This window comes from Porites lutea, chromosome 6, assembly GCF_958299795.1.
Source record: "Porites lutea chromosome 6, jaPorLute2.1, whole genome shotgun sequence".
Taxonomy (NCBI): Eukaryota; Metazoa; Cnidaria; class Anthozoa; order Scleractinia; family Poritidae; genus Porites; species Porites lutea.
In genome coordinates this window covers 2,252,511-2,324,599 of record NC_133206.1, presented here as the reverse complement: position 1 = coordinate 2,324,599, position 72,089 = coordinate 2,252,511, and the positions used below count along the sequence as shown (strand labels likewise).

Sequence of the window (72,089 nt, the reverse complement as noted above, 5' to 3'; positions counted from 1 at the left end):
CTCACTTTCTCTGATAAGTCATGTAAAGACATTGCCCATAATGATGAATTCTTTTTCTCCTTCGAGACTGAGCCAACAATTACAAACTGATGTGCGGTTGACGGAGTGTGAATAGCAAGGACACTGCTACCATCATGACCTTGTGGTAATGGTAAAGAACTTCCAATGGTATTTCCTGTTTTTCCAGATAATAAGTTAATGTCACCTTCTGTACCATCATTTTTTTTCTCATCTACGAATACAATGTCTCTCGTGTTGTCCCCATTGACATCATTAGCAAATTCAAATGATGAAATTTTCTCACTTGATGGTGACTTAGACTGCCATTTGGCAGTTCCATTACCCACATTGAAGAGAAGAAGTTTAATTTTCTCTTCAGGCAACAAGCAATGTCTGTTACTGCTTTGACCAACAGACATTCTTTCACAAGCTAGTAGCCCAAAAGATGAATTGCGGCTAAGAATCCAGAGGGTGTTCCCACATGAGCCATCTATGGCCAAAACACCACTTCCGTAGCAATTTTTACTCTTACAAAGCCTGTTCAGGAATGAAGAATTCATGGACTCTTTTTCCTCTATTTCAAACTCGACTAAAATGTCTGTCCTACCATCTCCTGTCACATCAACCAAAGAAATTCTCCCTGGGGTAATGCCACTAAATTTCTCAGTCCAGTTAATAGATGACAGATCTCTTGTGCCGGGACAAGATGGCAATTTCTGGCACTTTGGTTTATGACACGGTAGCAAGAAAGCAAAGGCAAATACTGTGAATACACAGAGAAGAAGAGCGCCAACAAAAGCAATGCGGCGTTTCATTGAGAGCGGTTCTTTATCGTGGGATCCCGTCTGCTCGCTGTCCGATGGAGGATTTTCTTTGATATCATCGGACGATCCGCTTTCTTCTGTGTCTCCATCATTTTCAAGATCGTCAGCTGCCTCTCCGATCAAAGGCCTTGAGATGGTCGTTGAAGACATTTAGCCTAACTGACTTGTACTTCCGAAAACTCGCTATGCTCTTCGATCATCGAGTGTTCCCAAATTGACCTATCAAGCTAAGAACAGCTGATCGAGAAAACGCCGACGCAAACAGTTCCCTTGGCAGCTTGTGATAAATTCAACGAGTCAGCCTTTCACTTGATGAATCGACGAAATTTGATATGTACCCTCGATCAGAAAAACACACTAGAGATCGACTCAAATCCCCGGCTGGAATCACAGCTCAGCAAAATTATTCAACTTCCCAGCCGATGAAACTTCATATTTGACGCATTAATTTTGCGATTAGATTAATAAACAAACTCCTTGAAACAGCTGTTCAGTTCCCCGGCACTTGGTTAATTGCTTCGCGAAACAACATAGGTAATTATTTTCCCCATTCGAGTCAAATTTTCAATTTATGCATATAGAATTGAGCAATCTTCTTTTTCACAAAGACGCAAGCTCACGCAGTCTGTTTTTTTCTCAGTTTCAAAGAGAACCGCTTCCATTTGACGTCACTCGGTTAGATTTGTCCTTTAGAACCACTGCGTTTTCATTATGTCCTTTATCAGCCTTTTGTGGACTCACTATCACATGGTATCAGGGGTAAGCCATCTGCCGTAACTCACGTTGAAATCAGCCACATTTACTAACAAAAGTCAAGTAGGGAAGGGTCATGTTTCTAGTTTATGTCCTTAGCGGGGATGGGACAGTGGAGGATTGGTTGTGGTTACAAGACCAGAGTCGAGATTGTTGGAGTTCGTGAAGGATCCAACAACCTGGCCATGTATATGAAAAGTAGTCCTACGCATGAATGAACGGCAAGTCGAGAAAAAACGTCGGGAAAAAAGTCGAGAAAAACATCGAGAAAAAGTCGGGGAAAAAACCTATAAAAGGCGGAAACTCGAGAAGGAAAAAATCGAGCACGAAATTTATTACATGGCACCAACTGGGCTCCGTAGTACTGTCCTGATGATAATAGGATACTTTGATACTAAAGGTCTTGGATCAGCGAGGTGCTATACTTTTTTAATGAGTTAGTACCACTTTTACTTTAAAAGGAGCCTTCAGTATTATAAAACGTTGTAATGTTATATGAGGGACTGGATTCGGGTGGGGTGGGGTACAAATGTTAGTTGTCTGTTAAAATTTTGCCCATTGGTCAGTTGTCAGTTGAATTTTAGGCTTTGTCAGTTAAGTGATGATTAATGATTAACCATGAAACTTATGATGCAAAAGTTAGTTTAAAAAGCACATATAATATAAATTATTAAACATTAAATCGAAAACTGATGCAATAGTACCTTAATTTTTATCAGTTTTGGTAGTGTAAATGGGCTCCTGTGGCCACCCATTTCTGAAGTCTTGTGTTGCTCCTCCACCCGAACGTATTTGCTGCAACTTCGTCCCCAGGGCGCTTTCCCCTAGCTATTTTTCCCCAAACAGAGAGCCTGTTCACAGGCTAGCTTTCCCCTGGCTTTGGAGGTCCAACCTCCAAAGTCAGGGAAAAGCGCTCTGGGGATGAGGTTATTTTTGCTAGCCACTCAGGGCCTGTTTAAACGGTGGTTTAACTCGTTTAGGTGGGGTAAGTACCCGCCTGTCCATAATCTCTATTTCAAATTTGATTGCGTTTACATGATAGGTGAGGTAACCCGCCAAGGGAGCCGGCAGCCTCGTCTGGTGGTAGAGCTGTATTTATCATGAATTCAAATATATATTTGAGCGAAAGTTACTAGACTGCCAGAAAGTTGCTAAAAAAATCAGCCAAATATCCAAAAAGTTGCTACCTAACGTATATTTCTTGATATTTCAAAGATAAACGTCAATTAAAAGCCTTATTCTACGTTCTTCATAAAAAGTGTTAACATCGGTCGAGGAAAATAGCTTGAAACTTTCATGAGTTGCTCGAAATGGGCGAAACCACAGGTTGCCGTTCATTGACTCGACGGCTATGCTATGCTGATGAGCCCCAATAAGAGCGAAATAGCTGCCCATAACAGCCACTGCCTGGGCGATATGTCTGTACACATGCGTGACTGTACTGGCTAGGCGGTGGGCTGGTGTATGTGTGCTCTTTGCTTTTGTCTCGCTATACCGTTACTTATTATTATCGACATTTTTTCCCTTTTGAACTTTACTTTCAGGTTGATTAACACCCACGAAGTTTTCTGTGAAATCGTTGACTTTTTGGCGTTTGATATGTGCTCTAAGCCTATCATGGTTTTGGTCAAAAATTGCCCAGAAAAGCAAAAGTTGCTCGAGGTTGCTACTAAACCGCAAAAAGTCGCTCGAAATCGAGACAGGCCTACCAGCAGCCACCCCCCCTCCCCCCCAGAATACTCTTATGCTCTTTATTGATTGGAATCAGGAGCCATAATCGGGGTAAAAGACCGTAAGTGGATACCTTTTCCAGTAATAGGGTTGCTTCTACCGAAATAGCCAATGCAAATGTGCTATTTCCAGCACAAATTGTGCCATCTTGAGTGACACACGCACCTGCTACACAGGTGCGGACAAGGGCCCGGAGCAAGGATTTCGGCACTACGCATTACTCGGTTCATGTAATTTCATATCTTGCCCAGCCTTTCCTTTTTTTATTTGCACGTTTTCGGTTTTTTCACAGTTTAAAACATGAAAAAAAAAGTAAAATAAAAAACACCATTCATTACATGTTCGCCTTTTACTGACCCGTAACAAGATACAGTTGACTCCCGATAACTCGAACCCTCGCTAACTGGAGACAAAATCGATTTCTCCTGGATTTCCTTCATTTTTTTTAAAACATGCCAACTCTCCCGCATTATCCGGGAGTCACAGCCGTTTCCACCAATCTTTCGTATGGGTAACCAAATCTCCCGGATAAAATCAAGTTATGAGCTTTTCTGTGCTTTAATTTGGAAGTTAGCCCATTTTCTTCCAAAATTCGAATTTCCTTTGATTCATAATTTGGTTTCTGGGGCGTTTTTGCACGTACTTAATCACTGACAAAGATTATCACAAAAGTGAACTGTGATGGTCTGTATATCATGTAAGACGACACATAATGTCCTAGGCCATTCCCATTTGATAAATTAGGGACTGGATCGAATCGAATTACGCTTATCGGGGGCTCAGGGTAGGGGTAATAGGGGAGTAACACCAGACCAGGATCGGTGATCTGATTCTCTATCAGATCCAGTGTGGTTAGTCGGCAGGTTGATTGTTTGAGTGCTTCACTCACTGCAACACCAACATCGGTGACCAGATCACTAAACATACTTTGGTGGAATGGACTAGTAGATCCAACCTGCAAATTCACTGAATCCATTCGTCGTTCAAACCACAATTCGCTAGTGTTAGTTCAGTGACGGCGCAGACGTTTGACCCTAAAAAAGGCAAACACGTTTGATTCCAGAAAGTGTAAGCGATGATTTCCGGATAGAAAGACTTTTTAGACCGATGGATGGTTGTTCAGATAACGCTTGGTTCGAGTAAGTATTTTTTCTCTGGAACTGTGAGTTCATATGAGTCTGTACACTGTCCTAGAAAGAAGTCAATAAAGCGGCATGTGCAACCAATATATTTATGTAGCCTGTTCTTCATTTACACGGCCATTCTACTAACTACAAAATACATAAATATAACTATAAAACAGGTTATACAAGTGAGTATAGACAATGATAGTGGAAAGTTTAAGGGCAATGTGAACAAACTGTGATAAAAAACGTGGATGCTTATATACAATAAAAAGAAAATATTCAACGTATTTACATATTTAGGGAGTTTAACAAGGGTTGGCATCGAGGTGGGAGGAGAACTTGCGCCTGAATACCTTTGTATCCTTGATAGATATTACGTCTTTAGAGAGGGTGTTAAAACCCTTTGAGCCTCTGAAAGCAAAGGAGCGCTGACCTGTAGCCAATCTTCATTGGATAGGTTAAGGACAGAGTCATTTCTAGTAGACCTTTTGCTGACGTTAAGGCTATTTCCACACTATACCGTGTAGCTTTTGCGCCGGCATGAAAACCACACCGGATATAGGGGTTCTGTTCACACATAAGGACGGTGATTTTGGCGCGATTTCTGTAACGGAGAGAGCTGCGCTGCGCTGATCTCTAATTAAATTAAGTAGAGAGTCACATATTGGATAGGAGTTCACACTATACTGGATATGTTTTCGTGTCCGCACGAACAGCTATCCGTTGAATAGATTAGATACATAAAGTGGTGTTAAATTATTCAAACATCTATGGACCATGTTTCTAATTAAAATACGGAAAGAAAACAAAAGATTTCTGCAGTGTACTGTCTAGTAAATTTAAACCGCTTCTTTAAGTCAGAATTTCAGGTACACTTTCCGACGACCGGCACCAACATCCTCACCGGTGATCTGATTATCATTGGGATTCTGATCAATTACGAATACATGATAAGTTGATTGTTTAAGTACTTTAATTATGCTAGCAGCTCTAGCATCGGTGATCCGGTTTTCACCTAAATATAGTTCTTCTAGTTGACATGTTGGTTGTTTTAGTGCTCCACTCAGCTTGACAGCTCGAGCATCAGTGATCTTATTTCCTCTCAAATTTAGTTCGATAAGGTGACAGGTTGAAAGTTTTAGTGCTTCACTCAGACTAGCAGCACCAGCATCAGTGATCTGATTATAACCCAGATGTAGTCTGGTTACTTGACAGATTGATCAGGGGCACCCGATGACAATTTTCGGAAGAATATCTGTTCGGAAGACGATTTTAGATCTAGAATTTTCGGAACATTTGTTGAAAAATTTCTTGCTTGCCTGCCTCTACTATGATTTTCGAACATCAAAAAATGGTATAATTGCCTATTTTTAACGGATTTTTACCCTAAAAAGGTCACCTAGAATTTTCGGGAGCCTTTTTTCTGGCTGAAATATCCGAAAAGGTAAGTTTTGATCCCTATAATTTTCGGATCACTGGGCTTTCAGCTAGGAAATCCGAACAGATGAAAAATTTTTAGGGGATAAAAATATGCCTATATCTACCGTTTAAATACTAAAATACGTTTAACAGTGCTATGTTTAAATGGTTTTAAACTATATTCTCGTTGGGTGCCCCTGATTGATTGTTTTAGTGCTTCACTCAGACTAGCAGCACCAGCATCAGTGATCTGATTACCACCCAGATCTAGTATGGTTAGTTGACAGGTTGATTGTTTTAGAGCTTCACCCAGACTGGTAGCTCCAGCTTGGTGATTTGATTACCAGCCAAATATAGTGCAGTTAGTTGAGAGGTTGATTGTTTTAACGCTTCACTCAGACTAGGAGCACCAACATCGGTGATCTGATTACCACCCAAAGAAAGTGAAGTTACTGGCATGGTTGATTGTTTTAGAGCTTTACTTAGCCTAGAAGCACTAGCGTTGGTGATCTGATTACCACTCAGATCAAGTCTGAATGATTTAGTAAACGCGAACCCGCAAATGTCAGTGCATTGTACGAATTCGTCGTTTAGACCACAAGCCATCAGTGACAGGTTACCGGAGAAGCCAGTGACGTTTGACTGTAAAAAACTGCAAATCCGTCCTACTCTTGAGGGTGTTAGCGGTGAACCCATGACGATTATTAAGACCCCAAAAACAGTTGGATGGTTGTTGTTGGTTTGACTGAGAAGTTTTGTCTTCATTAAGTGAACTAAAGACGTCAAGCAAAAATAATACGTCAGATAGATCGATAGATAGATAGATAGATAGACAGATAGACAGATAGATAGATAGATAGATAGATAGATAGATAGATAGATAGATAGATAGATAGATAGATAGATAGATAGATAGATAGATAGATAGATAGATAACTTTAATTCAAATCATATGGCAGCCCACCAAGGCTGAATTGCATGAATTTACAAACACAATTGATACAAAACTTAAAATATGAAAATGTACTAAAAAATCTACAAAATTATACTTTAGCATTCTAATTTATAAAAATTATACTTTAGATGAATTAAACTTTATACAAAAAAACTGCTAACGCCTGCACATAGATGGCTGAAATGTGCTAGAAAAACGCTTGGTACGCATGACTGGATTTGCAAAGTGGCGTTGTCTTCTGAGGTTATAATGACAATATATAGTTCTTGGGAGGGAGAAAATGATGCAGTTTATGATCTGGATAAGATACAATAGAATCAAACAGTTTTTCACATTGATCTATGCATCTGTCCTCTAAAGATGCCATGTTGAATATTGACAGGCTGTCATCGTAAGAAAGGCCTGGCGAAATAATTGATAGTGCACGTTTTTGAATGCGTTCAATATCCTTACTTAAGTAGTCAGGCAGTGCGTGATGGTACAGGGGGGCACAATATTCTAGAACTGGCCTTATACAAGTAAGATAGAAACAAATGATATCGTGTACTGGAACATTTGCGCGCTTAAGTAATATAAGAAAGTATATTCTCTTGTTGGCCTTTTTGATTACATCTAAGACGTGACAATTCCATTGGAGCGTGTTGGTTATGGTAACTCCTAGCAATTTAACACTATCTACACGTTCGAGTTCTTGAGAGTTCACGGTAACTGCGTCAAAATGATGTTTAACCTTCTTAAAGTCAATAACGAGTTCCTTGCATTTATCCGCATTCAGCTGGAGCTTGTTGATTGTAGACCACTGGTCGGTCAACAGCGTTAACAGCGACCTGCATTCCACTTTGATCTCCTCTTGGAACCACCTAAGCGAGCGTGGTGTCATCCACGTACTTCCATACGTCAGATTCCGAAGGGTGGAGATCATTGATCATTAAAATGAAAAGCCAAGAGCCAAGTTTTGTGCCCTGGGGCACGCCTGATGGAACGGTGCCACATTCGGAGAAGCAATCGCTAGATAGCTTCATTCGCTGGCGCCTATCCATGATTATCCATCGCCTATCCATCATTCCAGCAAGATAACACAATCTTTTTTTAGTGACCAGCATTGCTCAAGGGTTTTTTGGCATACTATTTGTTTTGATATTCATTGAGGCACTTTGCTTGTAACAGAAAACTTTCCGGGTCAGAAAATGTAATATTCTTCATTAATTCATCCATGAGGACGTTATCTTCCCTTTTTGACAGAATGCCAGCTATGAACTGAAATATCATTGTGGACACTGTTCCAAACAAGGGAATCGTCTTTTCTTCAACAAACCAACGAGCTGCTAGATACTCGTGAAGAGTTAAGTGACTAAAACAAAAATATCTTGTTTTTTCAGAAAAGGCTCTTTAAAAGGACGACCACAATGAAGAAGACCGCTTATTCTCAACTTTTCAACAACTTCTTCTGAAGTCAACGTTTTCAATTCCTCTTCCTCGAAAAGATATACATTCCCTTTAAAAGCGAATCAGCCGCAAACTTTGAGAGCATATCTAGTGTGTTTTCTCTGCGGATGAAATTGGGAATTTTCTTTTCGATGTGATTTGTTGTAAAAATATTTAGTACCTCATCATACAGCTTCCTCACTGAAACAGGAAGATCTTCGAGTCTTTTTGATTTCTTTAGAATGTATTCGAAGTAAGAACACATAAGGGCGCAAAGTACACGAATGTAAGCTAAACTGACAAGATTCTCGTTCTTCGTGATGTGTTCGAGTACAGTTCTTTTGAGGCTTTCGTTTTGCCGGAAGTACCTTTCGACATATTCTGTCACCTGTTGTTCAGAAAATCCTGTAACTTCTGCAATTCGATCAAATTCAATTTTACTCAGCTTGTCAGATTCATCAGATATTGACGTGATCATGATAGTTGCCTGTTTTAAGATTTTCTTTCCCATTCGTTTGGCACAAAGTGCGGCTATCTTCATTTTCCGTTCAGAGCAATTCGGATATTCTTCATGGTAGTCACCGGCAATATAATCTTGTCCTTGATTAAAATACTCGTCAAAACCGTCAATAATAATCAAGACCTCCTCGGAATGATCGAGGATATATTCCAAAGGAAACGTATCCTTATTGCTGCGTAGGCATTGGTTGTCCAAAAAGGAACAGCGCTCTAAAATTTCTTTCACAGTCAATTCCTCGTCACCAAGTAAATTCAAGTTCCTGAATGTTAACAAATGCGCAAACTTAAAATCGGGCAATTGCAGATTCGTTTGTGTCTGAAATAATCTATTATCAGCCCAGTCTCGAAGCAGCTTTAACTTTTGGCAAAAGAGAGTTTTCCCAATCCCCGCTTTTCCAGTGAAAAGAATAGACTTGGGATTACCTTCATCGTTTGCCAAAAAAGCGAATAAATATCTCACTACACTGAGTGATTCGTCTGCTGCTTACTTGACCGTAGCGGGTTAAGCGATCCCTTCTTATTCAAGGGTCTTTCGTCCATGTTGTATAAGAAGATAAGCAGGAAATAGCGGGTGCCTGATCAAACAGTTTCGGCCGAAATTCCGTTTGTTCCGTGACTGACGCTTTCACTGCCAGTGAGTAGCTATTCACTGCTGAGAAGAATACAAAAAAAAAACATCAAGTTAAATAAAACAGCCGCCGTATTATAAAACTTCTAATACAACTGGTGTTCTACAAAATATGCAGATATGTATTCTCAGCAGTTCACAGGATGTTATTGGTTAGTCAAAAGCGTTCTTCATATTCGCTTTTAAAGTTTGTTTACGTCACCAGTCAGTTACGCTATTCCTTTGTGGTGCACCCACTCCTAAGAGAAATCCTGGATCCGCCCCTGCTTACTGGTACTTACTTTCGCGGGTGCTTTATTTCGCAATTTTGGCGAAACAGTAATTCGTGGTGTTTTATTTTCGCGATTTCAATAGGCAACTCTGAAAAAGGGCATTAAATTTCTCGATTTAAGCGTTCGAAATGACTCTGAACTTGCTTAAATTTCTAGATAAATTAGACTCAGCAAAACGCATACATTTTAAAAAGTAACTTTTAAGTGTTTTAACGTTATGTCACAACTGAAGAACTGAACCACTAAAACCAGTTTGTGTATTTGTGCTATGTATATGTTTAGTTATTAAATGTTAATCAGTTTTCTTTTCAGTGAATTTTCTACCTTGGGTATTGAATTTCGCGAGGATTTAAATTCGGGGGTCCTAAATTCACGATGTTTTTACATTCGCGAACGCGAAATTAAGTACCAATAAAGACTAGGTACATGTAATCGATGAAAGAATAACCCCTGGCCTAGGAACCAAAATAACACAAAGCCTTTGAGATATATATATCTAACCACCTCCACTTCGGTGAATAATAATAGATTCCTCTTAGACGAGGTGGCCATTTTTCAGATGGGAGCACAAAGTTACCTTTCCCGTGATTCAACTAGGGCTAAATGGTCCTAAATAGATGTCTTAGAATTTCCTGGATATGTGATCTACTCTGTGAAGTATGAAAAGCCAAGGGAGAGCATCAATTACTTACTCACTTACTGAAACAAGTACATACGGTGTACAGTTTGGTATTCAGCCCTTCTTACAAATGAATATCCTTGAGTTCAAAATGGGCTCCAAGTTCTGAGAAGAACTCAAGTAGTCGAGGACCCGACGAGCGTAGATGAAACCCAGCCCCTTGTCCTTTTTTCTCGAGATGGATAATCACATCAACGTGAGGGTCCTTGCGTACAAATTTGTACGTTTGCTAGTTAAAGAGTTAACAGAAAAAATCCTGTAGGAAACCATTTTATAGATTTATAGATCAACCAAACTGCAGACAAACTTTGATCACCTTACAGCCTATGTACAAGGGGAGGGGGCTGCTGTACCGGCACAGGCTAATCGCTTTTAGTAAAATCCAACTAGTGGTCTACTATCAATGCTGCGTTCTGATTGGTTGAGCTACTACTAGGCTATAGTTGCGAAAAGCGCCGGTTTTTTGGTAGTCTCCCTCGCAGCCATTTTTTGGATGTCACGCAACGCTCCCCCTTTTGGGGGAGCGTTGCGTGACATCCAAAAAACGGCTGCGAGGGAGACTAGTTTTTTGGCGGCAAAAAAGGATTAAAGTCTAAGCTTTAACCAGCTAAAATTTTTTTATTCTCGATATTTTGGACCAACTAGTTGGATTTTACTAAAGCATTTATTCCTCTCGCCCTCATTGGCTATTGACTCAGAGCAGAATTCGCAGAAACTGGTTCATTTTCCTAACTTATCTAAATTTCCTCACCTCTTAAAGTAACCCTTTCCGCATTTCCATCATCCCTTTCAAAAATATCCCCAAGGAGATGTTCTGGCAATAGCAGTCCTGTTCGTCTTGTTACTTCTAAGTGAATAAGGGTCAATAAACAGAATACAATAGAAATTGCCATAATGACAATGATAGCAATGTTTAGTTTTGATTTCTCTTCGTATCGTAAGTCATTGCATGTCATATTAACTGGTCTTTGGTTGAATGAAGGAAATCAGCATTTTAATTGGTTTCTGTATATTATTTTTGTTCGCCATCGTGCCTTATTTGTCGGCCATAGCAAATTAATCCGATAATCAAAAGTAACAAAAGACAGGCAAAATTTTTTTTTTATTACCACTAACGTGACAGAGATGTGATAACCTGTAAAACAACGATTGGCCCCTCCTTCCCGTTACTATAAATCAGCTACATTTTTAAGCCGGCTGCTCCTGTCCAACTTAGCCAAAACTGCGCTGTTCTCATCTAGCAAACTAGGGCCTCACAATTTGGAGACCCGTTAATTTTGAAGATGACACCAACTCAGAAAGTGTACCCGAAGGTATGTTCCATATCAGTTGTGAATACCATAATGACATGGCTTACAAATATGTTTGTTTCCCTGACATGTTCTTTAAAACGTTCTTATCTCTTTATCAATCTTTCATAAAGGACCCCCGAACAGAAAGCAGCGACGACGTTGTAGAGTTACCGAGGCGGAAGAAGAAATGGTTCTCAAGTCATACGAACAATTCTCAGCCGCTGGATGGGAAGCCGTCCTAGAAAATGTTAAGGAGCGTGTCAGAGGAAAGGTGGTTGCAAACGCCCTTCGTATTAACAAAATCAAAGATTATTACCTGCAAACAAGTTCCAAAGCCGCGGTTAAGCGCATTCAAAGAATTAACCAGAATCTCTCAGTCCTCCTCACGATCATCAAGTTGCATCAACGAGCCATACGGAAAGCATGTCGGAGACCATAAGGTAAAGTTTAGAAAATCAAGCAAATTTACACATGCAGCGAATCTTTTGGTCAATTCCACTGATTCTAGTGAAGAAGAAATCAAAGCCAATTTCGAAACACTGGTTACTTCAAACCGCCTGGAAGCCAGCGTAGAAGGAAATGATGATGACAAAAAAGGAAAGAAAATGAAAAGACAAAATCGGATCATCGCGGAAAATTAGCAAAGCAGGCGAGTATGGCTCAAGTGGAGATGTGCAGTAAGGCAATGCAAATGATGGACAAAATACAACATATGCTGGAGAAGTATGATTCAGATGACACACATTAACTTTTATATACAGGGCATCCGTAAATTCAATTGTAGAAACAATCTGTGCACACTGTTCACCAATCAATAAAGAAATCAATTGCAACTTTTCTTGTGCTGCTTTATTTTACTGATAATAATGAATTCCATGCCAAACATCTCTATTTAGCCATAATCACTGCACTTCATAGCTTAACCTCTACCCAACCTTTTCTCTTAAGTCTGATTATCTCCGGTTTTCACACGTTTATCAATAAATGCGCCTAACTTTAAAATTGTTCTCTACCAGGAACAATTTGCATCGTGTAATTATATCATCAGGCCCGGGTTGTTCAAACGTTGGATAGCGTTATCCACCGGATAAATCACTATCCAGCGGATAGCGTAATTGATTTCCGCAATACTTATCCACTGGATAGTGATTTATCCGGTGGATAGCGCTATCCAACGTTTGAACAACCGGGGCCAGGTGTCAACTCACATCACTACACATTCGTTACACCGGGGTTTTGTTTCATTATAAGATCGGACTGTCACTGTATTAGGAAACTACCAGCCAGGGGTACCCAACTGTTTTCTTTAAAACATCTGTTCGGAAAAGCAAATATTGCCTAAAATTTTCTATTACTTGAGCACGGCTACTAAGTGACTGTTCTATTCATGTATAATTTTCGAAGCTTAGCGAATAAATTCCCTTCGATTTTCTGAAGTTTAATTTCTCACATTTCGATCCCCAGGGTTAGCTAGTTTTCGTAGTAAATGGGAAACCTAAAATTTTCGGGAAAGTAGTACTGAAGCCCTAATAATTTCGAAAAGACTTAAGTTGTCCTAGGATGACAAAACAGATACAAATTATATAGCGCTGCTTAAAATACACTTCTAGAGATCTAAAATACTCTGGATAGCCTAAAAAGTGTTTTCAATGTATTTAGGAGAAAACCGTCGTTGGGTGCCTCTGACGAGCTTCTCTGTCTGCTCCCTATTAAAACTGGCTATTCTTTTTCTTTACGTTTCATTTTCTGCAGAAGCTCACTTGAGTTGGCATGACAGCCGTAGATGGATATATGCATAGTTTATTTACCCACATGATACCAAAGAGCATTTGGAATACTAGCTTACAATGTGCATACTGAAAAAGATAAAAAGTTCATAAATTTAACAACTATAAGATAATGATATAAGTAATGTAAATACGGCACCACATTCCAGCTGCTATAGTAATTAGCTATACAAGTTAATTGCACGAGATCTAGTTTATCAGTTATATACTTCTCAAACATTTCACACTACCAGAATTTCTGGCACTGGATGGTATCCCAGGATGGTAAGGTGGCTGGCTATAATTACAAAGCAGGTGCCACTTACTATTGAAAATATTTTGCTGAAGCTTAGTGCCTGAACCTCTAAGATTATAATTAACCGTACGAAGTTTGAAAAAATTTAATGTAACAATAACTAGGACCATTCCTACTGATGCAATTATTAAAAGATACCATGCAGCCATAATTAATTTAAGCCGTTGTGATACTAATATACGAAAAGGGACTTAGATAAACCTTGATAACTAAAACCCAGGGCTGTCACAAAGAGCCGGGGGCCGGGGATTTTCCCCAGCTACTATGAGCGTGAGCACCGGATACTTTCATAGAAAACAAAAAGGAAAATAGAACCAAAAGAACTTCCTTGCTGTACAATTCCCCTCCTACTAATTGCTCATACCGTATTTCCTCGAATAATAGCCGTCTCTCGATTAATCGCCTCCCTTTGACGGAAATACTCAAAATAATCGCCTCCCTCGAATGATTGCCCCTCCCCCGCCCCTCTCGTCATCTTCTCTTTCTTTTATCCCCTTCTGTCAAGTTGAAGTACAAGGAGATCCAGCAAAACTGATCAGTGACGATTCAAGCTCTGAAAATTTATCAAGGAACTAAGTTTGGAACACTTGAAAAGCCTATGTTCAGTTTATTTGACTTCCGGTGAGCAACATTTGAAATAATCGATATATCACTTCCCTCGAATAATGGCCTTGTTGAGGAAGAAACACTCGCAATAGAACAGACGCGTTTACGCTAAGTACTTTGTTATGACTATTTGTTTATTTCAAGGACCCAATTAGAATATGACGTAATGTTTTCTAGAACTTTCTATGACAAGATAAGAACTGGATAAAGAGGTCTTTTGTCTTCGGGTTATATAAGCACTTTCAACATACCAGTGTGCGCTCTTTTTGTCGTGGATCGATCTGTAACGGAGTTCTCTTAAGTTTCTGGTAGAAACTAAAGTTCAAGTTGCGTTTAAGAATCTTGTGGCTGTCACAGACGTTCAAAAAATTAGCCTAACAGACTATGCACGAAACTAGGTTGGGGAATAAAATGTCTTAAAACTTTACAAACTGTGGATAAAATTACACCAAAATAACAGGAGATGTAAAACTCGATGTTGTTAGTTTTTTTCCATAGCCAATGGGACACTCCACCAGTCACATGACGAAGCTAGCATGAAAACGAGACTGAGAAATAAAACTTCTTATACCTTTATTAACTGTGGATAATACGAAACCAAAATAACAGGAGACATACAACTCAATGTTTCCAGTGTTAGCCTAAGCCTATGGGATACGACACTAGTCACGTGACAAATCTAACATGAAAACAAGGCTGCAAAATAAAGCTTCTCATAGTTCTTTTAACTGAATAAACCAAAACCAAAATAACGGGGATATAAAACGCAATGTTGTGAGTGTTTGCTTAAGCCAGTGGAACGCTGCCTCTACTCACGTCACAAAGCTATCATGAAAGCGAGGCTGAGCAACAAACGCATTATAACGCTATCAACTGTGGATAAAACGAAGCTAAAATGAGAGGAAATATGAACCTCAATGACGTCAGTTTTGGCCTTAGGCAACGCTCACTCACTTATGACTGAATCAGGTATTCTCTGGGATATTACGTGTCTAATCACGTAACCAAAGTAACACAGAAATGTGCTGGTTTGCAAAATTTTTGACCGGTCCTTAATGCTCGCTTCGTCACGTGACTGGTGGAGTGTCCCATTGGCTATGGAAAAAAACTGACAACATCGAGTTTTACATCTCCTGTTATTTTGGTGTCATTATATCCACAGTTTGTAAAGTTTTAAGACATTTTATTCCCCAACCTCGCTTTCATGCATAGTCTGTTAGGCTAAGTTTTTAACCACACCCCCCCGCCCGAAAAGTGTCGGTGCGGATTACAAAACTGGCAACAAGATTTTTGTTGTTATTTGAGGTCTTCTTAATACTTCTAGACCAGTTGCTTGCTTTCAGCACGAACTTCCCACGGGAGTACAAACGCAGCCAGACTAACTTCGCTCTGTTGTGCTTTACACTCCAAACCCCGAACGCTCGGTCCCAGTTCTCCACTTGGCGAGACTGTGCCTATCACTCATATCACAGAGTGACAATAAGGTTGGGAAACGTTATTTAAAAGGTTAATCGTTTTAACATTCCACACAAACTAGCAGCAACCGAATAGGTGATCTTATTAGATGTCAGATGTAGCGTGGTTAGTTGACTCGTTGACTGTTTTATCGCTTCACCCAGACTGGCAGCACCGGCATCGGTGATCTGATTGCATGCCAGACCTAGTTCAGTAAGTTTACAGGTCGACTGTTTTAGTGCTTCACTTAGACTAGCAACACCAGTATCGGTGATCTGATTAGAGTTAAGATACAGTTGGGTTAGTTGACAGGTTGATTGTTTTAGTGCTTCACTTAGACTAGCAACACCAGTATCGGTGATCTGATTAGAGTTAAGAAACAGTATGGTTAGTTGACAGGTTGATTGTTTTAGTGCTTCACTAAGACTAGCAACACCAGCATTGGTGATCTGATTAGAGTTAAGACCCAGTTCGGTTAGTTGACAGGCCGATTGTTTTAGTGCTTCACTAAGACTAGCAAAACCAGCATCGGTGATCTGCATATAACTCAGATCCAGTGTGGTCAGTTGACAGATCGATTGTTTTAGTGTTTCACTCAGACTAGCAACACCAGCATCGGTGATATGATTATCACTCAGCCTCAGTGCGGTTAGTTGACAGGTCGATTGTTTTAGTGTTTCACTAAGACTAGCAACACCAGCATCGGTAATCTGATTATCACTCAGACCCAGGTCTGTTAGTTGACAGGTCGATTGTTTTAGCGCTTCACTAAGACTAGCAACACCAGCATCGGTGATCTGATTAATACTCAGACCCAGGTCTGTTAGTTGACAGGTCGATTGTTTTAGTGATTCACTAAGACTAGCAACACCAGCATCGGTGATCTGATTGCTGTCCAGATACAGTGTGGTTAGTTGACAGGTCGATTGTTTTAGAGCTTCACTCAGACTAGCAACACCAGCATCGGTGATCTGATTGCTGTACAGATACAGTGTGGTTAGTTGACAGGTCGATTGTTTTAGTGCTTCACTCAGACTAGCAACACCAGCATCGGTGATCTGATTATAACTCAGGTTCAGTGCGGTTAGTTGACAGGTCGATTGTTTTAGTGCTTCACTAAGATCAGCAACACCAGCATCGGTGATCTGATTGCTGTCCAGATACAGTGTGGTTAGTTGACAGGTCGATTGTTTTAGAGCTTCACTCAGACTAGCAACACCAGCATCGGTGATCTGATCGCTGTACAGATACAGTGTGGTTAGTTGACAGGTCGATTGTTTTAGTGCTTCACTCAGACTAGCAACACCAGCATCGGTAATATGATTATTACTCAGATCCAGTGTGGTCAGTTGACAGGTCGATTGTTTTAGTGCTTCACTAAGACTAGCAACACCAGCATCGGTGATCTGATTTCTCTTCAGATCTAGTGTGGTTAGTTGACAGGTCGATTGTTTTAGAGTTTCACTCAGACTAGCTACACTGCCCAGATTACAAAACAAACGTTGGTGGAATAGACTAGTAGACACTAACCTGCAAATACACTGAACGCACTCGTCGCTCAAACCACTAGACTGTAGTCTTAGTTTAGCGACGGCACAGACATTTGACCGTAAAAAATGGCAAACCCGTTTGACTCCAGAAAGGGTCAGCGATGATTCACAGATAGTAAGACTCTTTACACAGATGGATGGTTGTTCAGATAACGTTTGGTTCGGGTGAGTAGTTTTCTCTTCATTCAGTGAACTAAAGACGTCCATCAAAAATAATAAGGCAAAAGTGTCCACATCATTCATGTCAGACAACTCTAGGTTTTCATGACGAGCAGCGCCTAACTGATGGTAGTAATTTTTAGCATACTCTTTGTTTTGATACTCATTGAGGCACTTTGCTTTTAGGAGATACTCTCTATTGAACTGGAGTGAAAGATTCTTCATCAATTCATCCATGAGGACGCTATCGTTACTCTTTGACAGAATACCCGCTATGAACTGAATAACCATTGTGGACACAGTTCCAAACGAGGGAATCTTCTTTTCTTTGACAAACCAACAAGCAGCTAGATACTCATGAAGAGTTAGGTGACTAAAACAAAAGTATTTTCTTGTTTTTGACAACGACGCATTAAAAGGAGGACCACAATGTAGAAGGCCGCTCATTCTTAGATTTTCAACGACTTCTTTTGAAGTGAACCTCAACATTTCTTCTTCCTCGAAAAGATACTTCCGCTTTAAAAGCAAATCAGCCGCAAACTTTGACAGTATATCCAGAGTGCTTTCCTTGAAGTTGGGAATTCTCTTTTCGATGTGATTTCTCTCAAAAATATTTAGCACCTCATTGTACAGGTCACTTACTGAAACAGGGAGATCTTTTAACCTTTCTGATTTCTTAAGAATGTACTCAAAGTAAGAACACATAAGGGCGCAAAGTACAGGAATGTCAGCAAAACTGACAAGATTCTCGTTCTTTGTGATGTGTTCGAGTACAGTTCTTTTAAAGCTTTCGTTTCGTCGGAAATACCTTTCGATATATTCTGTCACCTGTTGTTCAGAAAATCCTGTAACTTCTGCAATTCGATCAAATTCAATTCTACTCAGCTTGTCAGATTCATCAGATATTGACGTGATCATGATAGTTGCCTGTTTTAAGATTTTCTTTCCCATTCGTTTGGCACAAAGTGCGGCTATCTTCATTTTCCGTTCAGAGCAATTCGGATATTCTTCATGGTAGTCACCGGCAATATAATCTTGTCCTTGATTAAAATACTCGTCAAAACCGTCAATAATAATCAAGACCTCCTCGGAATGATCGAGGATATATTCCAAAGGAAACGTATCCATATTGCTGCGTAGGCATTGGTCGTCCAAAAAGGAACAGCGCTCTAAAATTTCTTTCACAGTCAATTCCTCGTCACCAAGTAAATTCAAGTTCCTGAATGTTAACAAATACGCAAACTTAAAATCGGGCAATTGCAGATTCGTTTGTGTCTGAAATAATCGATTATCAGCCCAGTCTCGAAACAGCTTTTGGCAAAAAAGAGTTTTCCCAATCCCCGCTTTTCCAGTGACAAGAATAGATTTGGGATTACCATCATCGTTTGTAAAGCGAATAAATATTTCACTACATTGCTCGATTCGTCTGCCGCTTACTTGACCGTAGCGAGTTAAGCGATCCCTTCTTCCAGTATTCTCGTCATATTCAACGGTCTTTCGTCCATGTTGTATAAGAACATTAGTGAATATGTCGTCCGTTCTCATGCAAATTCCGTTTGTTCCATGACTGACGCTTTCAATGCCAATGAGTAGCTATTCACTGCTGAGAAGAACATAAAAAATGCAGCAAGCTAACTAAATTAAACAGCCACCATACTATAAAACGAATTGGAAATCTTCCGGCACCATATTGGAAAACGATGAAGCACATTATTGGCACTTTACTTTCGCGGGTACTTAATTTTGCAATTTTGGCGAAACAGTAATTCGTGGTGTTTTATTTTCGCGACTTCAACTCTGAAAAAAGGGCATTAAATTTCTCGATTTAAGCGTTCTCAACTTCATTTTATTTTTCGAAATGACTCTGAACTTGTTTAAACTTCTAGATAAATTAGACTCAGCAAAACGCATACATTTTACTTAGTAAAAAGTAACTTTTAAGTGTTTTAACGTTATGTCATAACTGAAAAACTGAACCACTAAAACCAGATTGTGTATTTATCCTGTATATGTTTTGTTATTACATGTCGATCAATTTTCTTTTCAGTGAATTTCCTACTTGGGTATAGAATTTCGCGAGGATTTGAATTCGGGGGTCCTAAATTCGTTTTTACAATCGCGAAAAAACGCGCGCGAAATTAAGTCCCAATATGGACTAGGTACATGTAATCGATGAAAGAACGACCCCCGGCCTAGGAACCAAAAGAACACGAGGCCTTTGTGTTAGTTTATATATCTAGATTCCTCCTAGACAAGGTGGCCATTTTTCAGACGGAAGAACAAAGTTCCCTTCCTCGTGATTCAACCAGGGCTACATGGTCCTAAAAAGATGGGTTAGAATTTTCTGGATATGTGATCTAATCTGCGTATGATCTAGTATGAAAAAGCCAAGGGAGAGCATTACTTACTTAAACAAGTACACACAGTGTACAGTCTGGTATTCAGCGCTTCTTACAAATAAATATCCTCGAGTTCAAAATGGGCTCCAAGTTGTGAGAAGAACTCAAGTAGTCGACGAGCCGACGAGCGTAGATGAAACCCAGCCCCTTGTCCTTTTTTCTCGTGATGGATAGCCACAATAACGTGAGGGTCCTTGCGTATAAATTTGTACGTTTACAAGTCAAAGAGTTAACAGAAAAAATCCTGTAGGACACCTTTTTATAGATTTTTTTCACAATATCAACCAAACTGCATACGAGGTTTGATCGCCTTATAGCCTGTGTACAGCCGCCCCTCACCTATTTTGTTTGAGGGGAGGGGGCTGCCGTACACAGGTTAATCGCTTTAGTGGTTTATTAAAAAGAAAACAATTGTATCCATATTTGATATTCAATTCATAAAAACCAAGCTAATCCCCCTACGTCGTACCTACAAAACTTCAGAAATAAACTGATGATGTATAACTCATTTACGTCTTTCTTTGCAAATATCGAATTAAAGTTCGATCGCTGAAACTGGTTCATTATCAATTTTCCAACTTATATAAATGTCCTCACCTCTGAAAGTAACCCTTTCCGCATTTCCATCTTCCCTTTCAAAAATATCTCCAAGTAGATGTTCTGGCAATAGCAGTCCTGTTCGTCTTGTTACTCCTAAGTGAATAAGGGTGAATAAACAGAATACAATAGAAATTGTCATAATGACAATAATAGCAATGTTTAGTTTTGATTTCTCTTTGTATCGTAAGTCATTGCATGTCATATTAACTGGCCTTTGGTTGAATGAAGTGAGCGTCATGTTTGTCTGATAGCATTTGTACTCTGAAGGAAGGTGTATGGTCTGGTAAGCACAGAACAGCCCCATCATGACACTGAGAACAACAAGCTGAGCGCAAACGTGATAAACGAATCTTCTCATGAACTTTTTCCACTGGTTTGTTTTCCCTTGTTCACTTCGCTCTCTGTTAATCCGTCGTAAAGTCATGGCACCCATAAGCATAAAAAACAACCAGAGAAATCCTAGCGCACCATAGTTCATACCAGCAAAATCCAATGGAGTTAAACCTGGACTCACAGCAGAAGTGTAGTTGTCATAACAACGTTGTCTAGTGAAGTCGTTAGGTTTGAGGATACAGTTAAATGTCAGCCTGTCTTTGTCGTGGTAATCCTTCAGGAAACCAATCACAAATGGCCAGGAGAATAGCCAGAACAAGAAATGACATCCACCAACTATGGTCTGAGACCTGAGGCCGAGTTGATATACATTATCCATTGTAGACGAAAGTAAAGAACTGAAAACGAGATAAAAGCCATTAAAAACTTATAAGTTATGAAAGAATACAACAAGGCAATAAGGTACGTCGATTTTATTTAAAAACGTAACATTTTTCTCTCTTTTAAGAAAAACCGTTTACATCCCCTACAAGCCTTTGTAAATAACCGTTTGCAACACAACGCCGCTCGCAAGCAAGAGTCACGTCCGCGTTCATGTAATGAGCTTGGGCCGCCTGTGGGCATGATTGCCATAGATGGATAGATGCATAGTTTATTTGCCCACATGATGCCTAAGAGCATTTGGCATACTAGTTTACAATGTGAATATTGAAAAAAATAAAAACTTCAGAATTTAACAACTATAAGCAATGTAAACACAGCACTGCATTCCTGTTATAGTGATTAGCTCTATATAAATGCACTCTTCTTCGTGGCTCAGTAACTACTACCACTTCCACTACTTACCACCTCCACTTTAGCCTACAAGAGTTGTCACGCAACGTTGCGTGACGACAATGAAAACGGCTGTCTAGCACACAAATGATGGTTTTCACAGTGACGTCATCAGATTGCAAAGCCAAAAAGCGAGGTTTTACGAATTCTTATTTACACTAGGTTGAGGATAAATAGAAAATAAATGTTTGTACAAGTTTCCAGCCCCGAAGCATGATTCATTTCGAAAATACAGCAATTTGAACTTCCAAGTTTTCACAGTGCGTGACACCAGAATAGTAACGCCGTCTCATTGAAAAAAGTCATTGTTCTTGATTTTCAGCAGTTTAATTAATCATTTCAAATATTAAGCGCTGTGGCTATATGGCCGGTAACCGGTCAAGGTTTTCAAAACACTAAATGGCCGGCAGTCCTCTATTCTCAGTAAATTTCACAAAATGGAAAGATTCTAGCTAATCTAAATTATCATATGTCGATTAAGACAAGCCAAGTGTTTGGTTTGCGTTGGGCTCAGGAGACGAAACCGTGTTTTGTGACACTTAGAACTTTTTTCAGCTCGACTGCCGGTCAACGTTTTCAAAACACTAAATGGTCAGCAGTCCCATATTCTCAGTAAATTTCACAAATTGAAAACATTCAGCTGTTCTGAACTATCATAAGTTGTGATCCTGATCAAACCAGCCGGTTTTGTGGGAATTCTATATCATGTTTTTGTTGGTCTTGAGTCTTGGTTGCGCCTAAATCATACCGTCCAAAGAGCAGCCGAGGAGTACTAGGAACGAGTTTCCGATTCGGGCCGACTTCGGAAATTCTCGAAAACATCCAATATGGCGGCTCAAGTGTGCTGTTTATGGCTTTTCTTCAATATGTAAGTGGTAAAATCTAAGATCAATGAGGATGCAGACAAAAGGTTTCATCTCAGAATCACTCAGTGAAGTTATCCGATTTGCGACAGTTGAACTTCAACTTCGATAAGACATTGACTCTTAGCGAGTCAGCCGACTTCAAAAGAATACTGCACTGTTTGTCTTTGAGAAATATTTAATATTATATTGTATTTTCCTGTGGACTGTCTTTTTCGTGTAAAAACCATTACTCTTGAAACGGCTAACGTAACGAATTGTCACGTCATCGCCACTGACATACTATTTTTATCTTCCAATCACAGGTCGGTGCAATTCCTGTATTTTGCTAGTGTGTGGTGAAAACTGACAGCCAAAGGAGCCGTTTTATCGCTAGAGAAGCGTGATTTACGGTATTGTTGACGTGGTTTGCGTTTATTGTGACTTTTGCAGAGTTCTTGGACCTGTATGGTAAGCAATCCTTTTATAAATGTCTTATCAATTTGTCTTGTCCCGCTGGCCGGTATTACCGAAGAAAATAGTATCGTCCAACGGGACATTCTAAATTATAGCAACATTTGTTGGCATGTACATCACCTCTAGCTTTCATTGTTAAACTATGTTGTAGAACTTGATTTCTTTAGGTTTCTAAAAGCTTAGGATAACTCTTTAGGAATATTTTTATTCATAAAAGTGACCCTGTCCTTTTGGCCGGTATTACCTAAGAAAATAGTACCGTCCAGCAGGACTTCCTGAGTTTTAGCAACATTTGTTAGGAGGAATATTATATCTGGGTTTTTTATTGTTAAACGGTGATTCTTTAGGTTTCTAAAAGGCCAGGGTAACTAAACAGGAATGCTTGTTTTCATAAAAAATGCCACGTCCTTTTGGCCTGTACTATCCAGATATCCAAGGAAGTAGTACCGCCAAGCAGGACATCCTAAACTATGTCACCAGTTGGTTGCATGTATTACTACGTGACATGCAGCTTGTTATTGTTACATTGTAATACATACTTTGCTCTCTAAAGGCTTTTTCGTACCGGCTGGCGACAGCTGAACAAAGATAGTTTTATTCATTCCTTGTTGTTGTAATCACCTAAGAATGTCCACCCAGGGGGACACTCTATCGGGACTAATCGGGTATAACAGTGATGGGGAAGTGCAAAACCTTTTTTTCTGGTTTGACATTTGAAATCCAAGGATAACTGAACAGGAGTGATTTTTATTCTTGAAAATTGTCTTGTCCTTTTGAATGGTATAAGCTAAGGGACTTGTCAGAAATTAGCAGGGGGGAGGGGGGTGGGAATTTTAAATTTGGGTTTGGAAATGAGGTGACCTATCCCTGCAGTGGGAGTGAAATTTGCTAACCCTTCCCCTTGAGCTTAGCCTTATACATCATGACCCTCCCCCTCTTGTATAAATGATAAAATCTAGCTCTTGCAATAAACTAAGGTGAGTCAGTATTATGAAAACTCAAAATATATTTCTAATCTGTTCTTTGTAATGCTATAAACATACATAGATGACAGCATTAAGAGTCCGACTCTGATTCTGACAGCTGATCACACGACTCTCCTATTTCTCCCAGGTTTTTTTACCAAATAAAGAACTTCCTTTTTCTTCTGTGGGTGAACCTCTACAGTAAAAACCCGCAACTAAGAACCTAAAAATTAAGAACCTGTTAGCCTAAAATTGATCATTTATACCCCCTATAAACAAGAACCTATTTAGCCTAAGAAATTTAAAACAGGTTCTTATTTTCTAAAATCATACTAGTACATTACAGCTGCATTGCAATAATCATATTTGAAGCAAAAAAAGCAGATTGCCATTGTTGTAAAAATGTTTTTTAAAGAAAAATGAGTGTAATGGGGGTGGGGGTGGGGGTGGGGTGGGGTGGGGCTGAAGAAAATAAAAGTATAGGCCGATGACCAACTTATTTGCAGCTGTGTTTTAATTGTTTTTTCTCCAGGATTAAGAACCCATTTTAAGAACCTAAATAGCCTAAAATTCTGTTAACTACCATTTATATAAGAACCTGTTTAGACTAACTCCTAAAAATGTAGGTTCTTAGTTGCGGGTTTTTACTGTATATGATCACAGGCATATATTTGCATGACCCTTCCCCTTTTAACTGCCCATTTTTCATGACCTCTCCCTTTTCTGAGTCTCAAAAAGTTGTGACCCTCCCTCTGTTTCCACCCCCCCTGCTAATTTCTGACAAGTCCCTTAAAGAAAATAGTACCACCCAGCAGGACATCCTAAATTAGCTCAGCAAGCTTGTGTTTAATTTTTCATCGTTTATCTCATTTGAAAAATGTTTTGAAAGTTAATTTTTTATCTCAGGTAATTTTTGTTTTTCTTTTGTTTTGGGGTATGGTAATGTATGCTAATGACATTGAAACAAATGGAAAACAAAAATTACTTGAGATAAAAAAATTAATTTCCTCTTTAGATTTCTTGTGTTACTCAATTATTAAGGAGCACGATGAGTTTGGAGTTGCTTTCAACAATAATTGGTTGTATAATTATGTGTAAGTGTTCGGATCCAGGAGGGGTGGATTTTGATAGCATTTTACTTCATGTAAGACTTCACATAATTTCCTTAGGTGGCTGAGTCAATTTGGGGGCAGGGTGGAGGAGGGGTGGTGGGGGCAGTGGGGCTGTTGACAGTGGGGGAGGGGGGAAGTAAAAAACGGAGAGTCTCCAGAATCTACAACCGAGGTTGGCATCTCTGCTTTCCTTGACAGGCAATTTCCCATGCTGCCAAGGTAGGTAGGTTTTTGGGTATGGTAATTTATGATGAGTTTGAAACAAAACAAAATAAAATTTAGACCAAAGATAAAATTGAACCACAATTTCAGTATGGAGAGGAGGTGAGGAAGGAGAATAATAATAATAATAATAACAACTTTATTACTTTCCAAATTCTGGCTTTTCAAAGTAATTACAATAGTCAATAAAATATGTAAAACTATAAATTAATAAGAAATGATTAAAATCGTATGTATATAACAAGAATTAACAAGGCAATATATTTACAACAAAGCTTCTAAAATTCTCTTTATAAATGACGCATAAGTTCCTTTTTCGAATTGATACAAGGTTTGTTAGCTCAGTGAGCCTTTCTGGTAAGGAATTCCACAGTGAAACTTGCTCAATAGTGGAAGGTTCTTTGGCCTGTGGCCTTTCTGTACCCTGGAATGTCTATCTTATTCTTGTTCCGTGTGTCTTTATTGTGGATTTCAGACCTCTTTTTGAACTTGTTAGCAAGATAGTCAGGGGCCAATCCCCTTAATCACTTAAAAACCAGTATGCAATCCCTGTAGATAAGCATGGATTCGAAGTACAACCATTTCATTTCTGTAAGCACAGGGGTAATGTGATCAAATTTCTGCAAACGGGTTATAATCCTAGCTGTGAAGTTTTGGACATTCTGTAATTTGTTGATATTCTTCTTTGTCATACTAGACCAGATGGACGAACAAGTTTGCTAAAGACCAGTGCATTGATAATGTTTAATAGGGTGTTTCTGTCCAGAAGATGTTTTACCCTATTAATTTGACTTAAACTTGACAAGCAAGAAGATGTAATACTTGTAATATGTTCATCAAAACTCATTGTAGCGTCCATATGCACTCCAAGGTCCTTCTCTGAAACAACCAGACACAACTCTTTCCCCAGTAAAGTAACATGTAAATCCAGATCTGCAGGCATATTTTGAAGCATTTGACGGGTGCCAATTAAAAGCAATTTCATCTTATCCGGGTTAATCTGAAGGCTGTTTTGGCAGCACCATGTGGCAACTTTCCTCTGGTCTTCGGTTATAGCTTTATATCTTTAGAATAGTTATTGTTGTCACAAAAATGATCGAACAGTAAATAGATAAGGCATATTTTCATGAACTTTTTTAAAATAATTTTAAACAGTTTTTAAGAATAAAATTTTAAAAAGAATTTTAAAAAATGATAAAATTATACTGCTGTCACAATCTATTACTACAGGGTATGATTTGTTTTGATAGTGCCAGCTAGAGAGGACAGCCAACTGTACCAACCTTTTTTTGCAGAGTTATTATTACTGACCAGTCAAACAATACACAAATAATGAGGACAGGAAATAACAATGATTCTATAATAATAAATAATAATAACAACAACAATAACAATAATATTTATGTGAAAGGTTTGAACCCAGGAGTCATTTCAAAAGTAGGCTAAGTTTGATAGTCCGGGTGAACGTAGTCCTGAATGGGACTGTTGTTGTTGACAGTGACTGACGTTTCAACAACCTGTGCGGTAGTCATCTTCAGAGTCAAAGTGAGTTGTATCATGTCAGTTGATGGTATTATACTCTGGTTATTGATCTGAATGGTCAATTACATTGCGATGTTATTGGTCGTCTGTCAGTAAAGCCGTGATTTTATTGGCTATGAAGACTCAATCAACTGACGTCATACAACTCACTTTGACTCTGAAGATGACTACCGCACAGGTTGTCGAAACGTCAGTCACTGTCAGCAAAAACAGTCCTACTCAGGACTACGTTCACCCGGACGATCAAACTCAACCTACTTTTGAAATAACATTTATGATAATAACAGATCTAACTGGCCTTTCCTGGATGTAGTAAGGATGGAGGTATATAATGAATGAAAGGATATCATTTACATAATCCACTGCTGATATGATCAATCAGGAATTTTTCAAAGAACATGAGAATCTCAAACATTGCAAATTATACCGTAAAATCATGCTTCCGTGGCGATTAAACAGCTCCTTTGGCTGTCAGTTTTCAGTACTCCCTATAGAGTGTCCCCCTGGGTGGACATTGTTAGGTGATTATAACAACAAGGAATGAATAAAACTATCTTTGTTCCGGTGTCCCCAGCTGGTAGCAAAAAGTCCTCACAGAGTAAGGTATGTATTACAATGCAACAATAGGTTAACACTAATCTCCATACTCCAAACTGACATTTCCCTCTCACAAGACATTCTGAGACATTTCCCTTTTCCTACATGGAATTTCTTCTTGAGAAATGTTCCTGAAAGTCTAAGTCTTTTCAATTTTTAAGAAAAAAACTCAGAAGGGTGTAAGTAGGAATTGAACACATAGCGTATAATCTGCAGCCCATCACCTATACCACTACGCCACTGAGGATTTGCTGACGATTAATGGTTGGATTGAACATATATAACATCAACTTGAACCCTAGCCTCCCCGCAGACGTCCTTTGGGGTTCGTTTGTCACGCATTCATTTCTCCCCCACGGTCTAACCCTTTATCGAGTCAGTGCTTAACCCTAATCAGTATTGATCAGTGCTTAACCGTAATCACTATTTTCAGGGCTCAAGCCTAATCAGAATTGATAGTCAATGCAGCTCCTTCCCTTTAGAGAATTGCTTTGTGTATGAATCATAATGTGTCAGCATCATTTTGGAGTATGGAGATGAGTATTAACCGTAACAATAACAAGCTGCATGTCATGTAGTAATACATGCAATCAACTGCTGACATAGTTTAGGATGTCCTGCTAGGCGGTACTACTTCCTTGGATATTACAGGCCAAAAGGACAAGGCATTTTTTTGAAAACAAGCATTCCTGTTTAGTTACCCTGGCCTTTTAGAAACCTAGAGAATCACCGCTTAACAATAAAAAAAACCCAGATGTGATATTCCTCCTAACAAATGTTGCTAAAACTCAGGATGTCCTGCTGGACGGTACTATTTTCTTCGGTAGTACCGGCTAAAAGGACAGGGCCACTTTTATGAATAAAAATCGTCCTATACAGTTATGCTAAGCTTTTAGAAACCTACAGAAATCAAGTTCTACAACACAGTTTAACAATGAAAGCTAGAGGTGATGTACATGCCAACAAATGTTGCTATAATTTAGAATGTCCCTTTGGACGGTACTATTTTATACCTGCCAACTTTTTCTGAGATATAAGCGTGATGGGAGTGTTGGGATTTTTGAAGACGACACGATCATTTCCGAAGATTCCCGAAGAAGTCCGAAGTCTTCCGAAGACGTCCGAAGTCTTCCGAAGACGTTCGAAGTCTGCCGAAGGTGAAGTTTTCACTTGCTTTTCACTTCAAAAATCAGAGATCGCGAGGAAGGTATTGTCATTTATTCATTTTACACATGGTTTTCGTTCCTTACATTGGTCTGAGTTAACATATTTTTGGAAATTGTGTCAAGCAAGACGGCAACAACTCACATTTTTCAATCAGGCGTGAGAAATTGGCCCGCAAGCGTGAGCCGGTGTGAGATCGAAGTTTTCAACCCGCAGGCGTGAGAGTTGGCAGGTATACTATTTTCTTTGGTAATTATGCTGGCCAGCGGGACAAGACAAATTGATAAGACAGTTATAAAAGGATTGCTTACTATACAGGTCCAAGAACTCTGCAAAAGTCACAATAAACGCAAACTCCGTCAACAATACCGTAAATTACGCTTCTCTGGCGATAAAACGGCTCCTTTGGCTGTCAGTTTTCACCAAACTTGAGCCGCCATATTGGATGTTTTCGAGAATTTCCGAAGTCGGCCCGAATCAGAAACTCGTTCCTAGTATTTCTCGGCCATCCTTTTGGACGGTATGATTTAGGCACAACCTTGAGTCTTTGGATGTTCGTTACTAGCCTGCAGTGCAGGCGTTTTCTTTGAGCGCGCAATTTGCTCGCGAAAGCGACATGTTGAAACTTCCCGAAGAGAGGAGGAGATGGGGCGAGTCAAAGGGAGCGGGGAGGGGGCGGGGAGAGAGAACAGAAAACGCCTGCCCGAAAACACTGTGAAAATGAGAAACACCCCCTGATTTAGACGCGCGTGACCGCTCTTCCGGAAATGAGTAGCCGACAGTAACAAAACAACCAAAGAGTCGCTCCAGTCCAAAGACTCGCATTGTCTTAAGAAAAACAAGCTAGAGCAAATCATTGTTTTTATCTTGACTGAGTCGCAATGCAATTCTCCAGAGCTGATGAAGCTTCAGTTTAAGCTGCAATTCATTCTTCTAAATTCATCTCTGTAAATCGCTGTCCGTGAGAGTTTAACATCCTGCAAGCAATTTTTAAAAAAAACTAACGAGCTGGGCCCAGCGTGATACAACATTGCAGGAAAACATCACATTCTCGGACTAGAAAGAAAATCGCTTAGTTATTCAGATCCTGAGGCACTTTGGACAAAAATAAAGAACCTAGCAGCCTTATTTAGCGACAAAAAGAGCTTAACGCTTCAAAAGAGGTCAAAGAAAACGCTCTTGCAGCAGAGGGCAAATCATGAAGACCAGAAATTCAAAAACCACAGAAAATCAATAAGCGTGTCATGACAAGCAAGCGGCTAAAATCAAATTTGTTCAGTCAAAACCGCGGGTCAAAACATAGATTCCTCTAGAGCATAATCTACTCGCCAGAAAAAAAAAAAAAAGTATTGGAACAAGCAGCATTTTGGAATGAGGTAAAAGTGGTGTAGGTTTTAGTACTGCGAGCAAATCTGGTCCTGATGACCAGTGTAGAAATCGCTTTGACTTTCTCATTGCGTAATACACGCGACATTCCCAGCCGCTCCAATTCCAAAAGACTGACGGAAACGGAATAAACAATATAGACTTACAGTTAATTGACAGGCATCAATCTACTTCCCTATGCCGCACCAATCAGGAGCTCCGTTTGCCAGCGTACGGAGTTTCCCAAAGGAACAATGATATCGGGCAGGCGTATTTTTTTTCTCCTCTCCCCCTCCCCCCTTTCCTTCTTTCGCCCTCGCACCTTCCCTTAAGGGTTACTATTTCTACTCTCCCCAATCTTCCACTGTCATAAAATCAAAGATGGCGGCTACAACAATATTACGAACACGAACAAGGTTTCGCCCACCCAAAATACGCCTGCAGTGCAGGCTAGTTCGTTACTATTTTCTGTCCAAAGCATGGCGTGACAGGCAACGTTTGACGTCATAACATCTTGACCTTTCATACGGCCTCTGCAGAAAACCGGCAGGAAAAGTCTCCACGCGTTAGGTGGGTCTGCTGCTTCTGGAAAACACTAGACTTGAGATCTATAAAGCATTTCAGGATCACTTGACTTGTCTTAACCCATTCGCCCCTGAACCGCCTGTAACCGCCCGTGCGGATCCACGTCCTTTCTACCCTTTGTGATGTCATCAGTTTTAACGGTCAAGGACAACTTTTGTCCACTAACTTGTGCAGAGTGAAGAGATCTTTCAAACCATACCAGAATGAGTACAATTCAGTCAAGGACACTGGAGAAAGAAGCAAGAAACCATGTGACATTGCCCTCAAAATCTCCATGAAAATCTTGTTCCATTGCTCACCTACCTTTCCTTTCACCTAATCCTAAGATCCTAAAAGCTTTCCTAAAAACTCTTCCCACCAAAACGAAGCCTACTAAATGCCCAGCAAGAGAAAAAAAAATGAGGCAAGAAAAGCAAAAAAAGAGGGGAGGAGAGAAAGCGAAAGGTAAAAGTCAAGACTGCTGTGTCAATTTTAAACCCAAACTTCGCATGCTGATATTTTGCATCTGGATCAGAAGGCCGCAAAGTCATGCAAAGTGTACGACCTGTAAACCGGTTTGTGGTAATTTTTAGCTCTTTGTAGCACGACAGTGACCAGAAAACCACTCGACTAGCTTCAAAACATGTTTTTCGGCAAAATCTCCAGGAGCGAATGGGTTAGTTTAGATTACCGGTTACCGGTCATATAGCCACAGCGAATACATGTATTAAAAGATGTGTTTATGCGTACGTATGCTAGATTTTGAGTTAAAAGGAAGAGCTTTTGCAGGCGGCCATATTCAGTACAAAGCTTTACAAAGGTGCGTGAAATGTTTCGGCAAATAACTCAGAAGCTGTGGGCCACAAAGACCTGAGATTTGGACAAATTGTGCCGTGTTAATTGCGTGACAGTGTAAACGAAGAATTTGTTTCTGCAGGGTAGGAAAATTTTGTACTTTACTTTCACTAAAACTTTGCACCCAACGACCGTTTTCTGGGAAATGATCTGAAATGGCTCGTTATGCATCCTGGAGTGCTTTAAAAGTAATATAAATGAATAATTCGCATCGCTAAAAAAATTTGATCTGTTCGGTCGTCCTAGGAGTGGTTTGACCCTCTCGAATTTTTTAGGGCTGTTTTTCGCCTTTCCCGAAAATAACAGCCTACAGTGAAAGCTTTCCGAAAACGTAAGATTACCTGACGAGCTTTTCCCTTGACCGAAATTTTTAAGGGTCCTTTCAGGTTTTCTCCGAAAACTTTACCTAGTGTGAGAATGTCTCCGAATTTTCTAGGGCGACGTAGAATGTATAGAAAATTCTAGGTGTAAAAGAAAAGGCATTTAAGTGATTTTAAAGCCAGTTTCAAACGTCTTGTACCCTGCCAAACTCAATTCGCACGGCACTTACAGAAAAATCTGAAATACGGCATGGCACTGACTGATTACAACGCACATTGAACGCAGTCAGCTAAGGCAGTTGGCAGAGTTGGGATCAGTTGGAATAGCCCAGGGCACGGCTCAGTGTTCTCTTCTTCAGTGTTCTGTTCTGTTTTTTCTGTTCGTCCCCAAGGGGTAAGGTGCTCTGGGTGCTAAGGCAATAGGAGAGGACAGCTGATGGGGGAAATCTGAAGAATAGGCCGAATAGGTCCAGTAGTAAATATCAGAAAGATCAGAAGATTACGCGCTTTATTACAGTTCTTTGAACAGTTTAAACAGTTTAAACAACTGTTTAAATCAGGTACTGTTTCCTGTGTTTCGGCGTCAGTGTGTCCTTACGGGTAATTGCTGAAACAGAAATTTGGTAAGAAAACATTCAGAACACTGGAATAACCAAGATTCTGGAGTCTGGAGATTCCTCCAAGTATAGATAATAATTTACAATTATCTGAATTATTAGGAGAATTATCAGCTGACAATTACAGTGAATTATCAGGCTGAATTATTCCTGTTATAACACGAGTGTGCGCGTTGGGCTGGATATGAGTCTGCTGATGAGTTTTGCTATAATATAATGTGTCAGTGATGGGTCTGATGGGTTCATCTTTCTTCAGCTGTTTCTTTTTCTAACAGTTGCAAGACTGCAGTGAGACTTCTGACACTGATTTTGTTTTTTTCCTTGTTTGTGATCAGTGTGTCATATTCGTTTTGCAGTGAAAGTTAAGGAAGACAGCAATCCTGATCCGAACAAAGGTTCGAAAGGTTAGGCAGGTGCATACGATTTCGCGACTGCAAAGCCGCAGTCAGAGAACGACTGAACACTGAATGAAGCAAGATGGGCAATTGAAAACAATGGATATCCAAGTTCGGGTGAAAATCGAATAAACTGAATAAAGTGGATATACTATAGTTTGGTCTGCCATTTTTCAACTGAACTTTTCTGTGGTCGCAGCGCGCGCCATCTACTGTGTTCAGACTGTTGCCTATTATACTCATTGCATTTACTTTGCATTATATTTTACCCGAGTGGAAAACCTAATTTTTCTCGTTTGCTGTTGCTACTATCATTGGGATTGGAAGCGGGCTATGTACATAGTTGATGTAGAACGAAAAAAACCCGTAACACGCTTAAAAATACCGTATTTATTCGAATAAGCGCCCAACCTCGAATTAGCGCCCACCTCGAAAACGCACCCATCCTAGAGGCAGAAAAAGTTAATAAACACCCAGCCTCGAATAAGCGCCCACCCACACCTCACAGCCCTCCCCTTTCCACTCAAACTAAAATAAGCGCCCACCCCTACCCCCATTCCTCCTTCGACACACAAAAAAATTGAATAATATAAGTACTAATAAGAGACTTCCCCGAAGACGGAATTTTCTTCAGAGTATTTTACAGAAACCTTGCATTGTTACATCTTCTCGTTTTGTTGTTACCATTTATTGTTTTGTTGCAAAATAAACGTACCACACTTGCTGAAAATGGTGAACATTCAATAAGGGCCCAGCCTTGAATAAAGGCCTACCTAGAATAGGCGTCCACTCTCAAGGTCCAAAAATTTAGTAAGCGCCCAGGGCGGTAGTCTGCTACACAGCCGTTTTTAGCGTCGTCACGTAACGCTCCTAGTATCAGAGAGAAGTAACGACCGACTCAGTGTCTACTGTTCGCAGGCTATGTGATCTGATTTGATCTGGTGAATATTCACCAGCGATCAGGCGGTTTTTTTTTTTTTTTTTTTCGGTGAAAGGGAAACCACTCATCGACCACTGGGACTCAGAGGACTGCTGATTTGGTTCTCGAGTCGTCTGCACCGCAGACTCAGTTTTTCCTGGGTAGTTTTTTTCCGGAAACTCCGGAAAATACAAGCGGTTTGCACTCAGTGCAGTGGGTTCAGTGTGGCTTTGCAAGGCAAGGCGATGATCGTGAATCTAGTCAGTCTGGTGATTACGGTAGTCACTAGCAAAAACATCACAGATTTTAAAAACTAAAAACGAAGTGACAGCACTGCTGAGAATCGTCGCCGTTTGGTACCTTTGTTCAAACCGTTAAGTTAAAAAAAAAAACGTTTAAAAAAATAACTTATCGAAAACAACAGCCTGAACAGCAGAACACGCACTGCTGGAAGTCAGTGTGGAAGTGGTCAAAAACAAATCGGGCAAATTTATTATGGTCTTTCATCAAGTTGCTTCGGAATATAAAGCTCAGAAGGCTTGTTTCTCAGTCTGCAGGTACTATATGGTTAAGAAAATCGGTATGATTTCCCAAAATTCTCCGAATAATGTGAATTGCTTTTTCTCTGTTTTCTCTCGCCTATCAGCAAAATCAGGAAGTGGGTGTTCACAGTGTTGCTAACCTCACAGCAGTGATAACCTGATAGGTTAGGACAGAAAGAAGAGAAGGTCAGATGTTGGGGTGCGTTGCAAAAAAGAAAGTTGGGACGAGAGCAAAAAAAAAGAAGGAATGACGGGGGAGGGGGGGGGGGGGGGAATGAAGGAACTCAACCTTTTTTTTTTTTTTTTGCTCCCGCTCTAACTTTCGCGCAGTAACTCGATTGGAAACGCTTGTTACGCAGGCTAGCAGATAACGGGTCTGTATCACCCACTCATCACCCTGCACATTACCAAAATTTAAAGTTGCCAGCAGTAGTTTGTCCTTGCTCCTCGCCCCCACCCCCCTCCCCACACACCCCCCAGGTGGCGATGAGCGAGCAAAGAAAAAAACGGCGGAAAAACGTCTGTTTTCGCGGGCTAATCTTCACTGAAACGCTGAAAGTTGCCTATTTTCTACACAGTTGACTGTAACTGCAAATGTCAGAAATGTGGCTTTATTAAAATTAGGTACATCAGATACATGCGATGCCGAGAACAGTGCTACAATAGCGTTGTCTGGGTTATCCCTCCATCCGTAGTCCTGCTACGATACTGTCCTGAGTGTCCATCGACCGATACGCAGGACTGACAGGCGCTATTCACGCGATGCGCGCGCTGATATAGCGCTCTCCTACGCGTAACCGTTAAGCCTGGTACTCTCAGAAAAGGGTCGTTGGGTTTTAAATGAGTTGTGTGAAATTTTCGCTAATGAGACTGTCAGCCGGGTTTAAAAATTTTGCTCTATTCTTAGTTTACGAAAGCTACGAAATTTCTAGGTGCCGAAATCAAAATCTAGAGATTATTACGAAAGCTACGAAATTTCTAGGTGATCTAGAGATTACTACAAAATCCGAAATTCTTAGGTGAACAAACCACACAAATCCCGAAACTCTGAGCCCAACGAACAGTCACCACGAAACATTTTCGAAATTTTTAGCTGTTCTTGGGCTCCCGAAAATTTTAGCCATTCTAGAGGGCTCCGAACAGATATTTCCCCGAAAACGGTCGTTGGGTGCCCCTGCCTATTGTACGAGCAACACTCTCCAACTTCGAGATACATGTCGTTTGTTTTCATGCCGTCATTACGACGCAGGTTTAATACTGGGTTCTTTAAACTAAAACGTCGCTTCTTCATTAGATGCGTCTGCACGTAGGCTAAGATATTAGGTATTGAAGCATCGCGTTTACGCCAAACGGCGAACGTTAATCTGTACCAAGAGAACAAGTTTACCCTTTCCTTGTCGTTTACTGTTCATTATAAATACACGAAAATCGGTAGATTCACGTCAATTCTAACCATAAGAATTGTTTTAAGCTGTTTTAATCATCTCATTTCTTATTTTGAAAATTTCTTGACTTAATGAATCTCACGTTTGCCGTTCCTCTCTAATATTTGATACTCACAGTCATCGAGTACATTAAGCAGAAATAAAAACGGAAACCTTTTAATACAGAAAGTCTACAACCTGGGAAATGAAAGAAGATAAATATACAAAAAGCCTTGCCACGAATCAGGTCTATGCAATTGTTCATATGCGAGATATTCGGAAAAACGTTTCACCCAAGTATGGAGACGCCATGTTTGTGTCCCTTTCAGGGTCACAAATTAAATATGGCCGCCGGAAACCAAAAGAAACATCTGTTTTTGAGTTTTCCTACCTATGCGTGAATTCTTCGCTTGAGGAATTCATAAAGATTAAAGTAATATTTATTCTAAGACAAGGAATCTTTAGATAGCAAAATCTCCAAAAATCCGTAATGTTTTTAACCCAGATAAGAGCTTTCCCGGCCGCCAGCTAAATGACGCGTCACGCAAAAGCCTGGAAATTCAAGCGTCCTGTATCGCATAACAAAGAACCCTTTTGAACCGAAAATTTGTTTGCATAAAGGTTTTAAGGTGCTCTAATATCACATCAAAGTAGAAACTAAGAAGAAGCGAAAACCGAGAATTGAATGGCGCACTCAACCTGCTGGCAGTCAACAACTCGGCACTGGAGTCAGAGTCAGAAAAATATCACGATAGCGTTCGTTATCTCTGCTTGTAGATTTCCTTATTTGCCGTAGGAACAGCACTTAAACTATATTTGAACTCGTCGTAATTCTTGCAACCTCGCAGTTAGAGACACGATAATTTTTCAGGGCAAATTAATTTAAGCTGATCATACATCATTTGACTTGCACGGCGGCTTTGAGGTTGATTTTTAACACTGTGTACTTACCTGATGCAATTTTTCTTTAACAGAAGTTCAGATCGGTTTAGATCAAGTCCAGCGAATAGCTTTGAGAAGGATAAAGAGCGGAAGAGACAAAAACTCGAAACTGAAACGATGTTAGGGTGTGTGTCTTCACCACCACAGGTAGCCCAAGCTCACTATGAGAGCTCAGGACAACATTTTAAATATCCTACTTAGCTAATTAATTATTCATACGACAATAGTTATAAGACGTTATATGAGAATTATCCTATTTCTCCATAATTGAGCGAAACGTACATTAAATTTTTATTTTCCCACTAGTATTTTGCTATGTTTATTTGTGTGTGGACTGCATTTCAGGCCTCTTAGGATGCCAAAGAACCCGAAAACAACACTTCCCATCTAAGCTAATTAGTTATTCATACAGCAAGAAAATTATGAGACGTTGTATGGAGAAATATTTTTTGCTCACTAAATTACCAAAATGTACATTGAATATCGCTTTGAAGCTTACGTTTAGCGTCGTCTTGTTTTTCTTTGTATTCTGACTGCATTTCAGACCTCCTAGGCATTGTTTAATACCTTTTTTTGAACGACAGTTTTTCACCCAGTTAGAAAGACAGTGGTATCTCTACTGTCATCTGGGTGAAAAATGCAGTCAGAGTACAAAGAAAAACAAGAAGACGCTAAAGGTAAGTTTCAAAGCGATATTCAATGTACCGTGATTTTGCTAATTTAGTGAGCAAAACATATTTCTCCGTACAACGTCTTATAATTTTCTTGCTGTATGAATAATTAATTAGCTAAGTAGGCTAAAGCATGCATATGTTGTTGTGAGCTTGGGCTACCTGTGTTCAGCACTGAATGGAATGTGAACGTCACAGCGGCAGAGATTCTGGGTTGTGTTACGGTACACTGACGGTACTTGCGTTTTATTTGAAAGGTCCCTCAGCAGCCGGATTTTTGATAACGTTATCGCCAAATGGACCTTTTAGTCGAACAGTTTTTTTCGGCCAAAAACTATCTCCAAAGTAGCTATTATAAAAACTAAGAGTGCAACCATTGCCTTTTTTTCTTCTCCTCCTTTCCTTCTCCTCGCTCTTTCTTTTTCTCTTTTCCTTTTCCTTCGTTACTATGATTTATGACTGCAAATTTCGTTAGGTTGGTTTTCAAAAAATCGGCTAGATATGCTGTCTTACAAAATTTTACCAAGAGCCTGATCTCAAGTTACGGGAAGGCATCGCCCCAAAGGTGTACCTTTTTCAGGCTTCAGTAGCCTATTTCATCAGATCGGGGATGACACATTATAGTGACACGCGAAAATATGCCCGAGCGCGTGGTCTAAGTTCGCGCTTTCCCGACTATCTCGGAGCCTGGAACAGACCAAGCCTTCAGGTATCGAAAGGGCAGGGATTTCACTAATTGAAGCATATGGCGGGGTAGGGAAATCTGTCACATCGGTCAGGAGTCCATGACTACTCTCTACTCATGGGCTCCTGTATCGGTCTGTATTAAAAATGACCTAAAAGGGCTATAGAAGAATTTTATGTCTGTAAAAAAGTCGATTGCGATTCATATTTAAAAGAAAGTGCATTTACCAAAACAGTTAAAAGGGATGCAAAATTTTAAACTAGGTATGTGCATGGGACACAATTTGTCAATGAAAGGTATACAGAAGGGGTACCTTTTCTGCCAAAAATGGTTTATAACAGGGTAAGATGTTGGACCTTGTGGCTGAGCCTCCCCTGATAAAACTTTATTCAGTACCCCCCCCCCCCCCCCCCGGAGCTGTACTCGTAAGATATTGGGACACCATTAACCCCTTAAACCCTTTTTATATGCTTTACTATGAAATGAAAAGCCACATTAAATATATTTGCTCTTTTGTTAAGTTAAACGCACCGATCAGAAAAGCAAGAAGATTAGAATAAACACTACGCATTATTCGATTCATTTAATTCCATTTCTTTATCAGCTTTTTCTTTTGTTTGTTTGTTTTTCACGTTGTTTTTACTTTTTAAAACGAAATAAGCAAAATGATAAAAAAAACCTACTTAGACAAACACCCATTAAAGATGCTCGCCTTTCACTGATCTGTACGAAGTTCAGTTCTGGAGACAAACCAATTTTGAACTTAAATATGATTTCATTTATTTATTAACTAAGAAAAAGAGCAGTGAATGGCATATGCGAGACGTGTTTACAAGTGTTTACATAATTAATAATGATATAGAAGCACTGTCTTTTATTGAGATGAGGAGTAAAACTGATAGTCATTCAAAGCAGCGGCTATCACGTTCTTCAACCAAGCAACAAAGAAACCACTCCGAGTAAGGCTCACCGATCCCGCACGAACAGATAAGACCTGTTAAATGAGGACACACCTTTTAAAATCAGACAGTTAACGTTAACAGCTACTCTAGTTGAGTAGGTCGCTTTTGGTGGAAATCATTGCGTCATCTGTGCCAGACTCTCAGATAGTCGATCTGCCTTTTCTCTCCCCAGCCCCTGCGCGTTTCCGCACCAGTTATCACGATCTCTGTCACATTACTATCTTGAAGCCTAGAACAGGCTACATCTGTCTAAGGAATGGCTGACTGTAGCCTTTCCACAGACCGGCAAAATAGTTCACGTATTTACAGATGTGTTGAATCTCCAAAGTAAGCACGATGAACTTCCTCGATCTTCTTCACCCATTCATTGGCATGCCCCGTATGATCTTCCAAATAGTAAATCCGTTTCGGCTGAAAGAAAATATCGATGTATGTTACAAGGTGTATCTCTCTCGTGGTGGAGATTTCTCTCTAACCGTATGATGAGCGTTTCACCGTTCATGGTTTGTCTTAAATTTAATCACAAATAAAAGTAGAAGACTTGGGTGTCTGAATTACCGTGTGAACAAAGAAAACTTCAAAGTTCTTGGCTTCAGGTCGGAGGTCTTTTGTCCTAAAAAAGAAAGAACTATTTTAGAGCTTACCGTCAATAATAAGTCACGGATAAGGGAATAAATGGGCTTAACTTGCTTCATTTGCAATTGCTTAAAATTAATTATGATTACAACCGCGATTGTTAATCTTTATTTAGATTTGTAATTCCGCAGTTCACAACATCTTCATTCTGTGCTTCATTTCTTTCACAGGTTAGGATGAACTCAACAAATAAGACTGCTCGCAATGCATTGTTCTTCATAGCTCAGTAGGCAGAGTACTGCAGCACCAACGCAGAGGCGATGGGTTCGAATTGCTTAATTGCAATTAAAACTGAGACGATCATATCTTCATTTAGATTCCGCAGTTCATATCATCTTCATTCTAAGATTATATGCTTGAAATACATGGTATAACATTTGACTAATAAACTTTACCAAGGAATCTCTCCCTTAAGAACCATTGCAGCAGCGTCAACGTAATACAGACGCGGACCCTCTGTTAGAATCAGCTGTCTTGTACGAGGAAATAGGCCCTACAAAACATGGAAGAAGGTTGCTCTTTGTGTCAAAGTTCTAATGCGCGACAAAGAGTCAAAATAATTGTAAAAAACATTGATAGTGGTGTTTTTAAAATGATGACCAAAATGATCTGGACAAACTGATCAAAGATTGCTTCTCAGCCTTTATGTTTTTTTGTCGGGGCATAGAATAGGTTGTGTAACTCCTGTTCCTCTCCTACTCGACCGGCCATGGGAACGAGGTTGAGGAATATAAAGTTACGGTTACTAAAAGGCCGATTAGAGCAAATCCAGGATATTAAATTTCAGGCAACGATCCTACTTACAAAATACTATAGATTGTTTGGAGAATGGTTTGGTGTTACCATAACCAGACCTCAAAGAAAAGGCTCAACGGATTTACAAAAAATAAGGCTCAACCCTAGCAAAGTCCATGATGTAACCTAAACCCGCCCCTGATGGCTAGATATACCGGACTAACCTTTCTCTTGTCAACTAAGCCAGTTTTAAGGATGAGATTATTCTCAACGAACTGATGCCTGTAGAGAAACAAAACAACAGAAACAACCGTTGAGTTTTTGTAACCTGGACTGCCGCAATCGTCAAGCTGAGGTTGGTTTTTAACTGACTAATATATAGATTTAGCCAGGGCTAAAAGCGAAGCTCTCGTTAATATACTTATCGTTTTATACTCAAACAAAGATTAAAATCGTGTACTGCTAAATAGCGACAACAACGAGAACGGCAAAAAAATCAATACCGTCTAACTGGCAAAAAAACAAAAACTTAGCACGTGCAGCACAGTTTTTGTACATTTCTTTGCCGTTGTTTCGCACGACTGCAACGTGAAACGTCCCAGTTAAATGTTTTATGTAGGATTGGAAATAGGGAAGGTCATAGGGTCAAAACCAGAAGGCAAGTCAAAAGCTTGACAATAGCCCATTTACAGTTATAGGTGGAAACGATGCTGGAGTTGATCTTGTTTTGATCTTTGCTCTACTTTGTAAATCGTGTTCTTCTTATGCTAACTAGTATTTTTAAGCATAATTTTCACAAGAAAAGGAAGGAGGCTTGTATCAAAACAAGGTCAACCTCAGCCTCGCGTTCTCTCAAAGGCTAGGATACTAAGCGCACAAGTGTAAAACGATCTATTGCAATAAAAGCAGACAAACGCATGAGCCAATCACATCTGAGCAAAACACAAGTAGCGGGCACCAAGCCACGTGCGGCTTTGAACTTACTTCTGATTGGTTGGAAAAATAGCGCGAGATTTTTCAAGCAGTCATAAAGTGGAGCAATACAACAGTAAAACAAAAAAACGCGAATTCGTTTCGACACTTGACCATGTTGGCAGTTGTTGTTTACCCGAGATTACAAAACGTTTTCGGAAAATCCTGTTGGAAAAAACTGGAACACGACGTTTGGGATAGTCTCAGAGGAAAATTTCCTGCCGCAACTCTCTCCTCCGCAGAGGCTCCCGCAGGGTATCCCTATAAAAAAAGCAATAATCGAAAAAAATAGAAAGCGCGCGGGGGACGATGGGATGGCGCGCTTCCCTTTGGTACCAGTTGCAGGCTTTAGGAACCGGTAATTATTTATCGCCTGGGGGAGGAAAGGATTTTAGGGGGATCACTTGATTTTCAGGAGAACAAAAGGGGGGACCAGTCGTAGCTGAGAACCCAAAAGGGGGGATCGCTGAAAACGTTGGAAGGATTCAGGGGGAACCATTCCGGGGGAGATCGCCAAAGTCATCAAAAGTTATTAGGGGGGATCGCTTCAGTGAAGTAACATTCAAAGGGGGGATCGGCTAAATTTCGCCTTGTTTAGCTCCTAATCCAAACCAACCCCCCCCCCCCCCCCACCCCCCGCTCCCCCGGCGATAAACAATGACCGGTCCCTTAGCGGCCATTTTTTTCGATAAATGGGTCTGATTCGTACAAATAGTAAACTCGATTTCGGGACGAAATTTACCAGTCCTGAATTTCAACCATTAACCCAAACCATGAACCGACCGGTTTGCCCGTGTAAATGGTAAACAACCAGTGAAACGCTCTAAATAGAGCGATTTTCGAATGAGCTTGAAATGAAAACGCGCGAACAAAACAGAAACAACAAGCGAACGGAAATAGAGCGATTTGATTGGTTTATCGAACGGATACAAACGCGCGTCGTGTCAAGGTCATACGAAAATTCCTCTAACAGGCAGGGTTACCATGGTGATTCTTTTTCCTGTTTTGCTAGTCTCTCCTCTCTCTCGGTATCTGTCAGATCAAGAACATTCCTTCTTGAATCCAGTATTGAGTCATCGTCAGATAAGCCGACTCTTTTCAAGAGCTGTTCGTCAAACTCATCATCACTCTCGCTGTTAAGACTAACCTGTAAAGGCACAGAGTTCGATATGGTTATAAAAAAGAGTTTCCTTTAATGATCTTTGATGAAGAACCACTTTGTTTTTTAAAAACACTAAAAGTTTTTCAGTTTTATTTGAAAGGTCAAACACTTTTTTGGTTTCGTTCACGGACTCAAAAGTTTTAGAAAGACTATTAATTAATTCAACATCAGAACTGAACAACCTACCTACAGGATGGTTTGTAATTTGGTTGATTTTCATTCTTTCCGTCTTACAAAATGAACAATTTTAGACTAGAGAACGATTCAAAAACGAGGACAAACGCTCGGCAACTGAAAGTTCGGGAAACCGCGTGTGCTCAAATCAACACTGGCTTCGGTGTAATTTCTTATTGGGGCGACAAATAAACAAGACGTAACCCTAGAAATCACCGGTTAGCCCTTGTTTCCTTATGATATCTCAAACCGCTCTCTCCCTCTCACTTACACTTACAAGAAATTCCGGCTCGACAAATGTTCAAGACAGTAAGTCTCTTCAATTTTTAAGGAAAAAAAATTCCAAATGGCGTGGGTGAGAATAGATCCCGTTTACCACTACTCCATGCGGATTTGTAGCTATAGCAATAACCATAACCGTAAAAAGAAGTTAACCGTTTCGAGTCAGGGCTTAATCGTAATCAGTAAGGTCAGCGCTTAACCGTAATCACAATTTTCAGTGCTTAACCCTAAACAATATGGTAAGTGCTCACTCCAATAAAACACATAACCTTTTGTAGGCATCATAAGGCATCCAAGGGCGGTTTGAGATATGGAAACTGGTGTTCTTTTCTCCTTACCCTGTATTTGCTGCGTAATCCTTCCCGATCATTGCTCGTTGACGGGAGATAAGGAAGTAAATCAGGTGGTTTGGTGTTCGGTAGGTTTTCCCAATCAGTTCCTGAATAAGAAATAAGTATAAGTAACAGAATACCATCATAACTGTATGGGGGGAGCCGTGCATCTACGATCGTTCCGATTCGCTTTAGCTGCGGGTTGGGGACGGATTGGGGTGCAACTGAAGAAGACAAAAGGCACTTAGTAGACGAGACGGAGAGCAGGAAGATAGCGCGTGTCTTTCAAGATGCACAAACGCACCAGCATCGCAAGTTAGTACGTTTCGGACATTCGGTTGTGGAGTTTTAGCCATTAGCTCCACTGCCTAGCTACAGATTCCTGTTCAGTGTTGAGAACAGACTAGGCAGTCTTACTTTTCAACAGTACCTTCATAGAATTCGTGACTCTTCAGCGAAGAAAATCCTCCAAATTCATCACAACCGAGCCTTTTTGTAGGATCCAGCACCTAAAAGTAGTATTTTTCGATTATTCTCCAAATGAAAGGAATTGCACAAATCAATAAGATATATACAAGTGCTTTGAGTATAGCTTTTCTTTAAATTTTCTGGGAAATCAGCGACGCCGTATTAAGTGAAAGGAAAGCATTCTGTCGCGTTCACATTCAAATTCAGGCTGTTATGTTCACACTATACCGTGTAGCTTTTGCGCAGGCACGAAAATCAGACCGGATAAGGCTTCTGCTACACATAACAACGGTGATTTGGGTGCTATTTCTGTAACGGAGCAAAGCTGCGCCGTGCCAATCTCGGAAGTGGATCGTAACACATCGGATAGGTTCTGCTTCCGGGGGGCCGGGGGGGGGGGTCTGCGCTACACCTTGGTGCAGTGTGGACGGGTATTCGGACCGTAGCGGAAGGAAATAAGAAGGAAAGAGGACTGGAACCCACTGAGACGGAAGTAAATATATTCAAAAGTAAGGACTGGGATTTATAGAACCAGACCTTCTCGGCCAACCGCTCAGGTACGAGGTTTGATGTGCGAAAACCTAACGGCTTGTTCCAATACTGGCGTGCAGTTGCTGTTCATACGTACTATACTGGATAGATTTTTGTGTCGGCACGAAAAGTTCAGTAGCCGGTATAGCGTGAACATAGCCTCAGAAACGTCACCAACGCACGAAGGTCGTCATGCTGGGGGATTAACCGATTACTACAACCATGGGTGTATAAGTCAATTAATTTATTTCCACAGGGAGACTGAGAATGTCAACTTCTCGGCTAAGTACCGGTGTTACAGTGATATAGGCTTCTCCATTCCGAAAACCCTAGTGATATGGGCATCCCTTTATTACCTTAGCAATTTAGTTGGTTAGACTTTGGGTTAGGGTTAAAGGGGATGCCCGTATCACTAGGGTTTTTGGAATGGGGATGCCCAAACGCGGGGATGCCCATATTACTGAAACACCGGGGACCAGGGGAATCCGGAGAACATACTTACCAATAAACTCTCAACAAGACCCTTTGGAATATCAGGAAAACCGCTTGGGAATTCATAATCTAGAGCAATAATCTTCTTAAATATTTGATATTCGTTACTGTTGAGAAAAAGGAATCAAAGTCATAAAAATGTTTCAACTGTTCCTGTTTTGCACTCATGAAGCTAAAGTGAAAGTAAAAACAGTGGTCAACCATTCATGTTGCTCATCATATCCACCCAAAAACGCAAAAGTTCTATGTGAATTTTTAACAGCAGAAAAAAAACGTTAGGAGAAAAAAAAAAATTTTTTTTAAATTTGAGAAAAATAAGGGGAATCTCAAACTTTACAAGGATCTAATTGTCCGAGGCTTTATTAAAATCCGCCCCCCCTCCCCCCCACACACCTTGAAATCATCGCGCTAACTGTACATTGACATTTTTCCGTTTTGTTGCATTTGTTTGCTTGCTATTTTGTTGTCATCTGTAAAATTGAAACTGAGGAATTCGGAGAAGGGCGGTACACAAAGTATAGATTTTTGTAAACCATTTATTTACCTGGCTCTAAATGGTGGCAGGCCAGAAAGAAGTTGATAAATAATACAACCTAAAGCCCACAGGTCTGAGCTGCAAGAAAAAATTAAGAAAGGGACTACAATTACACTGTACATCACATCACTGTATATCACACATTCTAAGGCAATGGGACTATTTTCAGGTAAAATATGTAACCACGTTTATACCACATTATGCAGATTATACCGTTTTATTTGGCAGTAGTTCTGCTATATGTCGATGACGATAGAAAGAGAAAATGAGCTAAAAAATTTCTCCAGCTGCAGAACCGTGGTAAAGCAATACATATTCAAACACTGGTTTTATTTTTGGTGATAATGGATGATTTGTAAGGGCAAGCTCAATGAATATTTTCTCACCTCTTTTTTTGCCATTCAATAAATGACAATATATCAGTACTCAACGATATTATTCATAATAGACTCAAACGCAGTGAAAGTTGTGAAAGTGGAAACTGCTTTGGCTGTATAAGTATAAAGTACAGCCTACGTAGCTGGCGGTTTGTCTGACGAGCGTGCAAGTTCGCGCCTTTCGTCAATCGCTTGCACTACCCTCCCTAATAGACCTTTTTACCGATACGGCGGCCATATTGAATTCATTAGAGTTAAGGAGTATTATGGGATGCCCAGGGGGCACTTACTCAGTATTTACGCGCGCTTTTCGGGCAAAAAGAGAACTTCACTGTTTATTTCTCCGTGAAAAGGCGATCATTATTACATCCAAACACGGCACAACGATCTTTTTTTCCTATTACAATCTTTTTTCTAGGAAAACTTAAAGAAAAATTGGCCCAAAAAGCGCGCGTAAATACTGAGCGAGTATATCGGATCGTGTTATTGCCCCCTGTGCATCCCATAATACTCCTTAAATCTAATAAATTCAATATGGTCGCCGTATCGGTAAAAAGTTCTTTTGTCCCTCCTCAACAAACCACTAGCTATTAGCAAGCTAAGTGAGTTTAATACCTCTTAACTGCTCTCTTGTCTGTTAAAAGCTCTGGCGAAACATACTGAGCTGTACCCACAAATGAATTTCTGGCTGCAGGAGTATAAGTTACAAACAATTTGGTATTATTACTTGCTGATGCGATCAAATGGCCAGAATAATGAGATAAAAAACCCTGCAGCCTTACAATAGAATTCAACGCCAGCCTTGGAGTTGGGAGGTGGGGGGGATACTCAGGTAAAAAAACGGCAACAAGGTGTGTTGACTTTTGGGGAGGGGATATAGTTTGCGATCTGTGGACCTTACGGCAGTCAGCAATTTTGTCGTGATTTTTGGGTGGGAAAATTGATTTTTTTGCAGAGGCAAAAACTGCTTTTCCTTTTGGGCCTGAGTTTAGCCCAGTGCTGTTTTCTTTTCTCTTTTTTTGCGGGGGGGGGGGGGGGGGGTTATTATTATACCCAAGTACAGTCAATATAAAGCTCTCAGAATCAACCACCTTGGGAGTCTATGAGGGCAGTCGCAACTAGGGCTGCAGGTCATTTACGAGAATGGGCTCGCCTAAGCAATCACGTGATAAACTTACGGGTATTGAGTGCAGTTGCTCACGAAACCTTTTCATTACAGAGCTTAAGGCACAGCTCAAAAAGGGTTTTGCAAAGCTGGCAATAATTAGAGCTGGTTATTTATGAGAGTGGTTGTAAGGTGAGCACCAACTGCACACTGAACGTAGCATCCTGGACTACGTCCTCTAAACTTACTTTTCTCGTTCAGATCAGCACTACTTAAGATCTTTGCCGTCCCAAAGTCTGTTATCTTGATATGCATGTCTGCATCTAGAAGTATATTTTCAGGTTTCAAGTCCCTATGAAAAGGTTGATAAACACCAGTTAGTCATCTGACTCACTGTGCTGACCAAATCAAAATTTCCAGTACCGTCATGAGAACACAGTGACTCAAACTCCAAGGAAAACCAAAAATAGTGAGTCACAGGATTCAAATTAGCTAAAAATTGAGATGAGTCAGTGGAGATTTTCAGCTGACTGAGAACGTTTCCACTGCAAGTTCTGACATACTTTGACTTTTAATTGCAAGTAGTTAAAAAATTTTAGTTTTTTCTATGAATCAACAAATTTCATAGCTTACTAATTGTTCAGGGACAAATGAAATAAACCATACTGATTATTTTCTGCTTTAAAAACCTATACTTGTCAGACAGCTTTTAACTTTCTATATACATTGTATAAATTTTACCTGTGAATTATTCCTAGCCCATGAAGATGTTCTAAAGCTGACACTACTTCTGCTGAATAGAATCTTGTGCAGTTGAGATCAAAGGAGCCAAGCTAGAGAACAAGATGCAAAATAAATCAAATGATGATAGATGTACGTGACAAGTCATAGCATTACAATGACTCTTTTAATACACTAACTGAGTAGATATAAAATTACATGCATATGAAATCAAAGAAACAGATTCTTTCAACAGTAAATTTTATTTTTCTTAAAAGAACGCAAAGTTTTAAAGAAGTTCAAATCTTACAGTCAGTGGTTGAAAATTAATACTATGGTGCAACTAATTAACAGTGCTGTCACTATAAGGGGCAGGGGCATAGGATTTTTCCCCAGCAACTAATAAGCATGATCCCTGCATACTTTTATAGTAAAACAAAACAATTAGGAACATAGACCCACAAGAATTATACCCAGCAAGGATAAATCTAGGTGACAGTCCTGATTTACAGTTAAGTCCCAACAATATACACACAAGCATGAAAGCTAGGCCTAAGGGCCAAGTTTAAATTGTATAAATTGGAAGAAGCGCATCCTACAACTGCTGCTGCTGCACTTTCTAATAATCATTTCGATAATAGGAAAGACTTGACATTTCATGTATTTCCAAAGGATCCTTTCCTGTCCACTTTCCAATGTATGATCGTTTAATACTATACTGCTTCAGGAATATCTTTTGGGGTTAATTTTTGATCTCTAAATCAGAAATTGTTCTTCTTTTTGCTGGCCAATTTACTTTTCTTGAAGTTTGCGGGAAATCTGGTGGCCCGTAGGACTCACTTCCATGCTTACATCAAACTGTATGGACACTGAGGTCGATCAATGTCCATACATTGTGTAATAAATTTACAGGATGTACCTAGTTTTCAGTCATATCGAAATAATCATAGCAGCTAGTTAACTTGGTGGAACCTTTCATAACATTGATAATACATAAATACCTTAATTATGTAAGGCAGCAGTTCTCCTTTTTTGGCATAGCTTAGACCAAAATCTGTTTAAAGCAAAGCTAAGGAATGGAACAGTAAACTATTAAAATATAATGTCCACTTTTATCAAAGTATGAATGTCAAGAATACAGTGTGGTTAATCACAGTAAAAGTTAGGGTTATAGGAAAATTTATGGGAGAAAGTTTGTGGTATACAGATTATTGATAAAATCAATTTACAATCGGGAGTGTCAGCTTATCCAGACAACAGACAAACAGATAACAACAACTAAAGAAGTTTATGGTCCAAATGGGAAAACTGTCAACACCAGAAATATTTCTGGAATGTTATTGTGTAGCAAGAAAAAAGCCAATCAGGCGTGGTTTTGTGGCTAGTACGCATGTTCTTATCTTTGCTGTGATTGGTTATAACACAATAAACATTCCTGAAATATTTCAAGTGTTCAAGGTTTTCCCGGTCACACTGTAAGTGAATTTTTACAAATGTACAACAACTAGAACACTATCCAATGAGACGCAGACAAGACAGACCAGCTGGCTGTTAAATAGCATGATCAGGGTTGATCCTGGCTTTCCATCATAAACATTTGAGGTGGTAATCACACCAAGACATATATGTTTCAAATTATTCTGAAACCCTTACCACTTAGCTGAGTTATTACTTATTTTATTGCAATTACACAAAATCTCACCCTATACCCTTAGTATAAAAGGATACATAACTTTTCTTTATCCTGGAAAGTAAAGTACAGTCTAACAAAAAAAGGATGGTTCAATTTGCTCAATACTTCTTTCTCTCTTGAAACATATTGAACCTTCTTCTCTCGTATCATATGCCTCTTTTCTAAAACTTTCACTGTGAATGAAGAAAGGAAGCAAATGCGTGAACATTTACATTAATAATAGTCTGTGTAAGATTATTAGTTCAATTGACTCTAAAGGTGACATCAATGTTTTCAGGTATTTTGAAAACTGAACCAAAAGTCTATTAAAGTTTATGACCTCTTTATGTCTTCAATCTTATAAACTAAAAAACAATTTGGTCACAAAGTGAACATTTGAAAGTGAGCCTATGATGCAAAATTCTCCTTCTTATCCTCAAACAAATGCAGTTTATTGGATCACAGATGAATGTTCAAAAACTACAAAAAAACGTTTAATTAAAACTGATTTACAATCAGAGGATCATATAAAAAAGGCAATGTGAATGAGGGGAAAATGGACTGATAAATACAGCACAGAGAAATTTAGCAAAAACAAGAATACCGAGTTTAAAACATTCAAAACGTCCATGAGCCAAAACAAAATCTGTATTGCCTTGACTGATAGAATATAAAAATAATTTTGCAATTTTAATTTATGTCCAACTTAACTTAAGCAAGTTTTTGAAATTGATTTGAGAAAATTCTTGCAACAATAAGAATAAGTGAAAATGAAATAAACAGCATGTCACGAGTGTGGGACAAAGCAAAAATCCGTGTCCCAGACGGGATTCGAACCTATGACCTCCTAACACTGGGCGGGCACTCTAATAAGATTAAGGTAGAAATACAAGGTCCTGATGATGTCCAAGAAATTTTTGCAAGACACCCCTTTGGGTTTCCTGTACAGTGTTTATGTTACAGGTCAAAATTACATGTAAATTCAGGTTAAAATTTTTTAACCTACCAGTAGGTTGATTCTCTATTTCCTTTGTCTGCTAGCCCTAATTCATGAATAATTAGGGTTAAAAAACAAAGGAAATTGAGAATCAGGTTAAAAATTTTTAACCTGGGGAATAAGAAAAAAAATATCTGCAACTATATGTTACAGGTTGATATTATATTACAGGGTGTCCCAAAAGTTTGCTCCTCTACTTTAAAGATCTGTATTTCAGTACGATTGGACTTGGTTATAAGTATATATCATTTGAGCAAAAGTTGTGTCTTTCAATCTAATTTGCTATTTTCATAGTTGTTGTGCCACCTTTTGACTCAAATATTCAATTTGTGTACTTTTGCGCCAAAGGTGAGGGTGCACAAGTATATTTTCCAGCCACATATTTTTTGAATTTAATAGCCCAAATTGCTCGAAAACTTCTTCCTTGGTTTCTTGTGAATATCACAAAAGATAAACCACCTTAACACAAAAATGTTCAGGCAGCTGCGTGAGAGCTTTAGCATGTATACTTCGATTTACTGGCTCATCTGTTTTAGAAACTGCTAGAAAACTGGAAAAATCCGAATGTTGGGTGGTAAAATGATCAAAGAGAAATGAAGGTTTTGAAGGCAAGAAATGAATGGCAAGACCAAAAGTTGAGAATAAAGCAGCTAAAATAGTTTTAAAGAAGGCTAGATACAAACTAGGAGAAATGATGAGGAGGCTCTCACATAGTTAGCAAGCCAAGTCCAGACAGAGTCATGAAAAGAGGCCCCTCAACATGAGATGCCTAAAAATACCTCTGCTCAAAAATGGCTTGTCTCAAATTTGTAAAGAAATACAAAAGCCTTGCTGTGGAAGGGGGCCGGGATGATTATCTTTTTCGGATGAATACCCAAAATATAATTTTTTTTTTTCAGCTGCCTAAACTAAACAAAATTAATATTGTTTGGGGGTAAAATGAACTGGCTCCTGCGCACCAGGTGATAAAGAAGCTAAAAACGAATGGTCTGTCGGTTTACACACAGTATCCCACTCCATGCCGCAACGGCTACAGAATGTGATAGATAAAAAAAAACAAAAAGGGATGCCAGTTACTGAAATTATGAATACACGTACTCAATAATAAACATCTTCTAGAAACTTCATGTTTGATTTAAAGTTATAGTGCATGAAATTAGAGGAACCAACTTTCGGGACACCCTGTATATAATAACAATATTTTAACTGTGTAACAGATATTATGTTGGAGTTAATTTTTTATTTCAGTTTTGTTTTTTTCTTTATTTCAAATTCATTAGCATACATTTCCATACCCAAAAACAATGGAAAACAAAAATTAACAGAAAATAAAAAAATAACTGCAACATATGCATTGTACATAGTCAGCAGTACATTAACCATAATTTTTTCCTTTCAATGAAGGTGAAGACTGGGGTCAATTACTTTGTCTTTGTACTTATTAGCAAAGTTTTATTTGCCAAAAAATTAATTTCAAGTCAAATCAGTTCAACTTACTTGCATATTCTCTTCCTGTACTTATTTCACGAACCACATAAACCTAAGATGAGAAATCACAGGAAAACTTTTATCATAAAACTATATTATTTAGAACAGTGGTGCACCTGTTACAGTTCATAATATATGTAGATTTAGCCAGGGCTAAAAGCGAAGCTCTGGTTAATAATATGTGTAAACAAAAAAAATTAAATCGTGTGATGCTAAACGGCCCCGCGTGGAGCTCCACTATAATTTGATTTCAGGTGAATTTTGATTGAACCTGTGTTGATTCCTGATTCCCTTTGTCTCCTAGCCCCAGAAGACAAAGGACATTGAGAATCAACCTGGGTTAAAAACGATTAACTTAAAATCAAAGTCAACCTGTGACAGGCCGACAGAGCGGGTCAGGGGACCGCCTTTATTACACCCATCTGCACAATGCAGGTACTAGTACTTACTATTGTATCTCCAAGTATTACAGCTGCATCCTTTACAAGTAGAATGCATGCACCATGACTCTGAGGGACAACATTCATGTATAATATATGTAGTAGCTGATTCAATAATTAAGGTTGCTTTATTGGGCACTGGGCATTTAGGTATACGGAACTCACTGCAATAATTTTGTTCAGTGACAACCAAACAATAGCTGCCCTGGGCAATTCCCAAAATGTAAAACCTTTTATATTGAATCAGCTATATACACCTGGCCCAAGTTGTTCAAAAGGTGTATAACGCTATCCATTGGATAAATCACTGTCCCCTGGATAGTGCAATTGGTTTCCCTAACACTCTTTTAATTCATAACGGGTAATTTGAGCTCTTAAATGCGTAAGGGAAAGATTAAACGACAGTTTTAAAATTTTAGAATTTACAAGGATTTGTATGAAAAACCATGCAAGCGTGACTGGATGGCAAAAGTTGTTTTTCTCACACAAATGCTTCTAACTTTTGGCGGCCGTTGCAATCGCTACTTTTGAGACATACAGCTGAAAATTCTCAGGTTACCTAATTTTAATATGGGCTTTCAACTTGTGCTAACAAAATTTTTCAAAAGTGAACTGTTTTTGTGTTTACTGAAAGTTGATCACATGATCAAGTCATGCAAAGAACCTATTTTCCCTGTTTCTCCCACTTCTGACCTTTTTAGAACTCTCACCTTTTGCCCTTTCCTCTAGTGCTTCCCATTCCTCTCCTAGGCTCCCACCCCCGTCATACCCCACCATGAAGCTTGATTGGAATTTTGGGAGGGGTTGGATGAGGGGTCTTAAGGTCTAATTCCATAGAGGGGATATACATGTATCCATGAACAGAAATTTTCCAAAATAATTATTACAAATTAAAGGTCTGAAATCTTTACAATACTTTACAAGCAGCGTTAAGAACAGATTAACAAAAAACTAAAAAATCAGTATTACACTTCATGCAGTACCTTACTCCGCCTTGTAAAAAGGAACAAAATATGTAAGAGTATGAGAAAGAACCACAAAAACAACTTACAGTAGAAAATGAGCCTTCTCCTAGAATTTTTCCAAACTTGAAATCTTCTGGTTTTTTCTTTTTAATAGGTTGAGATGATGATGGTGATGTAGGGAGAGAGGAAGAGCTTGAACTGGCCTATTAAAAAATACGTAATGAATCAGTCAGGTTAAAATGGTTTCAACTCAATTTTTTTAAAAATTTCCTTTGTCTCTTAGCCTTAATTACTCATGATCCTGAATAATTAGGGTAAAAGAACATTAATAAGACAAAGATTAAATGAAAAATAATAATTCCGATAACACTCCCCAAGAGAGCTTTTAAGTAATGATCCGGGTAAGGTGGATAGCAATTTCTTTTGTTATGCGGCAATACAACCTCGTTCCCAGGGTTCTCTCCTACCCGCCCTACGGAGCGAGAGAGAGAGAGAGACCCTGGAAAACGCTGGTCACAGAACAAAATTAATTCTGAGGGAGGAGTCCTTTGTCTCACATTTTTTTTGTCTGGTTTATTCGCAACGATCATGCAGTGATCGCGACATCAGGATAGATTTGCTAACCCTACTACAACTATAACTGAAACTAATTAAGGGAAATTTCTGCCTAAACAGAACTATCAGATAAACATGTGAATTACCAGAGCAGGAATCAAAAACTAGCGTTGTCGCCGGTTTAACGGATGACACCAATCGCTAAAAATCTACCATCTTGAGTTATACACAAGCGAGTTAATTTTTTGAAAGTAAAATCCCTTTATGTTGAACTTCTATATTAAAAGTTTCAATGTTTGTCTGACAGCGGCTGGTAATCGGTGAAATAAACCTACACCATTTGCAGTCTTAGCGGCTTGGCGTGACAAAGCCCCGGGACAAAACATGGTAGTTACATTGAGAGCAAGGAATTCAGTTAATACATTTACAATTAAAGTAATATTTTAGATCTAGTGACTTCTCGGAAAGCTAAAGCCTAAAATGTCAGCATTTTCCACCCACTAATCTTTGTTGTGATGCGGCAATAGAAAAGTGGTAAATAGATCAAAGATAAAAATAATTATATACCAACACGACGTGGAAGACAACAGGAAATAGTACAAACAGAGACAAAACAGACAACATAATCTGCGTAATAGTAGTCTTGAAAACACATACAGATGCTGTAAATTTGTTTTCTAAAGTGGCCTCCGACAACATAGATACGGCAATTCAAATCTAGTGCGTTTCGGTATGAATACTACTACCAGGCAGACCAGGATACCAAAATTATTTTTGACTGTCTCCGCGATTTCCGTTGCATTTGCCAAATGAAAGCAAGGCTGATAAACATCCGACTAACATCCAGATATTCTGCAGAAAGTTACCCTTTCGCTGTCAAAGGATTTTGTGCATTATTTTTGGCGTTCAAGATCAGGTAAGATACACAGTTTCATGGCTGCACTGACCTGTCTACGCTCTGTAGAGACAAATCTCACACTTACCTGCCCCTCCCCCAAATTGTTTGTTTGTAATCTCCCAGATTCTGGGAGACACGTGACTAGCGTTTTCCAGGGTCTCTCTCTCTCTCTCGCTCCGTAGGGCAGGTAGGAGAGAACCCTGGGAACGAGGTTGGCGGCAATGGTGCTTTCCCCACATAGGAATGTTCTCATTTTTACACAGAGAATGCATAAACCTACATGAAGGCCGTTTACACAATAAAATGCAGTTAAACTCCACTTTGAAAGGATGTTTTTGAAAACAGAGTTGAAAACAATAGCCAAGAAAAGTTTACAATTTTAAACGTTCCCCACATAGGATTTCTTTGTTATTCAAACTGAGACCAGATTTTGTTATATGGAAGATGGTTGGAAAGTAAGGATGAATATGTGTACTGCTTTATGAAGTTTTGTTAACTTTTGCTGTTTAAGCCAATCAGAAGTAAGTACAGACAATAGAAAAGTTAGCACCTTTTTTGCATTCCAACATGTTCGTTGCCGTTGTTGCTATCATCCTTATCTGGACCGTTTCTTAAAAAACATATCAATAACATGTTGCTTTCAATGTAAGAGGCTAAGGACAATTACGTCGAAGCGCCCATTCTCTGGGTAGTGCTTCTGATTGGCTAAAATTTGCTTTGAACAATCAGATGCACTACCCAGATCAGGGTAGTGACAGCACAGTTAAACCTCATTTGGGAGTTGAGTAAATAGTTCAGATAATTGAGAGTCCGGATACCTGAAAATATGAATTCATATAATGAGACAATGTCAACATAGGGAATAAAGAAAACAAACTTTTATTGTGAATTAGCTCCTACTTGAAGTTTTGCATGGACTGTAAGTATTTATGTATTTTAACTCCTTCGCTCATCTCGAGGCTGTTGATGAATTTCAGGATCTCCTCTTTGCTTTTGCATATATCTGAGATCTGCTGCTTGCTGATTTCAAACTTGAGTGCTAAATTTGTTCCTTTTCTCGCCTTTCTCCAAACGTGACTTAATCGTTTGCTTATCCTTTAACAAGAGAATGGACTGCTTTCATTGCGTAGACATGGCTGAGATTGGAGTTTACGATAGATTGATTAGGTCTTGTGTTTACATAACTAACGTGGAAGGATTATTGAACTTTTAATCGTTTCAATTTTTCAAGATCATATCCTATTAATAGAGAGATCAAGACTCATGTTAACACCAAACGGCAAACCTGAACTTGCACCACATGACCAAGTTTTTCCCTTATTTGCCGTTAACTGTTTATCACTTCAACTGAAAAATAAGTAGTTTCACGCCAGTTTTATACATAAGAATAGTTCTGGACAGTTTTTATCTGCTTATTTTCTATTCTGAGAAAGTCTCAACTTGAATCTGACGTTTGCCGTTAGGCGTAAACATGAATCTTAATCAAGGTCCAGATAATCAAGGTCCGACTGTATGGAATTTCTGTACTCATTCGCCAGACGTCATGTAGCGGGGAAACCATTAGTGGGTTTATGAAGTGTCAGCTGTTTTCTCTGGCTATTCGCAAGGAGGCCATGTTTAATAGAAGTTAGGAAAAATAAAAATCAAATTTAAATCAACGCAGGCAGTGTGTATGCTTAATGTATTTCTTTGCTTTTTAATAAAACTGTTGTTGTTGTTGTAGAAAAAAGATTTTATTTGAAAAAGTGAAAACCTCTCTCTTAAGCAAAACAATACTCTCTTGCAAACAACCAAAATGTGTCAATCATGTTTTGTTTATTTAAGGCTTCAGGTTTTCGCACAATATTGAACAAGAAAGTACCTTACTATGTTTAATACAACTTGCATTGTCATTCGTTTTGGTTTATTTACCAACAAAACCAAGCATTCAACGAAATATATTGAATCCGGCACCAATTAATTCACATTGAGGATATTCCTAAATTATTACAAGCATAATGGGGATGCGAGATGAACGGGAAATAAAATGCACGTTAGTGCAGCTCTTTACTGAATTCGTTGACAAAACTGAGTAGTTGAACTTTTAGAAGCTTTTATAGATCGTAGGATGCATAATATCGAACAACCGGCGAACAAAGAAAAACAATCTTCGACGATCACACGAAAAAGACTTTGCAGGACTTTTGGTTTTTGTTTTAATAATAAACTTACCTCTCTTTTCACCCCGTTTTCCGCCATCGCAGTGTTTTCTTTATCGTTGAAAGTTGAAGGCAAACATCTTCGAAAACAGAAACTTTCTTACGGGAGGTTTTCCAAGACGGAAATCCGCTGCCTGCAATGCATCGCAGGAAGGAAGAGGAAGCCTGGGTCCCAAAGTTTACTGCGCGTGCACTCGCTTTCGCGGGATAAGTCACGTGATGTACACTCAAAAGCGAAAAAGTCCAATTGACAGGGATTGCATGACTTTTTATGAAAGCTTTCAATTTTAAGATTATCTCCTTTTCTTCTGAAAATTTTGTTATAAAGAGTTGAATTCGATTTGTTATGTCTGGTATTGCGATCGGCCGATTAACAGAGGAGAGAAAAGCTTGGCGAAAAGATCATCCTTTCGTAAGTGCTTACATAGTTGCCCTACTTCATGTGAAAAGCTTAATGTTCGTCGTTTCATTGATTTTCCTAAGACGATTTCGACAACTTTATCTTTAAATTGAATGCTGTTGTTCTTATAAGGGATTTGTTGCCAAACCTGCAAAAAACCCCGATGGTACGTTAAATCTGATGAACTGGGAGTGTGGTAAGTCTTACTGGAATATGATCACTGCATGCATGATCACTGTTTTCAAAAAATCAAGGTTACTCTACAAAACTGCCATCCTTGTAAATACTTGCTTTTTGTTTCGATAACGACACAAAAAGGATATTTGTTTGTTTCGTGATAAATCAATATTTTCTTTTTATCTTTCCCACAGCGATTCCTGGAAAGAAATCGGTATGTACGATAATGTTTTTGAAGTGGAGTTAAATGAGAAATAATTGTTAATCTTCCTGAATCTCCTTCATATTAAACATTAGCGAGAAATTTTTTTTCCAGTCCTAAAATATCAGGTGGATTCAAAATAATAAAAATAGTAATAATAACTTTACCGGTCTCAGACACAATCATTCTTCAATTTGTAATTGTACGTACTTACATTTATGCCTGTTCTTTGTAATTATACCTATGTTACATAAGGAAATTCTAGAAGAAAGATTGCGGAAAGTTGACAATTTTTTTTCCTGTTGCTAAATGATTTGAAAATATATATTTTTTGCCTTATGACTTCTCACATGTTGTTTATTATTTGTTAGACTCCTTGGGAAGGTGGATGTTACACTCTGAGGATGGTTTTCAAGGATGATTACCCTTCAACACCTCCTAAATGTAGGAATTTTTTATCTTTTGTTTTTATTCAAGGCGTGCTGGGGATATCTACCAATTAATTTAATTTTCAGACATTTCTTATTGCTTCACAGAAAAGCCTTAGGGAGAGGTACCTATGTTATTTACAAGCTCAAATTTTTTTCCAGCCCACTTTCCAGTGTCCTAGCTCCATTCTCATGCTATTTCCCATCATGTCTTCATTCCTCCTTCAGAAAACAGTGACCCATATACTCAAGAAGATTGGCAAAGTTGGTGTAACAGACTGTTTTTACCTTTCCCTGTTTTCTTGTAAGATCATTGGAATCTTTCATCTTGACTGCTGGGGTGAATAGCTTTGGAAAGGGAGGCAAAAAAAATTAGGGAGGGTGTGTTAACTTCACCACAGCTCATTTTCGAGGAGCAATTGCCAGCCTCTGATTCATCATTTTATTGGCATTGACAGTGCATCTGGCTAGAGTGACAAGTTGGCAATTCCAAAACTAGCTTTTGCGCATAATGAGAAAACATCTTTTTTAGACAGTGTCTTAAGGTTGATTTGCACTGACATGTTTTTGGCTACGCGCGTTAACGCACATAAATTTTAATCATGTAAATAAAATAGAGGGAAGATAAAAAGTGCTGAGCTAAAACGAGAAGTTGAGCGAGGTTCAACTTTTACGCTTACGAGCAACCTTTCATGCATTGCCTCTATTTTATTTACAAACGTAAATTTTACGCACATACACACGTAAAAAATTATGTGACACTGGAAATCAACACTGAGTGAAGAATTAGTGTTGTAAATGAACTGAACATGGCTTATATGGCTATGTTGATATCCTGTACTTTGCAAGTTTATTTTTATACATTGTTGTGACTATTTTTATTTTGGCCTGCTTCTGATCGTACGTTTCTATTTGGTTTTGTAAGTCCTTTATACAGTAACAACATTGTTTTCAGGGCTCCAAAAAGGTCTTGCCTGGTAGTGCAGGACAATTAGATTTTCTTACTGAGCAAGTAACTTTAAAATCTCACTTGCCCAATGGACAAGAGTCCAGGCAATTCATCCTCTAACCAGGCCTTCTCGTAGGGTGCGACAAAAAATCAGAAATTATGTGGCATTTTCAGGGCAGATTGTGCGATAAGATAGGACTGTTATGCAATAAATTATGCAATTTTTTCAGGGCTAATTAACATTGTTTTACCAAGTTTTGAATTAGGAAAATCACATTAATGTTGTTTAACAGGCAATTTGAATGTAAAAGAATAAGAAAACATCTATTTTAAAACAAAATAGTTAAGTTTGTCTAATTATCTTGACCCGGAAGAGAAAACAAATTGTAAGAAAGAAAAAGGACACTTGTTTAATATTACATGATGCCGTTACACCACTGACCACACTGCTTGTCTCTGAATGAAAATGGCTGCCCAGATACCGCTATCAAAGGTTTGAGATGTCTTGCAAGGCTTTCTTTTGTGGTAAATCATTAGAATTTATTGTTTACTTTACTTGAATTTAGCATTTCTTTTACGAATTTGTCATGTGATTTTCCTCAAATTGTGCAATCTGATGCGATTTTGAGGCCAAAAAATGTGCAAAATCGCACCATCGCATAATATCAGAAGCCCTGTCTGACCAATGCTTCCTTTAAACAATGAGTTGGAATCTTGCTGATGCCAAAATTTGACAAAGCACACCAAAATTATTGTACACCCGAAATTTGAGAGGAAATGCATTTAAGGGAGACATTTTATTGGCTACCATGTTGAACGGCACACTGTTGCCCTCCAACATGATAGTTATGCTCAGATGTGCTGTAAATGTTACCACATCATCTTTTCAACATTGATATTGCAGGTTATAATAGATCTAATACAGGGATAATGATAGCCTGCGAGCAAGCTCTCCTATTTGGGCGAGTTAAACGAGTCTCGCGAGAACGCCCGAGCGAGCTGCTCGCTTCGCTTGCCCAAATAGGAGAGCTTGCTTGCAGGCTAGGATAATGAGGTCGTTGAAAACAATTAATAATAAATAGCAGTTGGACTGCGAGCAGTCTCCTATTTTTCTTTGCAAATTTACTGCACGAGAAACCCAAGCACGCGAGCCTCGATAAACGTCACTCTGGTCCTAATCCAGTATTGTAACATAACGTCGGGTTTGCAATCGCGCTGGCTGAGATAAGAACTAGACGGATTTTAAGAGAAAAGGCGGACTGCAAGCAGTCTAGATAGCAGTAAACTCAGGTCAACTCACCTGACTGTTTCGTTTAAGACCTTCAAGGTCTTCACTTGCCTTGAAACAGGAGCTCTAAAATTATTCTTCCCAAAGAAATGCATTCCCACTGGCGCCTCAGTTTTTCGTAATACAGAGCCACACAATTTATGATGTCTACCACATTGTCGTCATTGTGCACTTCCATCAGTTCTCGTGGCCATACCTTGGTCAGACTTACTCTGAGACTTACTTAACAAATGCGCTGTCCAAAGGATCGTCCAAGTCCGACCAGGCCCGTCCAGGAAAAAGCAGAAAAGGTCAAATCCGTCAACAAAACAGGAATCAGTGCAGATCAATGCACGTGACTTGTAACCTCAGTGATTTGATTCCTCTTTCCGAGTGACAAAAACGACGAAAATAGTAAATCGGAAAAGACGAACAATATACAAAAGTGATAATGGGCAAAATTTGACAGGCTTCACTTCCTTTGACACTCATAACTTGACTACAAAGGCGGTATACACACTAAAGAACCATTTTTTCAGTCAACGCTAATAAATTTTTAGTCAAGACAAAACTAAATTCCCGCATCCCGCTATTTTTCCCTTACGATTCCCGCATCCCATCCCCATAAAAATAGGAAATTCCGTTCCCGCTGGTTATTAAAATTCCCGCATCCCGCTCCTGTTTTTAGCTCGCATCCCGCGTATCACCACGAAAAATAGCCAAATCCCGCATCCTGCCAAACCTATTGTGGACCCTCTGTTTAGGTATGTAGGAATACACGAAAACCAAGGGCCTTGATTCGAGGGAAGTTACATCATTGCCAAAATGCCAACATGTGATCAACCGTGACTCCAATTTTGCTAATAACCTAATGCTGTTCGGTTTAGTTTGTTACTTTGAATGATTGATGTTGTCATATAACGTTGGTCAGAAGTAGCAATGGCTGTAGCAATGCTTAATTATTATCTCAACCTCTGATTTCTCGTTTTCTGTACATCATTCTTATTTAAATTTTTGTTGAAAATTTTATCCTGCCTGCTTCTTATTTTAATTTGGTTTTCAATTTCCGTACAGGTGGTCCCGCTCAAGTTTTAACTCTGTTGCTCTGCTTACAAAAACATTAAAACCTGCACAACTGATTACACTGAAAGATACAGAATATGCACGAAAACATAGATCACAAGCAAATTCTTGCCTTGGTACGTCATAGACTTTGTGAGCAAGATGCTGTTGACACTTTCAAAACTTTTTAAAGCCTTAATTAATCACGAGCTGGATGGCAGGAGCTTTTGATAACTTTCTGTATTTGGTGAGCATACATGTACTCGCTACTGGTTTGCTCACTGTATTTTCTATGAAACGTGAAATCCCCAGTTTATTTTTAATGAAGCTACTAAACTATAATCAGTCTTAACCAGCTTTCATAAATGTTGTTGGTAGGAGACTACTTACAAAAAATCCTTTTTTAATGCATATGCGTGGCGTATGATATGTGCTTCGTCGTTCACATGGCTGCAGAATCAGAGGTGCGACCACTCTTTGGCTCTCTTTGGTTATTTTATGTAAAAATGGCTGGAACAGCTAACTCTTATGACCTAGAGATACCAGGTGGAAATAAAAGATTAAGCTTCGTGTAGCAAAGTTGATTTTGGTGATGTATCAGTGTAAGAGGGAAGCTCCACAGCTGCCAAACAGCTCAAACCAAAAGAGAAACAAATAGAAGATGCCACTGGAAAATTCAGATATGATCATTTTGGATATCTTTCCGTGGTCTATTTATATGTTACTGTTTTTAAATTATTTGTCATTTTCAAATGCGTACTTTAGTTTGAAAAGGTTTTTCTGGACTAACAGGTTTTAATAATTGTAGTGACATGCACATGGCTGAGCATGTAATGTGGCAAAACCAAAACGTGACCAAAATGGTGCTCCATCGATATCACCGCTCGAAATAAACCACCTCCTCATCATGAAGCTCATTTGCATACAATGAAAGTTTACACCACTCGACCAACCAACCAACCAACCGACCGACCAACCAACCTTGAGTGCTCCCTATAACCTAAGTTAACCAGTGGACCTCTATGAAAACACATCATAAAATTACATTCAGATTTTATGTTATATTTTTGCTTATGTCATAATTTATTTAAAGCTGTTGCTTGTTCTTTCTAGAAGAAAGTAGCCGTCTTTTATGAGCAAAGTAGCTGACACATTATGTCAGCTGTAGGTGCTTATTGAAACCCCTGCTTACTTGATGCGTAAGCCCCAGGTACAACTAAACCAAGAGGGTTGCTCATTAATATGGTAACTGTAAATCATGTAATTGACACTCCCTGTGAAATAAATGCTTATTGTCTACTAAACAGCCTCTCTACAATCTTTAGCTTGTATTATAGGCCCCTTTCCAATACATATTAATTACAGGTCAAATTCGTCTTCAGGCTAATTTTGATTTAACGTAGGTTGATTCTCAATTTTCTTTGTCTCCTAACCCTAAGAGACAAAGGAAATAAGGAAACAACCTAGGTTATAAAAATTTAATGAAATCAAATTGACCCGTAACATATACAACCCCTGTCTAATAGATGCCCCCTCCCCCACCCCCACGCCATGACAATAGCTCCTAAATACTAGGAATTGGCAAAAAGAGTAAAATCATTCAATTTATTCAGTTTCTTGCTTGATTAATAAAAGTTTCGGCATTGCATCTTACTCAATTTTGAGTTTAAAGTAAGTATAAGCCATCAATGAAAACACAATGACCCTGAACAAGGATTTTGACATCCAAGATGACACCTGAAAGAGGGAGATGGATCTTTGCAAATGTAGATGGCCTAGACATACAGTATCAGTTGATGGACTAGATGTTTCGCGTTTATAAAATGTCTTGACATTTTTGTGGAGAGCATATTACTGTGGTTTTGTAGAGATTGTTAAATGGCTCTCTTTTTCAAACGCCTCCTGTTTATTAAATTCCTTCTCTTGGAGCCCTTTAATTAAATGTAAAAGCTACAGACATCTATTAGATCATATATGGTTTATGAACAATCTTATTACAAATAATTCAGGGGGTTTGCAAAGAATTTCTGAAAATACAGTGATGTACATGTATTTCCTTCCTGCTTGCTTCTTTGTTGTTATACCCCTTCATTCAGTCGATAGTAGGATTTGAGTCAGCTCAAACAGTGAAAATTAGGGGACAAAGAGTGTTTTTATCATTAGATTTTTCCTGTTGAAGACACGAGTCAGCAGGGTCATATTTCAGTACATAACTAGTCAAGCATGAAGTGTGCAAAAATTATGTAGATGCTTATCATATTTCTAACTGTGGTCATGTTTACTGGTGTTAATGTTTTCATTTGGTGGTAGTGGAATTATCTTTAGCAGAGCATTCACATGGTGTGAAGAATAACTTTATTTGATCATTCACATTCATTTTACAAAGATGAAGACTACAAATGAATTTTACACACCATACAGTAGGAACAGGCTGTGATACAGGCCATCCACAATTTTGGAGTGTGTATTTTGACACCTCAATTTTCCTCAGTAAAAAACATTTGTTGATCTTAAAGCGTTACAAAGTAAATGTATTTCAAAGCTCTTTTTTTAAAAAAAAAAGAAAAAAAGAAGACAACTGGATCCTACTTGCACAGCCAAATTGTACATGTACAGAAAAAAAAATTGTTATGGAAGTGTGAGAATGGTGCCCTGGCTCAAACTCTGCAAAAGTGAAGGCTTCTTATAAGAAATTAAATTTAATGTATTTTAAATACTGGTTATGATATATACACGTAGTAAGACAATATTTATTGTTATATCATATAACAAACTGCTTCAGTGTGAAATGATTAGGAAATGAAGGCTTAATAAACAGGGTATCTTTTACTTTTTCAGGTAAATTTGAACCTCCAATCTTTCACCCTAATGTATATCCATCAGGAACAGTATGTTTGTCTCTTCTGGATGAAGAAAAGGATTGGAGGCCAGCCGTCACTATTAAACAAGTAAGAAATCTGAACAAGCATGACCAACCAAAGACAATGCCAGCGTAATGGCCTGGCCACAGCGAAAATGCTGTAGAAACCCAAAAGCCCCTGTGAAGTCATAAGTGCATCTCCAAAAATCACATACAAGAGACTGCTGACTAGCATTGTCTGGAGTTTAACTTAGTCTTAATTTCATTTATCCCAAGGCTGTGGCTCTAAGGAAAATTGGAGGGAGCCCAGTGCTCTGAAACTGTGAAATGCATGGCACCTAGTATATTTGTATGAAAAAAACTAAGATTTTCTAGTCACCGGAGAGTGAAAGTTGGGCACCAGGGGTCACTGGGCTCCACTAGAGCACAGGCTTGTAGCCACATTCCAGATTAAGATTTTGTGTGCAGAAGTTTATCAGTAATTTTGTGATTCTTTTTCTAGGTTTTATTGGGAATTCAAGACCTACTTAATGATCCTAACATAAAAGACCCTGCACAGGCAGAAGCTTATACTATATATTGGTAAGTAACACATGGTCAGAAAATATATATCATCTGGGCTGAGTTGTTCAAAGCTGGGTTAAGATAACCCAGGGTTAGTGCGAGATTTGAATTCAGATTTGAAAGCTTAGAAAGCATTTCAGTTTTAATTTTGTTTTAATTCTTTTTGACTTCAAGTTGATGATTGGAAGCTCTAAAAATAGCACAGAAAATTATCCAAGAAAATGCTTTTGAACACAAGAAAAAGAAACGCAGGTTAAATTTAACCCCAGTTTAAGCGCTAATTGGCCTTCGAACAACTCTGGACTTTACAACTGGTTTTGCCTGGTTCATTAGGTAAATTAAACTAAGAAATTCATGTGATTTTTCTGTCTGTATTCCTGACAAAATTTTGAAAATGGGAACTAGAGCTTTGAAATGAGCTGCCACTTTGAGTAAGGGGAAATTTTCTTATCCACCAGCTACTTTGTTTCTTTGCTTCACAAGAGAATTTGTTCTTAAAAAGGAACATTTAAATACTAGAACTACCTTTTTATGTCATAAAAATAATCCAAAGGTACATTTAGTTTGAGTATTTAAATTTTCCTGTTTTAAGGACAATTTATTTCTCTGGTGAAGTGAAGAAACAAGGTAGCTGGTGGATCATAAAATTTCCTATTAAATCAACACAGCACCCATACATGTACCTTTTAATACATTTTTAACAGAAAAAAACATACTTTGTTGTTAGGAAATATGACCCAGATGCCTTGTGTAGATGTTTGAATGTTGGTAACACAATATAAAGTAATCTAATTTTACTGATTGTTTTTTTGTTACGTCTTTTTGCTTGTTTTGCTTCGCAAAATTACTATTTTCATGTATTATGCTTTTTTTGCAGCCAAAATAGAGCAGAGTATGACAAAAGAGTCAAGTCCCAAGCACAAAAAATGGCTCCCAAATGAAAAAGGATTAGCTATGGTAAACCTTTGCTATGAACAAAGAACTTTACTAAAAACAAGCAGAAGGACTAAATACCTTATTCATCTTCTCCATGGGACATTCTACATGAAAAGGGGAAAAGGGAGATGTTACAAGATTATTTGTCTTTACTGGTTGTCAGTTTTGTTCATAAATCAAGAGAACGTCATGTTGCATATAATCCTCTTCTGAGGGTGTTGGTCCATTTTCGTGCTGTACTGTGAGGTTACCTTATATTTTACAAGCTTCTTGTCTTTCTTTGCGTCACTTTGTACTCAAGAGACATGGATTTTTAGTGATTTCTCAGTGGTCAAAACTGCTCAAGTGCACAGGTTTTGTTAAAGAAAGATGATAATAATAATAATTATTATTATTGACTGTCTTACAGCTCTTTGCATTTATAAGGCTGATTGAAGCATCTTAATGGATATGTAGTTCTTTCTTATTAACTCTTTACAGTGGAACCTTGATTAAAAAAATCTCTACACAAAGGAAGTCTTCAGTATAAGGAATGCTATTCCTAGCCCCAGTAGTAGTAAAGTATAAAAAAAAAAACCCTCGACATAACGAAACCTCATTATAGCAAACATATTTTGTCAGTCCCTTGGCCATTTGTTATATCGAAGTTCCACTGTATCTTGAAATCTGGTTTGGATTGTTTCATTCCTGGCATGGTAGGGCATAAAATAATGTACTTGATGTTTCACAGAAATCGTGATTATTTTAATGTGTTGCTGTAAGTATTAGACAGCAAAGCTGTTCATAAAATAGTTTAGTTGAACCTCAATTATCTGGCCCCTGATTATAGGAACCAGACTTCTTGTTACCTTGATTTTTTTCATGAATAATGATGCATTCCCACTTGCCAGATGAGAGGTAACAATTTTGTTTTGTTTGATAAATTGCCTTTGAAACGGACTTCTGTACTAAACAAGTGCTTTAACCTGAAATGCTGAAACTGAGCTATTTGCTATTCCACAGATGACAGTGCATTTTTGCTATTGTTGTGGGTAATCGTCCTTTGAAATGATAGAAGTAGCAACGAGGAAGACCACATCAATGTTCATGTAATTTTCGATGATCAGAAATCTTGATTGTTTGGATGATTGAGGTTCTACTGTAATATACCTGGCAGATATGATCTGGGGGGGGGGGGGGGGGAAGGGGGGCATGAGATGATAGTGACTACTAATGCCAGAATTCCCTTTTCTCTATCCAATCTCCATATAGCATAGCCTGTGAAATGGCTCCCATGTATAGCGGGATGAATAAGAAAATCGGTGAGCAAAGCAAGTTGAGTGTAGCCTGGGGAAGCAAAAAATGGTGGGGGAGCCTGTAGACTTTATTTTGTTTGCACCCATCCATAATACCATATTCTTGTATCATTATCTGATTGGTCAGATCACTGACTGTTTACAATTAAGTGATGAGAAATATTCGCATGCCTGCAAATGTTATTGAAACTGATGCACTTCATAATTTGACAGGTGTAATAACCTTATTGACATGTCATTGACAGACACTGTATGTGTTACAGGATAATTGCAAGTGGGCGGATGGGGAGCATCAAAACCAAGTCCACAGGCTTCCCTACCCTTTTTTCTTCCCTTAGGCCCTGCTCCAACTAGGGAGCCTGTCCACAGGCTACATAATATAACATTTTATCTTTTTGGAACCTTCCTTATAGACTGGAAAAAGAACAATTTTGTCAGCAGATTATGTTTAGTGTAATTGTTTTTTTTTTCAAGCTTGAAAACGCATTAAGGGTAGGTCGAGATTCCACTGTTATTTTTTTTTTGGTTCTACACGTATTTTTGTGGTTCAGCGTAAGATTATCATGTTTGTATGACCCCTAACTTTCCAGATTGTCTTCCAACTTTCCAACTGCCTAATGCCTTTAATGTTTATGCAGTGATTGTTGCTGAAAGCATAGCTGAAATATTTAACAAATTATTGTTATTTTCATTTTGGCTTTGTCCAAATGAAAAGCTGTTTTCTATTATTTCAGCCATGCATGATAGATAAAATAATTATTATAATGTATTATAATATTGCATGTATGATTGGTCGTCTAGCTAAGCCTTCTCACTTAACAAAAGGTATTGAATTTATTTAACTAGAAAAATTGTAATATCTCTCACTCGTCATTAGACGTACAACAGACTTCTCCCGCATTCCACTTCAGAGAGCAAACGTAAGAAAACGAGCTCAAGTTTGAATAAACAATTTCGTACCAATTACTGTATAAAGTCAGCCCAAGCCTTGAGTTGGTTTCCTTTGTTCACAGGAATGCGGGGAAGGTCTATTAACGCTATTTGTCTTCTGCTGGTTTGGTATCAAATAACATTTAAAGTTATTAACAATGATATCTCTGCCTCGTGTAGTGGTTTATTTAAAAACACAATACCACATGGAAAGTGTTTTGGTGTTTTGTACGGTATTTATGTTGTAGTTAATTTCTTGTCCCAGGTAATTTTTCTTTTTCTTTTGTTAGTCTCGCTGGCGTAAGCAGCGAGGCTCTTAATTTGCAACGCGTTTTTCTTCGTATTTGTGACACAAAAGGGGGTCATTGTGCCAGGCGTTCCTAGCGGAGACCGTGGAAACTGGGAATAAGAATCATTGCGTGATCGAAGCCACGCATGTTTTGCGAAGAAAGCTTAGGAAAGATCAAATTTAGTGCTTTTCCGAAACGTATCGGTCCACGAATTATATCGCTTGAAAGCGTCGATTGGAACAAGTGAACACATTAAGTGAACACTACCAGGATGGGCTCCAGACACTACCGAGTGGTGGAAAAAAAATAAGAAACTTAATTGGCAAAACTGCGATGGTCGGGAGTGTTGACCATTTGTACGGAAATTTCGGTGGAAAATTTCCTTCAAATGGTACTGGTATTTTTTTGGCACCGAAAACAGGAACGGGATTGAGTTGTACCATTTACAAAATACCGGTAAAGTTTTCGCTTTCTCTGGACATCAAGCCTGGCACCAGTAATCCAAATAAATAGTACAGAAAATTTCGGTTGTTTCGGTAAAAACGGGAAAAAGGTAATACCTCGAAAGGTATTCCTTTTTTTCCCGAAAATTTCCACCGGGGTGAACCGCTCCATTTGAATTCTCCCCGAATTTCCGGGTTTTCCATACAAATGGTAAGCGCGTCAGGTGTTGTAAACTTTCATTGTATGCAAATGAGTCTTGTGATGAGCGTGCGGTTTATTTGCGGCGATGATTGAAATGACGTGCCATGTAAATCACTTTTTTGATCTCTGATCTCTGGTTATTTCTCTGGAATCGTAGCCTGCAAACGGCAGACGTTTCTCCTCGCTCTTCGCCGCTGAGGACGTTTCGCGAGGAGGAACGTCTGCGACTCAGCGACAGAAATTTCATACTGATGACGTAAATCAATGTTTACATAATAAATCCGGTACCCATGGGGTTTCAAATGCAAATTTATTCAATTTTACATTTCTCCTTGTCGATTTTGGTAAAGTGTTGTGTTCATCTGCGAATGAGCTCCAGCTAAAGTCAAATGCTTCTTCTAGAGAGGATTATATTCCACAAATATTGGCTGTTTTGTTAGAGATTCATCGCGTTTACATGTGACCTTTGTGGCCTTTCAATATCAAAATATTGTTTTTTGTCTGTCATTTGTAAACAATGGCTAAAACAATGAAATTACTCCGTCGACCAATTAGCGCTTCTTACCGGATTCAGGACAGATTTTACGTCATCAGTATGGAATTTCTGTCGATGAGTCGTAGACGTTCCTCCTCGCGAAACGTCCCTCAGCGGCGATGAGCGAGGAGAAACGTTTGCCGTTCGTAGGCTACTAAAATCGAGGCCCTTGAACTTCGTGTATTTAGCCTGCGACCGCAGACGTATTTACGGTCGTCCCTAACACGCGATAAAAAGTATCAACGTCGATAAAATAGGAAGTAAAAAACCTTTAGCGAGTAAATCCTGTTTCGTGTAGAATTAATCGCCTGCCTATTTCTCGACCTAATCTCCAAGCAAGCGAACCTTAACGCCGCTGTGAGAGCGTTCTTGTTTTCACTTCATTAGCATACATTACCATACCCAAAAACAAAAGAAAAACAAAAATTACCTGACATGAAAAAGTAACTACAGCATTTACGCACGAGTTGTTGACGTAGAAATAAAATCGAATGAGTGAGATTTCTGATACAAAAAAAAACGAGTGCCTGCACTTTCCATGAAGTATTCCATATACACCAATCTTAAATTTTAGTGCGTAAATCACCCGGGCGTGCAGGTGTAGTCACCTGGTTGAGTTAAAAACCGTTTATTCACGTCCGTTACACACTGTACTCTTAAACCGAAAAGAACTAACCGAATAAATTAAACAAATGCTATATGTATACATGTAAATTCTGTTAGGTCCCGAGTGTATTACATCACTTGTATTCCTACGCGTACGTCACTACACAATACATTCCCTCCTTTCCTAAATGTTCAACAAATCAAAGTCTTGGAATTAACCTAGACACACGATAAAAAAAGAAAAAAGAAAAAGAAGTTCGAGACATCCGGTTCAAGCACTTATATGGCTGTATAACGCACAGGCGGTCTTACAGTCCTTGTTGACCTCCGAATAGGCCTTCCCGCACAGGTATCTTTTCGGGGAAATGCCTAACATAAATCCTCTATTAAACCCCCCGGGGAGCTTATATATTTCAAGCCTATTTGAGGGGGGGGGGCTTAATAGAGACGGGGGGCTTATTTGAGAGGAGGGGCTTATTTAATTTAGAAATGACGATGGTATCAGTTCTCCACAAAGAACTAAAATACAGATTGGAAAGGCTTACGTATAAGAAGTTTTAGGTCATGCAGCCGAGGATCAGAATCAAATCCGGACATCCAGTTGGTAAATAAACCATCCCGGATCAGTGCTGCACTCGAAGTTTTACGGTCGTGATTGATTAATACAGTCTATCATTTATTAGTGAAGAGTAATTAGGGGTGGGGAGAGGCGGGTTATTAACTTTCTTCCACTAAAAAGAGGAGGCTTAGGGACTGTGCAATAATTATCGGGAGGGGGGGAGGGGGCTGAGAAACTAGAGTTATCTAGCAAAAACTTAGACAGTACCCCCCCCCCCCCTCCATAACAAAAAAAATTAGTTCTAACCCGCCTCTGTTATGTTAAAAATAACGTCGTCGTCCCCCCCCCCCCCCCCTCCCCCCAACAACCACCCAAGATTTAGACAAAGCACTTGCTAAGTACCGGGGTGCTTACCACATTGGCTCAAAATCTAAAACTTCTGAAGCCAGAAAGAGAAAGGAGCAGAGAAAAAAAATCAAAGAACAGGAGATTGAACGCCTCAAGTAACAGACGAAAAAGAGCTTGCATTTTATTTAGATCCTTGGGAGGAGAGCCTGATGAACTTTGTTATGAGCAAGATATATATGGAATTCAGCAAATCGATTCAGTCGATGAAGAAACATTACTTTTATTCACATCAAAAACCGACAAAGCTTCAGAAGCTTGTCTACGAGATCTCTTTGATTCCCATTGTTTTATGGGGGAAGCTGAAAAACAAGTTCACGATTTTTGCTTTACATAGGATCAGCTTAATTAGTAGAAGACAGGTTAAAATTGATCACTTGTGAATTTGCTTTTCATTTTGATGGAATATTTTCAATAATCGTTTAACAGCTGTTCGTATTGATATTTGTTACAGTCTATCATGATGCCTGTATTGAGAATCTTTTATTGCGTTTAATTTTATTTACATTTCGAATAAAACTTAAAGCCCCCCCTCCGTCAAATGACTGATTTTACTTTGAGCCCCCCCTATCTTGGCAGCAATTTTATGTGATGCCCCCCCTCTAGTTTTTCAGCCCCCCCCCCCCCCCCCCCTCCTGATAATTATTGCACAGTCCCTTATTAGAGGGAGGGGGCTTATTTGAGAGCGGGGACTTAATAGAGGATTTACGGTAGATTGTACTAGACAATTTTCAGTTACTTCAGACGTTCCTGGAATTTCACTTGGCACCGATACGTCTGTCGTCTCTAAAACCTTGCTTGCCCCTGGATCATCCGCCGGCATGATAGAACTCGCCTGTACCATTTGGTGTCCGTTGCCATTGGAAACATCACTGTGCTGGTTGTACTTCTTTGAAAACGCAGTGTTCCTTAATTTTTAGTTCAACACCAACCACCTGAATTCTACTACATGCTGTAGTTGTTCAATGAGTATTGAGTGATTTACAGTGTCAAATGCTTTGCAAAGATCAAGAAATGTTCCGGTTGTAAAATCTTTATTTTCAATTGATTCAGTAATTTTTGTGGTCCGAATGCAGTGTAGTTATTGCCATAAATACATAAATAAATCCGTAAAACAGAATCGAAACCCCATCAGATTGCGTATACTACCCTTTAATACTATTATCTTCACAACAGCCTTAAAAATTAAGCGTCCAAATAGTCGCCTGGCTTAGCCAAAACCACAGAACCGCAAATCCTGCCATAGAACCGCACATCGTGCCCCGCGCAACTTCTTTTTAACTTGTGGATTACGGGTAGCGTAAGGAATTATTGTGGGCACTGCGGTATGCAAATGTGTCAATAAACACAGTGTAAGACAGCTTTCGTAAATCAGTCGGCTCCGTACGAAAGCGCCCGAAATCAAAACGACAACTCTCGTA

The 72,089-nt window shown here is 39.0% G+C and overlaps 4 protein-coding genes across 5 annotated transcripts in view; 1 reads left to right on the top strand and 3 right to left on the bottom strand.

Moving 5' to 3' along the window:
• The window catches only part of LOC140940307 (uncharacterized), an 8,050-nt gene extending 6,418 nt beyond the window's left edge, over window positions 1-1,632 (bottom strand). The window contains exon 1 of the mRNA XM_073389235.1: window positions 1-1,632. This exon is cut by the window's left edge and continues 249 nt beyond it. Within this exon, the coding sequence (XP_073245336.1) occupies window positions 1-974 (974 nt within the window). The 5' untranslated portion in view covers window positions 975-1,632.
• Window positions 1,633-15,482: 13,850 nt separating this feature from the next.
• LOC140941131 (NACHT, LRR and PYD domains-containing protein 3-like) lies at window positions 15,483-21,092 on the bottom strand. 2 transcript variants are annotated; one of them, XM_073390099.1, is made up of 2 exons: window positions 20,473-21,092; window positions 15,483-19,079 (listed from the first exon to the last, which is right to left on the bottom strand). In XM_073390099.1, exon 2 carries the CDS (start codon window positions 19,019-19,021, stop codon window positions 15,812-15,814), a length of 3,210 nt encoding a protein of 1,069 aa, XP_073246200.1. In that variant the 5' UTR covers window positions 19,022-19,079; window positions 20,473-21,092; the 3' UTR covers window positions 15,483-15,811. The 2 variants fall into 2 exon arrangements, with proteins under 2 accessions (XP_073246200.1, XP_073246202.1); XM_073390101.1 differs by having other exon boundaries at window positions 15,483-19,076.
• A 17,538-nt stretch (window positions 21,093-38,630) lies between these two features.
• LOC140940286 (3-phosphoinositide-dependent protein kinase 1-like) lies at window positions 38,631-56,699 on the bottom strand. The gene is made up of 17 exons (XM_073389210.1): window positions 56,572-56,699; window positions 52,994-53,110; window positions 51,512-51,554; window positions 49,074-49,211; window positions 48,347-48,399; window positions 47,367-47,458; window positions 46,874-46,977; window positions 46,136-46,208; window positions 45,153-45,221; window positions 44,619-44,715; window positions 43,548-43,626; window positions 43,124-43,224; window positions 42,151-42,314; window positions 40,420-40,477; window positions 39,856-39,953; window positions 39,383-39,437; window positions 38,631-39,235 (listed from the first exon to the last, which is right to left on the bottom strand). The coding sequence occupies exons 1-17, from the start codon at window positions 56,596-56,598 to the stop codon at window positions 39,128-39,130; spliced, it is 1,476 nt and encodes a 491-aa protein (XP_073245311.1). The 5' UTR covers window positions 56,599-56,699; the 3' UTR covers window positions 38,631-39,127.
• Window positions 56,700-56,774: 75 nt separating this feature from the next.
• On the top strand, window positions 56,775-66,567 carry LOC140940445 (SUMO-conjugating enzyme UBC9-B). The gene is made up of 7 exons (XM_073389420.1): window positions 56,775-56,970; window positions 57,091-57,154; window positions 57,330-57,349; window positions 57,709-57,781; window positions 63,882-63,991; window positions 64,406-64,485; window positions 65,345-66,567. The coding sequence occupies exons 1-7, from the start codon at window positions 56,905-56,907 to the stop codon at window positions 65,406-65,408; spliced, it is 477 nt and encodes a 158-aa protein (XP_073245521.1). The 5' UTR covers window positions 56,775-56,904; the 3' UTR covers window positions 65,409-66,567.
• The last annotated feature ends 5,522 nt before the right edge of the window (window positions 66,568-72,089 follow it).

Bases quoted from the DNA above. Each gene is read 5' to 3' on its own strand.
- LOC140941131 (XM_073390099.1), bottom strand. From the start codon at position 19,021: ATGAGAACGGACGACATATTCACTAATGTTCTTATACAACATGGACGA.
- LOC140940286 (XM_073389210.1), bottom strand. From the start codon at position 56,598: ATGGCGGAAAACGGGGTGAAAAGAGAG. The intron at 48,400-49,073 runs GTATCCTTTTAT...TGCTTTAAACAG, and splicing joins CCAGGATAAAGAAAAGTTAT to ATTTTGGTCTAAGCTATGCC. The intron at 43,627-44,618 runs GTAAGTATGTTC...TACTACTTTTAG, and splicing joins GTCTTGTTGAGAGTTTATTG to GTGCTGGATCCTACAAAAAG.
- LOC140940445 (XM_073389420.1), top strand. From the start codon at position 56,905: ATGTCTGGTATTGCGATCGGCCGATTAACAGAGGAGAGAAAAGCTTGG. The intron at 56,971-57,090 runs GTAAGTGCTTAC...TGTTCTTATAAG, and splicing joins GGCGAAAAGATCATCCTTTC to GGATTTGTTGCCAAACCTGC. The intron at 57,155-57,329 runs GTAAGTCTTACT...TCTTTCCCACAG, and splicing joins TCTGATGAACTGGGAGTGTG to CGATTCCTGGAAAGAAATCG.